This window comes from Panicum virgatum, chromosome 5K (assembly GCF_016808335.1).
Source record: "Panicum virgatum strain AP13 chromosome 5K, P.virgatum_v5, whole genome shotgun sequence".
Classification (NCBI taxonomy): Eukaryota; Viridiplantae; Streptophyta; class Magnoliopsida; order Poales; family Poaceae; genus Panicum; species Panicum virgatum.
The window spans coordinates 58,331,568-58,400,113 of NC_053140.1; the positions used below are offsets into that span (position 1 = coordinate 58,331,568).

General features: G+C 49.2%; 5 protein-coding genes and 4 long non-coding RNA genes across 21 annotated transcripts; 4 read left to right on the forward strand and 5 right to left on the reverse strand.

Moving 5' to 3' along the window:
* The first annotated feature begins 1,390 nt into the window (after positions 1–1,390).
* Positions 1,391–2,189, forward strand: LOC120710805. Its single transcript, XR_005690017.1, has 2 exons — positions 1,391–1,624; positions 1,741–2,189. It is a non-coding gene; the product is annotated as an uncharacterized LOC120710805 (long non-coding RNA).
* Positions 2,190–2,944: 755 nt separating this feature from the next.
* On the reverse strand, positions 2,945–12,100 carry LOC120708980 (vacuolar protein sorting-associated protein 53 A-like). The gene is made up of 24 exons (XM_039994454.1): positions 11,801–12,100; positions 11,553–11,647; positions 11,200–11,256; positions 10,907–11,057; positions 10,738–10,808; positions 10,451–10,575; positions 9,753–9,913; positions 9,513–9,654; positions 9,232–9,295; positions 8,619–8,807; positions 8,490–8,531; positions 8,275–8,379; positions 8,137–8,196; positions 7,744–7,821; positions 6,745–6,852; positions 6,584–6,649; positions 5,800–5,877; positions 5,566–5,699; positions 4,585–4,678; positions 4,391–4,468; positions 4,242–4,304; positions 3,868–3,936; positions 3,654–3,749; positions 2,945–3,548 (listed from the first exon to the last, which is right to left on the reverse strand). The coding sequence occupies exons 1-24, from the start codon at positions 11,847–11,849 to the stop codon at positions 3,207–3,209; spliced, it is 2,517 nt and encodes an 838-aa protein (XP_039850388.1). The 5' UTR covers positions 11,850–12,100; the 3' UTR covers positions 2,945–3,206.
* Positions 12,101–13,111: 1,011 nt separating this feature from the next.
* Positions 13,112–18,632, reverse strand: LOC120708981 (probable UDP-N-acetylglucosamine--peptide N-acetylglucosaminyltransferase SPINDLY). 3 transcript variants are annotated; one of them, XM_039994456.1, is made up of 12 exons: positions 18,383–18,632; positions 17,864–17,937; positions 17,718–17,782; positions 17,437–17,529; positions 17,263–17,364; positions 16,988–17,152; positions 16,789–16,877; positions 16,602–16,720; positions 16,132–16,313; positions 14,563–14,847; positions 14,306–14,453; positions 13,112–13,853 (listed from the first exon to the last, which is right to left on the reverse strand). In XM_039994456.1, the coding sequence occupies exons 1-12, from the start codon at positions 18,553–18,555 to the stop codon at positions 13,513–13,515; spliced, it is 1,836 nt and encodes a 611-aa protein (XP_039850390.1). In that variant the 5' UTR covers positions 18,556–18,632; the 3' UTR covers positions 13,112–13,512. The 3 variants fall into 3 exon arrangements, with proteins under 3 accessions (XP_039850390.1, XP_039850391.1, XP_039850389.1); XM_039994457.1 differs by having other exon boundaries at positions 16,602–16,723; positions 17,718–17,776; positions 18,383–18,631; XM_039994455.1 differs by having other exon boundaries at positions 16,602–16,723; positions 18,383–18,610.
* A 1,822-nt stretch (positions 18,633–20,454) lies between these two features.
* Positions 20,455–23,014, reverse strand: LOC120708982. The gene is made up of 3 exons (XM_039994458.1): positions 21,900–23,014; positions 21,610–21,786; positions 20,455–21,505 (listed from the first exon to the last, which is right to left on the reverse strand). The coding sequence occupies exons 1-3, from the start codon at positions 22,842–22,844 to the stop codon at positions 20,882–20,884; spliced, it is 1,746 nt and encodes a 581-aa protein (XP_039850392.1). The 5' UTR covers positions 22,845–23,014; the 3' UTR covers positions 20,455–20,881.
* A 4,772-nt stretch (positions 23,015–27,786) lies between these two features.
* Positions 27,787–29,660, reverse strand: LOC120710294 (putative FBD-associated F-box protein At5g53640). Its single transcript, XM_039995928.1, has 3 exons — positions 28,650–29,660; positions 28,362–28,541; positions 27,787–28,237 (listed from the first exon to the last, which is right to left on the reverse strand). The coding sequence occupies exons 1-3, from the start codon at positions 29,658–29,660 to the stop codon at positions 27,911–27,913; spliced, it is 1,518 nt and encodes a 505-aa protein (XP_039851862.1). The 3' UTR covers positions 27,787–27,910.
* A 1,636-nt stretch (positions 29,661–31,296) lies between these two features.
* LOC120708983 lies at positions 31,297–35,755 on the forward strand. Of its 11 annotated transcripts, none has more exons than XR_005689542.1 (7): positions 31,297–32,170; positions 32,301–33,462; positions 33,563–33,645; positions 33,929–34,218; positions 34,775–34,848; positions 34,926–35,009; positions 35,207–35,755. It is a non-coding gene; the product is annotated as an uncharacterized LOC120708983 (long non-coding RNA). The 11 variants fall into 11 exon arrangements; XR_005689538.1 differs by having other exon boundaries at positions 31,298–32,170; positions 33,563–34,021; positions 34,095–34,218; XR_005689541.1 differs by having other exon boundaries at positions 31,298–32,170; positions 33,563–34,021; positions 34,099–34,218.
* A 14,757-nt stretch (positions 35,756–50,512) lies between these two features.
* On the forward strand, positions 50,513–51,323 carry LOC120710806. The gene is made up of 2 exons (XR_005690018.1): positions 50,513–50,577; positions 50,775–51,323. It is a non-coding gene; the product is annotated as an uncharacterized LOC120710806 (long non-coding RNA).
* A 2,437-nt stretch (positions 51,324–53,760) lies between these two features.
* On the reverse strand, positions 53,761–55,326 carry LOC120710808. Its single transcript, XR_005690019.1, has 3 exons — positions 54,378–55,326; positions 54,231–54,274; positions 53,761–54,023 (listed from the first exon to the last, which is right to left on the reverse strand). It is a non-coding gene; the product is annotated as an uncharacterized LOC120710808 (long non-coding RNA).
* An 11,472-nt stretch (positions 55,327–66,798) lies between these two features.
* Positions 66,799–67,885, forward strand: LOC120708984 (BAG family molecular chaperone regulator 2-like). Its single transcript, XM_039994459.1, has 2 exons — positions 66,799–67,275; positions 67,365–67,885. The coding sequence occupies exons 1-2, from the start codon at positions 67,020–67,022 to the stop codon at positions 67,592–67,594; spliced, it is 486 nt and encodes a 161-aa protein (XP_039850393.1). The 5' UTR covers positions 66,799–67,019; the 3' UTR covers positions 67,595–67,885.
* The last annotated feature ends 661 nt before the right edge of the window (positions 67,886–68,546 follow it).

Sequence of the window (68,546 nt, forward strand, 5' to 3'; positions counted from 1 at the left end):
ATAGTCTATTGTACCCTTGTGAGTGGGGCCACATGTCAGTCTCTCATCTTCTCCCCTCGTCTTCCTTCTCTGTTTGTGAGCGCAAGAGCCGGCGTTCGATTCAGGGGCCGGCGGCGGGACCGGCATGCACGGAGGCCGGTGGCGGGAGGAGCGCGAAGGGTGGAGGGAGGCGGCGCTCGGCTCAGGTGTCGGCGGCGCGGGGGCCGGCGGTGGGACCGGCAAGCACGGGTACTGCCAGTGGCGGGAGGAGCGCGGAGGGCGGAGGGAGCCGACGCTCGGCTCAGGGGCCGGCGGCGCAGGGGCCGTCAGGCGCAGGGACCGACAAGCACGGGGTGCGGCGACGGGAGGAGCACGGAGGGTGCCGGCGCTCAGATCAGGGACCGGCGGCTAGACCGGCAAGCGCAGGGGGCCGGTGGCGGGAGGAGGGCGGAGAGCGTCAGTGCGGGGACCGGTGGCTGGAGGACGGCGGGAGGATGGCGGAGGGACGCGGCTCGAGCACGGCGGGCATTCGGCACCCGAGCCGGCGGCGGGGCCGGCGGCGCGTGGGCCGGCGGCGGGCCGGCGTGGAGAGCTGGGGAGAAGAGAACAGGAGGGAGAGGATGGGACGCAAGATTTTTTCTTTTCGGCTCACGAACCGGTATGGGGGACATATGTAACCAGTGGCATGAGAATGTTTATACCAGTTGTTTTTTGAGCACTGCGAGCTCCAAGAAAAACGTGGAGTTGGCCCTTAACTCCAGGTTTTATCGGGAGTTAGAGTTGCTGAAACTAGACATGTTTGGCATGACAAATTAGTGGAGTTGGTGGAGTTTTTGGAGTGGAGCTCTGCCAAACACATCTTTAGTCCTTGTTTAGATGCAACGTGTAAATTTTTTAAAAAAGAATCTTTACACATTTGAAGTATTAAATATATACTAATTATAAAACTAATTACAGAACTTGTCTGTAAACTATAAGATAAAATTATTAAGACTAATTAATTCATCATTAGCACATGCTTATTGTAGTTTTGCTGTAGCAATTTATTGTCTAATTATGATCTAATTAGACTCATTAGTTTCATCTCGTAATTTACAAGCAAATTATGCAATTAATTTTTTATTTTGTCTAGATTTAATACTCCATACATGTGCCGCAAGATAGTTTTGAAATTTTGAATTTTGCATCATATAATATGTAAATCCACACAAATTTGAAGGAAAAAAAAAGTTTGATGGTGAGTGGTCTTCATCGTGCGAGCTACTGTCCGGAGTCAGATCCGTATCGCTGTCACGTTCTGCATTTGGAGAGACCGCAAGGCCCCACCCCCACGCGCCGAGGAGCAGTACACCACCCTGTCCGCCCGCCCCGGTTCATGAACCCGAGGAGGGAGGAGCTCGGCCATTCGGCCATTCCTGCCTCCGCGCACACATGCGCATGTGAGGCCTGCGTTGGCACCGCGCAAGTGGCGGCAGCCTTGCCGAAAACGAACCACACAGCACTTCCCTCGTCGCCGGCACTCTCACCATTCGCCACGCCCACGGCGGCTTTGGTTTGCTGACAAAAGACGAAGCATTTCTATATTCGGCAGAACCAGGCTCAGCAGGAAAGATGTTTGGCAAGGCTGCATCTGCATCCATCCAAGGTCTGGAAGATCCTTTCCATTGATGAAGATGAGCTGAGCAGCATCCTGCAGGTGTTGCAGAAAGAACATCACCACTGGCACTGACAGGAGCAAGTGGTTTTGATTGTGCTTCGCAGGTAGCAGACGACCTTGATTGCTTGGCTTGGACTTGGACGCTTGGTCGGTAGAGATCCGGAGAAAGATAAGATCTGGACGCCACGCAGTTGTACAGGTCTGGGTGACACGTTACGCTCGGTGTATGGGCTGGGGAAATGGGATAAGGGGTGGATAAGTTGATCTGCAAATATGTGTGATGTCCGTTTGATGCCTACTTGCAAATAAATTGGTCTAGAAAGTGTCGTGTATTGTTTGAATCCATCTTGCAGGTTTCGTGCCAGATCGATGCTGATGATAAGCATGTGAAGCAGGAAAGTCTCCAATATGATTGATTGTGTAGGGAATATTCTTTTAGTCGGGTGCGTATGTTGTTCTTAGATGCCTGTCAGGTGTGGTACTGAATGGCCAATAAGGTTTAGGGTACGGGGTACCCCATACAGAAATTGGCTAGCACAAAAATTCGGGCTGGCATTTTTTCTTTTTCTTCCCAACATTTATCTAGATATTATTATTTGAAAAGGTTATCAAAATATCTTTTTTAGTGAATTGGAGAGGAGTTTCAAAATCTAAAGTTGTCAATATTATTCCTCTGAATGTTAGGAAGAAAATAAATCATATTGCACGTAGGGATGAGACGCAGCTAGGGAGGGGTGCGGGGAGGGGCTGAGACGCAGCTAGGGAGGGGTGCGGGGAGGGGCTGCAAGCGGAGGCAAGGAATCGCGTCGCCTCCTGATTCGCGAGCCACGAGCAGTTCTGCGAGAGGGAGAGGATAGGGTAGCAGGGATAAATTTGTCATTTCACGTTGCTCTTCAATTAAATTCGATAGTTTAATGGGTGTAGTGTCTCCCAGCAAACAGTCATAATTTTATAGTGTCCTTCGGCAAAGACAGATATTTTTAGTGGTCTATGGCAAAGTTTTAACTTTAACAATGTCATGTGACAATTTTTGCCTTATTGATAAACAACACGTCGACACATACTTCACCCTCGAAAAGAGGCGGGAGGGGGGCAGCTGTCGCCACCTCGCCGGGTCCTCTCTCCTCCTGCGATGCGAGCCGGCTTGTGAGAGAGACAGAGAGAGTCACCAGCTAGCAGCAGTACTTTTCTAGTTGCCAGCAGCAGTATTTTTTTCTCACACAAATCAGCATCAGACAGCCAACAGTACTTTTCTCTCATAGCAAATCAGCACCAGCCACCAGCCACAGCCAGTAGAACAGAGTAGAGTGAATAAGTTCTTGAGCTCTCATGCACAAAATAAGAAGAAAAAAAATCTTATCCCATGGCTTAAACTATCTCAGATCTCTTTGATACAACTGAGCTACCCGTTCTCGGTAGAATGGGATATGGGATACTTCTGTCAAAATGGTTGTTATACAGTATACACTGAAGGTTAACAGTAGAGGTGTACATAGTGTGCAAAGAATTTCCTATATCTATGTGCACTGCAAGAGGGTCGCAAACTATGAACACAACCACGAGCAAAATTTTACGCATTGAAGAGTTTCCGGAACGGCCCGTCCTTCCGATCTTTGGCCGCCTCCGTCAATGCAAGGAACCTCTTGAACCCCGTGGTCGCTGCTCCCCGCCCAAGCGCCGCGGCTCGGGCGAGCACGTCCTCTCTGTTCGCCAGAGCTCCTGTCAAGGCAGCCATGCTTGGTGTAATAGAAACGGCTGGACTTGCCACAGACGGTGCCATCTGGACGGATGCGGTGGCGACCGGTGGTGCGACAGTCGGTGCCACCGCTGGGTGTTTGATGGCGGGAGCAGGGGCAGGGGCGTGCTTGTTGAAGTCTTCCAGAATGGCTTGCTGATCTGCTTTCTTCAAGCCCTGTGACAGAACACGAACAACAGCCGAAACAATCAATTGTCAGATTGTCACGAGGGATGGAAGGTTGTTGGTATCCAAGATATGCCAGATTTTTAAGCATAAAACCTTGAGGTCAAGTATCCGCTGAAACTCAAGAGGCGTGCCCTCGGGAAGGAGGGCGCGGTATGTGTTTGCAACAGAATCAACCGGTGACAAAATAACCTGCATAAAGTTATGTCATCAGCTTGATATTACATGGTGCTAATCATTCAGCAAAGTGCCTCTTCAGCGATACTGATGTAAACAACCAACGCTCAAGACATCATTGTCTCCAATTTACCTTAAGTAGTGCTTCAGCTTTACTCATTTCTCGGCTTACAAACTTCGAGTAGCTAGCTGCACCTGAACTCTGGTACATACAATGCAACGAAGCCACATTTAAATTTGTAACATAACTAAGAAATCAATCTTCTCATAATTATGACTGTGATCCATTATAAACTATAAATCTGCCACATTTGCAGTTTATGTGCATAAGAAAGACCATTTTAGCCGAGCACTTGTACTTCCAGTGCCAGAATTCATCCCAAAGATTCATGTATACTTGAAACAGAAGAATTTACTCCTTTAGGCAGGTTCCTAAATCTGTCACTAGATAATATAAAGCATATACACCACGTATTATGTTGATGATTGTGCTGATTAGAAGGTTACCTGTTTTCCAAGAGCTGGGATATCTAGAAGAATAGTCTTAACTGCTTGAGTGTCCAAGAGCATCTTCGGAGAGAGAAAATGCAAAGCAATGAGAAACATCCTAAATGCTGAATAAAATCAAAATAGCTTCATATAGTGTTAATATGTACCTGCTGTGCACCAGTTTCTGATATATGCTTGCACTTGTATATGTTGAGATAAAACCGAGGACCCAGAGAGGCTGCAAGCTGCATCAGAACAAACAAGTATAACAGATCACGCGTAGAGCCAATGTGTAGTTTATGACAAAAAGATGAAAGACTTGAGAGGTTGTAGCTACTACGAAGATGAATACCAAACTTACTTTGTCCAGGAAATATTGGAAGTAGGTAGGTGAAAGCAAGCTACCAAGCATAGGAATACTACTGGACAGAATAGAGCTGATACCATTCACATATCTGTCATGGAAGAGTCAATCCTATCAGTAGATATTTAAATATGTTTAGCAGATCTGAAAATGTTGCAACGCAAAGAATGCTTATAAAGAAACCAGATATTACTTTTTTTCAAATTTAATAAAAGCATGATGACAGTAGCACAAAATCTCAAAGATCCCATAAAAGAAACTCAAACGCCTATTTAATTTGCAACACCATTTCTAGGGGCTCATATGCTATAACTGTAATTTTGATTTGGACTATAACCCCACAACTCCAACCTAAGCCCACCTAAAATTGTTCAGTCCAGCAATCTGCCATTGGCATAAGATAGTTCCCAGTTAGGAGCAGTTCCAAGTCAATTGAATCCTAACTTCTTTCCAGTTGAACAATATTGATGCCCTGTTTGGCGATTCTCGATTTTGCTTCTTGTAAGAAACTGAAGAAACCCTGCCACACTAATAATTTGGTTTCTCATTCTTGCAAGAAACAAGGATAAATATTTCAATTTTTTTTTGTAGCTATTCAAGAAGAATCACCCAAAATGATGGTTCTCATGAGAATCACCTCCTTTATCTTACGAACAATCTTTCAAGAACCTGAAAGCACTATACTAGCCAAACAATTGCACAAACTGATACTGGTTAATCAGATAAGCTTTTGCAGGGAGAAACAGAATTAAATATCCTACCAAACGGGGGCTAACTACACCTGCTGCAAAATAAGTGACATCATCGCATATTGCCACATTATGACCTATGACAGACTCCCATATTTCCAAATTTCTCATCAAGGATTTTCCAGCAAAGCTTACGGCCAGTACTCCTTTTGAGCTTTAAAGAACACATAATGAATATAAGGAAAGGATTTAACATAAAATAGCATATAAGGATCCAGCAAAATCCTACTCTGATTGATCACCAACGCTCTCAAGGGTAGCCCACGGAACACGAGTCATTGCAACCATTTCAGCATCAAATTTGGTTTCAAGCCCATGCACAAGAGTCATTAATGCTCTTGTGATCACAGCTGAGAACTCATCCTGCAGGTATCAAAGCATTGAGGCCTTCTCTCTAACAATAATATCAACAACATACTGACATAGGTAGGGATAAGAACAACAAAAGATAATGATCAGTCACCTGAACTTCAGACATGTCCACCTTGTCAGCAAAGTGAGGGTTAATCATCTTAGCAACATTCTCAGCTAGCTCACCAGACTGTAAAATTTATGGAGAAAGTTAATAGTTAGTTTGAGAGAAACTCTATCATGCACACATGCATGCCACACACAGGGAAAAATAGGCTAAATAGCTACATGCTGCAACAACGAACTTAAGCACTAGATGCCACGAACTATTGTGCTGCCCATCTCCAGTGCTACCCATTTCCAACCCCAGCTTCCGATGGAATGGCAATAATAAGATCTTACACTGACAAACTAGGTAGTGGTACCATGGAAAACTGTGGACTAGTAACACAAATCAGGGTACTTCATTATAGAGAAGGGAAGGCCAAGATGCAAGAGTTTTGAAAATATACAAGAACTGCTTTTATATTACTGAATTCCTATTTCTATTTTGAAGCCAAAATTGGGATTTTGTGATCAAATCAATGTTAGTGGCACTTTGCAAGTGGAGTATGGAGATAACAAAGAAGTTGTGGCACGCCTAACCTTAGGCGTGGCAACCTTAGGGTTTTTTTTTCCAACCTGGGCCTTGCCCGAATTTCATTACTCAAAGTAACGTGGCAGCCTTAGGTAGGGAATCAAACAGGTCCTAAGTCCGCAAGTATCCAGTGAAGACCAGGAATTTTTGGATACTTTATTTCTGTCTAGCATGGTGGAAGTTATTAACAATACCATAATTTCATCATGTTTATTTCTACACCAGGCTACCATAATATTTGAAGGAAAAACTGACTTACTGTCTGGTGACAATATTCTGCAGTGTTGACAATGTAGCAGATCATTCTCTCATCCCTGTCCGAGGTCTGCAGTGATGGCAACAGGACCATAAATTGCCGCTAACAGTATAACACGAGGAAAGCAAGGGGGAAGGGTAGCAATTCACTGGTGACAATCATACCCTTATCTGCCCATCGGTACCAGTGGCAGCTGCAACAATACCAGTTCCACCCTTTGGTAACCTGGCATATAACTTAGCCGCATAGGCCTTGAGTATTCTTTGAAATACCTAGCAACAATAGAGGGGGGAACAGTTATGAGCCCATTCAAACACGAAATTTTATTGGCTGATAAAAACAGTTAAGCGTAAAAAAATATTAGTGCTTAGCACATTGAAGGTCATACTTCATTGGCTTTGATATCCATATAAATCTAAACATCAACAAATAATAATCAATATGTGCTCAAACAGTTCATCTAGTATCAAATAGGCTAGTGTCCACACAGCATAGATCCAACACACTTCATATGGAGTATGGACAGCAAATTTCATTCATATGATAGTAGTCCAAGGCATGATCCTGTTGCATTTTTCCTTCTAGGTATAATTACTGCCCTGTAGCTGCTCAACAGTGCATGTCTAGGCAATAGAAAAGGTACTACAAAATAGTAAAACTAATAGCCCTTCATGCTAGTTTAGGCTATAGAATCACGATACCACTAACATCATGCCCAAAATAAATTATAGTCTCAGGAAAGTAAATTATTGGAGTTATCAGATTGGATCTGTTCAAAAGGATTTAATATCAGTGTCAGTCAGGCTCACTGATAGTAATACTCCACCATAGACAAACTGCTCAAGAAGCATATAAGCAGTAAGTGTATTAAAATAGAAAGCACTGACAGCTGCATAAACAGCAGGCACCAAGGAACCACTGATGCGTTTTTCTTGTTGTTATACAGTTTACATGCTTTTTAATGATCTGAGACATTTGTAGGCATATTCGCATTCGTTTCGTGTCCATTCCATATTGGTATTCGATGTAAGGTGTTCCTATATGTTTCCAATATCCGTGGGAAAAATCTGAAAGCAACCATTGTAGCACGAATGGAGCAAATAAAGTACTGTACATAAAAGAAAAAGGAAAATTGTCAACTGAAACTGAAAAGGACTGCCTACCTGAAATAAGTTGAATAGTGTTTGGTTCTTTGTTAATGCACTGCACCTCTTTAAGCTTTTTCTAATCACCAAGAAAACCTGCACAGGTGAAATTGTAAACCAGATTAAGATAGTATTTTAGTAAAAATTGCTGAGCAGAGGTGTATGATGCAAAATCTGCAAGAAGGCCAGCTTTGGAAGTCTAGACCTAACTTGAAATTTCTATCATTATACACAAAGTTGATACATTCTCCGGTACAAACCAGAGGGAGGGAGGGAACTAGCCACTTTTCTGACCAACCGCAGGACAAAAAATATGGAATTTTGGTGAAGTTTGACCGAGCATGGAAACTTCTATCAGCCAGCAGGGGCAAACCTTCTAGAAATAATTTTGTAAAGAATTGTATTATCTACCTGCATGCTGCTAGAGAGAATGTTTGTCTGACTTCCTTCCTCTGTTTCCCATCTTTCTTCCTGCCAGAATAGAAGAGTGAGCTAATGGCACACAAACCTCAAATACCATAGTTCGAATTATATTCATGTTGTGTATACCTGGACAAGTTTTTCTAACTGATCCACTAAAGATTTCTCCTCAAGTTCTATGTACACAGTCATATATGGTTCAAAACAAGAAGATATGATCCCATGGAAGTTAAACTGCAAGAAAAATTGGCCAAAGTATGAGATATCAATATACAAAATGAATCATCATATAGAACTTGTAGAAACAGTACTATGCATCGCATAATAGCTGATAGAATACTAACCCCAGCACCAGGAACTGACAAATCCTTCTGCTTGTCTTTATCCTGTCAGTAAACATATGCTAGAAGAGTTGGAAAAAATATATAATACAAGGGGGGCAAAAGAACAGGTTGAGATTAAACAACAGATACTTGTTCAGCTTCATGATTAGGTGCTGCCAGTTTTTTCTCGTATTTCCTTCGTATGTCTGAAACAATTTTATTGTGTTCCCCACCCTCCTCTTCATCGTCACTTGCTGACTCTTTATTTCTAGCAGTTCCAGTTCCACCACTGAATTTCTCTGCCAATTCTTCTTCAAATTCAATGGTTCTCTGGAACGCCTGCATAGCGAGCGAGAATCTCAAAAAGTTCACTACGTATGTTCCATATGGCAAAAAATGGATCAGTTATCATGTTCAATCCGCACAACCAAACATTACACAAATATCTCTACCACTTCATGTCTTGTAATGCAACAACATTTTGAAGCACATAAATTCTGTATGTTTTATTGGTCATTTTTTTAGGAAACAGTAGATCTGATAATAAAAGGCCTTGAACCAAGAATATTATAAATCACCTAAAGACCTATAACACAAAATAGAAAGAAGGGTATCTATCATTGGCACAGCATTGTAAGGTAAATGGTACATAGACATATCCATTTGTTATCCATGATTCCAAGATCTTTAAGGAAATGATACACAGCTCTCCTGCGTGTTTGAAAAAAAAAACATGATTCCAAAAAATCACGAGGGGAATTACCAATAACAAAGTTGCAACATCTGGCTTTTCTTTCAGATTATTAAGGATATCAACAAGCTGGGCCCTGAAAAGAAGAATTTTCATCAATAAATTTATTTGTAAGATGGAAGATAAGGATTGATCATAATGTTAAAGCAGAAACTTGGCTGAGGAGACAGAACAGATATAATATAGTGCAGCAAACAAGAAGTAAAATCAAGTGAAATTGCTGTTTCAGTACTATGTAATCTTAATTTGAGGGTAAGATCATTAACTGCAAAACTAGATGAGTGAAATCAGACCTTGTAATCTTACAGAACTGGATACACAGCAGATAGTCAACATGCCAGGAAGGTGGAAATATTTTCCAGGTATCTTCATTTGACCGCAGTCGGCGTTTAATCCATGCATATCTCCTTTCAGTCTTGTCTAACTTGGCAAGTTCTGATTTTTGCAAGAGGAATCAAAATACCAATGAATTAAAGGAGTAAATTTATAGCAAAATTATAGACTGATAAATGAAGCATATGCAAGGTTTTGACCTGCTCCTTCAAAGATCTGCCTATATGAGGTGAGTTCCTTGCTACAAAAATTCTTCACTAGTTCTTCCCTTACAGATGGTTCCAATGCATCAACCACCAAGCAAGCATCAGACAGCTGCTGCAACAGCATGGGATCTTCTGTTTCCTTCCCAGTTCCTAAGCTGAAAAGGTACCGATTAGTGGATCTATTTCACTGTAGGAAATAATAGACATAAAGAAAGCAGAAAAGCTGCCAACTGAATGAAACTGAATTCCTTCATTGCCTTACAATACCAAGCACAAAACATGCTAAAAACAGGCCTGCCAGCCCGTCTACAAGGTCCATATAGAAGGAACTGGTGCCCCTGCCTGTTAACTGTTACCATATGATCGCCGGTTATGCCCTGAAATCAGGCTGGCATGGTTGTACAATCATTCCTACATGTGTGACCATACAGATTGATGCCATCGATTTTGGAATATCAACTACTTCCTTGCAGGTTAATTCCAGAGTATTGAATGATATTGCTTGAAAAATGTAAAACATACGCAAAGGTTGCCATTTCGCAAGTTAGGTCAACTATTCGAGCTGACACGTGGACTTACATCATCCTTTTCCTGTTTACTGCTTTGGAATTAGCCAGAAACTGGATTTGCCACTAACTGATACTAGCCTCGCACCTTTTTCACAACAACAAAAAAGTTCAATTGCCATGTACCTTGAGAAATCTGAAAATACATGAGATTTGAGGATTTTCTTAATGTTCTTGAATTTCTCTCTCAGCTCTGTTATCTTGGGCACATCTCTATAGGCTTCAAAATGACTGCATAACTGGTTTACTGCCTGAAAATAGAATTAGAAACCTTGTTGGAAATCCCATGCACATAATCATAAGCATAAGTATGCCCATCATGCGAAATGATCAGTGGTAGTGTCAAATATTTCAGCCATTGAGATCAATTCGTGCTTGTTTACAGGTGTAACAGCTAACTAAATCATTCTTACCTCCAGCTGGGCAGCTGCTTCTTTATACTGTCGTTTTGATGCCATAACCTGAAGTTGCTCAACAGCGGAAACTGCACATAAGCACAGAGCAACATGATTTAGCTGAGGTTGATGTCCTTTGCTAGAGGGAGGGAAGGAGCGAGGGAGAGAGGGAGGAAGAGAAACTGACCAAGCATAGTAAGACGGTGAAGAGCGGTTATTGTAGTTGTTATATGCCTCTTGGCACAATCCAACTTTTTGATGTCGCGGCATATTTCTTGAACCATTGATTCACTTTGTTCAGCCTTTGTTTTTATCTCATGTATCTTGTGCACTAATTCCTGTTAGTGGGAACAGAGTTAAAATCCAAGAAAGCCATTAAGTGTTCACTCCAGTTATCTGACAAGCCACGCTGCATCATGAATTGATCCAGCAGCTTCATAGAGGGAGAATTTAATAGAGCATACAACGTGAAAATTTGACCTGAACAGCATTTGTTGCTGCCGCAAGTTCTTCCTTGGCCTTGGTTCCTGAGTTGCTCTGTGGAGTAAACCAGTTTTCCATTATCCAATACAGTATAATATAACTAAGAGCAAAAGCGGGTAGAAACACCTAGTCCTATGATTCTAGCAGCACGATTTCATTAATAGCAAATCTTAAGCAAGTTGATTAGAACTGCATCATACGAACTTGATTACAATACCATCGGCATTGCACTGATCAAATTATGAGACACGTAAGTTTGGTCAGCTCAGTTTAACCAATCCAGAACAAAGAGTGTCAGCATTACAAACAGCAGCACTGCATGACCAGGATGTGAGACCACAAGACCGAACCTGCTGTCGTACGGCGGCGAGGATGCTGGCGTCCACTCGGCGAATCTCACTCTGTATCTTCTGCATCAGCGGCTCGACGCCCGACAATGACGCCTCTGAAGGTCACAGCAAAATAAAACCAAATTGTTAGCGCAGGAGTTCCGGCCAACAGCACAGCTTAAACCAGCGCATTGCCGCCGCCGCAACAGCAGCTTCACGAGCGTTAGAGCGAGGAATCATCGATTCGATCCGAGCGGAGGAGAGCGTACCCGTGGGGAACATCTGGTTGATGTACTCGAGAGCGCTGGACTTATCCATTTCTCCGGCGAGATCTCTGCCCCACGCGCCCGCGCTCTGAGGATCTGGACAGGCCTAGAAGGATCTGGAAGGGGAGGGCGGTGAGGAGGACCCGATCTGGCAGGGCACGGGCAGCAGCCTGCCCCTCGCGCGCGCGAGGGGATGAGGTGGCGGGAGAGGTGGAATCGCCGGCGGGTACTCGCCGTCGGCGGCAGCTCGGCCGTTCAACGGGTGGCGCCCAGACCAGTTGATGTTTTATGAGTTGCCCGCAAGAGTCCGCTTCCGAGATGTAAAGTTCAAGTATTCACTGGTTAACCATTAGTACTAACACTGTTTAATTTTTTTTCATACAAAACTTCTGAGTTGTGAAAGGTAAAATTTCTAAGTCGAGCACTCAAATTTCTATTTTGATGCTAGTTTAGATTTTCACATGTCTTCGACCTAGATGTATAAGAACAACCCGTGAACAACTCTTGCCTAAGCTTATTATATATAAAAAAAAACTCTTGTCTAAACTTTCAATTATAAATTCCCACCAGATATTGTACAAAATTAATTAATTTGACAGGATTGAACGACTGTTCGGAATTTATTTTGAATGTGAAACTCATCAAAAAAATTGAAGAAGGCATATGGAAGTCATCATAAAATTGAAAATGCTTAGGGCATGTACAATACAATGTGTTTATATTTGTCTGCTTAAAGACGAGGAATACTGCTACATCGTTAAGGGCTAGAAGTTAATCTCTCCCACGCAAATACGTTTTTAGATGAACTTAACTACCTTTCTAACACACTTAAGCACCAAGAGCGAACTTAAACATTTTGTTTCATGGACAAGCATCTGGTGCAAAATGACACAATGGCACAGTTCAAAAACGGTATTTTCACTAAGCACCTATTGGAAGACTTGTCCTACGGAACCTTTTTTTTTTTTGAGATTATGTCCTACGGAACCTTGGTGGTTAAGGATTTGACTTTTCAATATGTGCAGCGCGAGCATGGTTTTTTGTCTAGGGTTTAGGTTTCCATTGTCACCAAATTAATTTCATAAAAATGCAACTATTTTCACCAAACTATTTATGTTGCCATGTATGAACTACAATGACTTTTACAAATGTAACAACATTCTGATGAGACCCACCCGACAACATGACATCCAGTTTCACAAACCTACAAAAACCTTTTTTGAAAGAAACCTACAAAAACCTGACATTCGCGAATTAAGACGCCCATTCAATCCCAAAATTGCACCCAGCGAGTTTCACGCGCGGAATCAGAAGTTGCTACTGAAACAATGGATCTTACTTCTTTACCATGCATGCTCAACTTATTCGGAGTTATATACAGCGGCAGTGGGAATTCACATACACGAAACTTTACTACACACAAACTTCAAAATCTGGGGTTTCCTGGACTGATGATATTCTAATACATCCAGCAACTTTGAGCCAGTGGCCCTATGCACCTCTTGATTGGCACAGTAAGGGCAGCACCTCGGTCAAATGAACGGCAGTCTTGGAAGGTACATTTCTGAAATTTCCCTGGACTTGTGAGCAATCCAAAGCCACCAAGTACCATATCCGAGTTGGCCCTTGCGACACTTCAGATTTGATGACTGTATTTCCTTGTTTCTGAACTCTGAAGCTCCAGTGGAAGATCATTTTTTTTGTCTTCTCTTGTTCTACTGTTTCTTCGACATAGCAAGGACTTTCAACAGGTTTGATTTGGCTGCATCAAGCAGGGGATCAGATTGCAGAGCTTTCTCAAAACAGCTTCTAGCATCCTCCCAACGGCCCTCCGCGACAAATACAAGCCCCAGGTTGTTGTTGGCTGGTGCATATCCAGGACACAGTTCCAATGACCTTAATAACATCTTTCTTGCAAATTCATAGTTCCTATGCTGCCGATAAAGAATTCCAAGATTAGAGAAGATTGCATGCAGCTGCTGAGTTGATGATAGCACCATTGCGCGCTTATATACAGTTTCAGAAGATGGATCATCTGAGAGCTGCAATGCAATACCTGTGAAAACAGGAAGTTATTCTCGGATTCTGATCGTACAGTACACAAGAGTCAAGAACACAAAACTAAACAGGCACCAAACTAATTGTATGGTTATGACGTTATGTACTAGTTTCTTCATTCAGATGAAAGGTTTAGGTAATTCCTGTAACGAATTAGATGAATGCTAATTAGAAGGTACTGGGACTGAACAAGACTAACATATTAAAAAGTCACTTTTAGACATTCCAAGTTGGCAAAACAAAACATATAACAACTCTCCTAGCAAACAAAAGGAACCATATTTACAGAAATAGTTGACATATCGATATTTTAATAATAATCAAACCCTAGTGCAAGAAAAAAAAAAGGTAAATTAGTTTTGTGTGCGCTCAAGGGCCTTAGCATCACATTTTTTACTTTTACTAATTATTGAATCTAGGAAAAAGAACTAAACAGAGCCCATAACTTACCAAGATTGGACCAAGCATAGCTGCAATCTGGGGAACGAGCTAAGGCAGCTTTAAGAAAATTTACAGATCTGCTAAACCGGGTCATGCAAATATTGTACAAGCCAAGTTGATGCCATTGAACAGCATCATCTGGGTCCTCTTGGATTGCCTGTAATAGGATTTCAAAATAATTATTTTTATTTCATTACTTCCCAATTTTGCCAATTCTGATTGAAGTAAAGACTTCAGTTCTGACAAAAAGTTCGCAAATACATCACCTGTTTAAGCGTATAGAGAGCTCGCTCTTCTGCATCGTTAAGATTGATGTGCTCCGTATCATAGGCAGCTGCAATTTCATGTTGTGCCCTGTGGGCCATTGCCAACCCAGCCCATGCAATTGGGGCATCAACTGCTGAAGGGTCACCTTCTTTTAGAACTGTTGCCATTTCAGTTGCAGCCCAGAGAAGTTGATCATCAGAACACTGTGACCTTACAGCATCTCTGATCCGGTGAACTGCAATAGCATACCGAGCAGGCATATGATTGGGTTCCAATTTTGCTGCCTGCCAAGCATAAGCGAATACAAAAAGAAATAAGAAAGTTTCACAGATTTATTTTTCCCTCTATGGTAGGGCCTTCATCACCTGCCTTACAGTGAATGCAAAATTGTTGGGCAGATTTATCAGTAAAGAGGAAAGTAATGAGCAGTACTATATATAGTCAGTTATGGCCAGTGGCGAGGCTGAAACAAAAACAAAAATTTATAGTGTTATACAAGCAGTTTTCAAGCTAATTGGCCATAATGTTCACTTTTAGTTATAAGCATATAGTTGTGTTGCTACAAAGACACCTAAGACTGGTTTAACCTGGATTAACCAGTTGTGTGGGTCAAGTACCAAATATAGCAAATAATCTTACTACAACAAGTCTAGACCATCAAGGCTTCCTGTGTTAGCATGCAGACCAGCTCCCTCAATAGGCCACAGTTCCTATGGCCACATTGGCTACAGATTCTGACTGAATTACATCACTGTACTGAGAGTAGCTTTTGCTGTGCAGAGTTTATTAAATGGCACAGTACAATATGGATAGTGGGCCGACATAAATACAGAACCTTATAACATGATATTAACTATTGTCAAATATATACAGTTTATGTAGTTCTAAAAATAAATGAAAATCCATTTCCTAAAGATCCAATTTGTGAACTAGCAAAAGAGATGTCTGCCAGGTTAAGTACCAATATCTGGTGACCGTGCCATTGGAATAATTGTTTTAAATCATACAAACCATCATGGAAAATAAGTGTCTCGTGCCGAAAAAGTTTTGAACTAAATACCAATCACCAGCGAAGTAGTGGGCTGACCACAAGTGTCATTCGGTCACTGATCAGCTTTTGAAAAATATGCATACACTTTCTGTTAATACTTAATAGCACTAGGGGTGCCAATGGGTGACCCTTAGGGGCACCTCCAACCCTCTTTAGTTCAAAATTTTGCACTAATCCCCAAAATGATATTCCATTTTGAAAAACTAGTACAATATTTTGAACTAAAGAGGGTTGGAGGTGCCCCTAAGGGTCACCCATTGGCACCCCTAAATAGCACAATCTTCAAAATGCCAGCCTTTGGGAAGAACCAAAGGTCTAAAACTATGAATTAGAGGGTGTTTCTCCAAGTGAATTAAAAGTGGGACACAGCAATGAATCCTCATTAATCAGTTACAGGTCAGAAAGTTAGATAACTTATTGTGTTAATAAATTAATATTATCATTTTTTTGTGACAGCTAGCAATACATGTCTGGATAACAACGCCAATAAAAGGAGAACTGAAATAACAGTTCTTACCTGCTCCAAGCACCTCTTTGAATTCCTATGCTCACCAGCCATATAATATGCATTTGCAAGATTAACCCAAACTGATGCAGCTTTAGGATCAGCCTTCACTGCTGCAAGTAAGCACTCTTTTGCAACAGCTAAGGCTTCTTTCTGATGCAGGTAAGGACCTACACTGACATTACCCCCAGCCCCTGAATTGTAACAGTGAATGAGACAGAAGCCAAAAGCAACTACCACTCATGAAATATCTGTGGTTTTTAAACTTTATTTTTGGAGGACAAAACAACTTTCTGGACTTATTTTTAATATAAATAAAAAAGAAAATTGATTGATATAATGCCTCCAACCATAAGGTACGTGTGCTTAATTATTTGGTGCCACCATTTTGAATAGAGCAACACAACATAGGGATAATCATGCATTTATGATATGGTAGGAAACAATAGGTATAGAATAGTATGGCAAACAAGTGTATGTACCTGCAGACAAAGATCCATATTTACAGAGAAGAAGAGCTGCATAGTTCACCAGAGCAGCTGGGTGGTTTTGATCTTTTAGAAGAAGCTCTTGAAAGCACTTTGCAGATAGCTCTAGATCCCCACTGGAAGTTGATAAAGATATTACAGTCTGAAGTAAGGAAATGACAACTGAAATGGTAGTTCAAACCTTTGAATGTACGCAACACCAAGATTCGCAAGGGAGTCCAAGTAGTCTGGAGCGACGGCCGTGAGAGAAGATAGAACTGAGATAGCACTCTGGACACGCACAAAACATCAGCAACTAGTTCTTCAATGACATCTCATTTTAGCCACAGACACTTCTGCATGATCAATGGAAAGAAATATAATAAGTTCAGTGCTCATACCTGTATTTGACCACCTCGAAGAAGAACTAAACCTAGGATATTCCAAACAGCTGCTTGCCTGTGATCTGACTCAACTGAACTCTTCAACTTAACAAGGATCTCATCTACCTCACTAGTTTCAAGCTCTTCATCAAAACTATCGCCCATGCTTGCTTGCAGAATGCACTGCATGAGGTATACAGTCAAGAGGGAGTAGAACAATTTTATTAGATAGGCACACAAAACGAAAGTAAAAACTAGAGACAATGCGGATTTTGTTTATTAAGCTAATGAACCTGTGCATGGTGTATCCTCACTGATGAGAGTAAATCAGGCCTCCGCACTTCTTCTTCATCTTGTAACAATATTTCAGTCGACTTTTCATATGATGCTATTGCCTGAAAGGTTTCTGCAGCTGCTTGAGCTTTATGCAAATCCTAAACAACTTCAATCTTTGAAGAGAAATTTACCTTCTGTGCCTGACCAAGCCTTTGATACATCAACCCCAACATAAAATGGGCATGAGCATTCTTAGGCATTTTCCGGGCCACATGAACCAAAGCCTGAACAAAGGAACGTTAGGCTCTCAACCACATTTCCATTGAATGTACCAGTACCACAAATCAAGATAAGGTGACACGACATCACAGTTCATACAGCATGAAATGGTATTCGCTATTCGATTACAATGCCATTTAGCTATAGCATGTAAGACTCATTATCCGGAACAGCATCAAAACCACGAACTCACAGCTTTCAGGTTGCTAACTTTCTCCTCACGTGGAGCAGAAACCCCTTGGCAGTGTTGATCTGCATCTGTTCATGAAGAGCTGTAAGTAATCAATTCACAGCAGGAAATCATCCTTCCACTTCATTGAATGTTGACTATCATGTCACCTTCACATTCAACAGTATCAGAATCCTTCGTTGCAGTCACATTTTTTGCCAAACCACCCTCTTCATTGCCACTCCTGAAAGTATGATCACCAGCTGTCATTGTCTAAGAACTCAACAGAGAACTGCTGGCTTGTAAATTCGTAAAAATTTAAAACGATTTGGATACTAAGCCCCCTTATCCAAACAGAACCTTTACATGTTACTCCCATTCAAATAAGTGCCGACTATAAGGCTACTAAGCAAAGTTTAAAAAAATCATTAGTTGAACATATGCACGAAATTCCAGAACCATGGGGATAGCATATTGTTGAATTCATAACTATTGATCCCGAAAGTTTTTAGTTGCTGCATGAATTTTCCTGGCACTTCCATCAAGTTAGGGTTACGGCTCCTCCACGAGCATGATCCCGCGAGGACTAACGCCCAATTCCAAGTCATCGCGGTGCTTGCAGCTGGTCAACTGCACAGGTAGCAGGAAGCCCCGCACGTTTAGATCGAAGAGCGTCTTGGTAACCTTACCTCGTGGAGGAGTCGGCGGCGACCGCCGGAGCAGGGGCAACGGGCACGGCTATGGCGGCGGCGGGGTTGGTTCTGGGGGTCGGCGGGCGGTCCTCGCCGTCGCTCTCCGCCGGCTCGAAGTTGAGGTCGGCGAGCATCACCGGCCTCGGCGGCGGCGGGTGGGTCTCCGGCATCGTCTCCGTCCGGTCTCCGGTGGCTGGGTGTTCTCTGTGACTGAGCTCCGGATGCGGGTTCAGGCCTTCAGGGCACTGGCTGGTCCTTGACTACCTGCCGAAACGCAGACCAAGGAGCACGAGAGCTCTGCTGCGAGTTGGGCCGGATCACACCAGCAGCGCACCCGTTTCAATCGGGCCATGTTGGATTAGGCCCAGGCACTCGCACCTGGCTGCTTGTAAGGCTTCCTCCAACGGCGCCCTGGACAGCGCCCCCCACCCTACTTAGGGGGCTTTAGGGAGGGAGCGCTCCAACGGTTCCCCCATAGCTCCCCCTATATACGGGGGAGTTGAAACTCTCCCTATGTATGGGGTGAGTTCCAACTCTCCTTATATCTCTAATCACATCGTTTCTTCGCGATATTAATCTCGTTTGAGCCCCGTAACATGATGATAATGCGTATTATGACAGTACAAATACTGTATGATTTTTTTAAAATTCAAAAATGTTAAATAAATAGTTAGTTAATGAGTGATAGTATATAGGGGGAATAGATATGGGGGGAATGGTTGGAGAGAAGGAGTTATAGGGGGATGAATCTTTTGGAGGAAGGTAGTAAAATATAGTAAATAGTACGTTTGGGAGAGTTGGATGGGGGGAATGGTTGGAGAAAGCCTAAAGAGCAGCGGCTCGAGATGGGAAGAAGAACCCCATCATTGCTCGCCTCACTCAGTCCTCACCCGCGCGTTCTGATGTCTGAACCCCAATCCAAGGTGATCAGCTGAGAGCCTGAGACAGGAAAAAGCGAGGAGAGCGATGGCTCGGTACCTGCTTCTCAGTCCTCCTCCTTGCTTCCTCAGTCGCTGCTCATTGGTTCGATTGGCTTCTGTTCTAGATGTGTGCTGCAGCCTGCTCTGACTTGACCCAAGAAAATAGTAGAAAATGTCCCAACCTTTCTTGGTAAAATGGTAGATAAATCATGGCACTGACACGTCACATGCCATCGCTGATAGTATAATGAGGCCCTGTTTAGTTATCTTCAAAATTCCAAAATTTTACAAGATTCTCCATCACATCAAATCTTTCAACGCATGCATGAAGTATTAAATGTAGCTAAACAAAATAATCAATTATACAATTTGTCTATAATTTGCGAGATGAATCTTTTGAGCCTAATTAACTCATGACGGAATAATAATTACTAAATACAAATAAAAGTGATATAGTACTTTACACCCAAAAGTTTACCTATTTAAACAAGCCCTGAGAATCATAGCTGATCCAAATCAAACCCTCGCTCTGATGAATCATGGCCACTTGTGCAATTTTCTTTACATGACGTGATGACCAGAGTGTGTTTTTCAAAAAAAAAAAGACGTGATGACCAGAGCACCAAGTCGTTAATAGAATCACTTCACAAGACACGTCACCGCATGCTCAATGCTTCCGTGTGGCCCATCCCCCACACTGTTGGTGTGAATTAAGTTCAGTAGCCAACTGCTGCTTCGAGCTAAGAATTGCTTAAAGTCTTAAGCCACGAATTAAACTATCAACAGTCTTGTCATTCAGGAATGACCAGAGCTAAGCTGAAACCACATTGGAACATGAAGCATATATACAGATGACCAGCATAGTCAACTGCAGAGCACAATGCCATACAAGCAGGTAGAAGAGAAGAAACAAAACTACACAAAATACCATCAGGGCACATATTCCAGGCTTGATGCTGGTTAAAACTGCATGATACACGATATGCAAATAAATTTTGAGTTTCTTTCTTTTAGGTTAGGCGCAAGTCATATAACGCTCAGAGCCAAAAAGAATGAGCTCAAAAATCAGCAAGAAGGATAGCAGATATTGACAAGGCTTAGAACTGTTGCTGTTAACATGGTACAAACAATTGCTGCAGAAAGGGTGGCTTCAGTTAACTTTTATATTTCCTGCAGACCGAGATGAGTGATCCAAGTGAGAACTGCCAGAAATTGTTTTACAAGATTTCTTGTCCAGCTGTTGCACTGAATTCTGATCAACAAAGATAATAAAAACATACACTTTTCTTCTAGTCTAGAACCAAATGCCTAGGGGATACAGCTCCCTGGTCCTTCATGGTCTATGGACAGTATGCCAAACAAACAAGCATTTGACTTTCCTGTTCCACCATTCATAAATGGCCAAAATCATCATCTTAAATTGACAATGTCAATCATACTTTCACTCTTTCAATACTCTATTCAAGGGGTGCAAAAAATGTAGCTAGCATCTCCATACATGCACATATAGGATTCATATACCACTAGACAAGTTCTTACTTGCAATCTCATCTGGTACACTTCAACTGATGGCAAACTAAAGCACATCAGAATGCACTGGCTGAATTGCAGCAGGATCAGAGTCACCTAGAACTATCTGAGCATCTGGTGACGCTTTTTCAAAGTTCAATATTGTCTCTAGAAAATGGGATGTGTCCAATGGTTCTTCTCCAAATGCTTCCATGTAATTCCCCATACCCACAGGAGGAGGTACCAATAGCAGTTTCTGGAGAACAGTGGCCCTCCTCAACAGAAAGCTTACTAGTCGCATCTCAAAGTAATGGCCTTTGAACTTCATCAACTTTACAAATATAAGGTTATTTAAGCCATACAATGGCACATCTTCCTCAGATTGCTCATCTTCTGAAACATCTTCCTCAGATTGCTCATTCTCTGGCACATCTTCCTCAAATTGCTCATCCTTTGCCACATTTTCTTTAGGACGATCTTCCTCATAGACATTTGTATAGTATAGCATGTCCTTAAGAATATATTCTTCTGGAGGTTCTTCTAATAATATCTTTTCCTCAGCCTCGTATCCATCAGATAGCTCTTCATCCGGCACATCTTCCTCTTCATTTGAAGCATCATCCTCATATAGCTCTTCGTCTGGCTTATCTTCCTCTGCCACCTCCAAGATATCATGGCTGTTTGATGGGAGCTGCAGGTAGAAGTAGTTTGCAACTTTTCATTTAGAAGCAGTAGAAAGAGAATAACGAACAACAATGTAATAGTATTAATTGAATGCAATAATTTCAAATTGACCTGCACAAAGAGCCTCTCCAGCTGGGGACACCGGCAGCACCGGAGGAAAACATACATATATGCTAAATTGGTGTGGTCCATTTCTAGCATTATGAGCTGCAACTCTCTTAAGCTTGGAAGATAACTCAACTTGGTCAAACAAGTAGCTGATCCAAAACATTCCAACGCATAAACTCTCTACAAAACACAGTATGCAATATTAAAATAGAAACAGAATAAACAAAAAAAATGAAACACGTGTACACGACAATCCATATGAAATGAAGCAAGGAACATCATAGTGCACAGACCCGGAGTGCAATGCTGCAGATGGTGAGCACCGTGAGGCTAGCGAGGTCGGGAAGCGCCTGAATCCAGTGTCCGAGAGGATTGCAGTTTTGGCCCCTTAGACTGATGCAAAGATCGTCAAGCGAGGCTGTGGCTGCAATGTCGTAGGTGGGGAACCGGGCACTGCTGAAGCGGAAGGAGCGGAGGCCATGGGCCCTCCTGGCGTCAATGTGGGTGATTCCATTGCACTCCACGACGGTGACGCTCCTCAGGTGCGCCCCGGCGGGCATGAGGTTGATTGCCCCGACCCCCTTGCAGTTGCAGTGGCGGAGGTAAAGGGTCTTAAGACGAGAGCACGCCCAGAGAAGCATGTTAATGTCAACCCTGACGAGGTGGAGGTGGACGACCTCGAGGGCGGGGAAGGCGTCCAAGCAGAGGGGGAAGCCGAAGGAAACCCCGGCCAAGTGGCGGACGAAGAGACGCGCGAGGTGCGAACAACCCCGCGGGAAGTTGAGCGTTGAGATCAAGCTCATGAAGTGATTGGCGACATCGACGTGGAGGTCCTCGACGCCGCAGGCGGCGGCGTAGTCGATGAAGCACTGGGGAGCCCTGACGCGGGGTTCTGCGGGGCTCCTGCTCCGCTCTATGGTGAGGGAGAAGCGGTCGAGGCGCCGGAGGCCGCGGCGCCCGAGCGATAGGAGTGGCTCCTCCGTGTCGTCGCCGGGGCGGAGGAGGAGATCGAGGGAGGAGGGCGCGGGCCAGCGGCGCTCCCAGAGCGCGCGCCACCGCGTGGAGAGCGCCCCCGTGCGGATGGCCGACTTGAGCGGGAGCAGGGCCAGGATGCGCAGCCGCAGATCCTCCGGCAGCGCCGAGATGCGGTCCTCAGCCGTCGCCGCCGCATCGATTTCCTCCCCTTCCTCACCCGCCCGCCGCTTCTTCGAGCTGGACGCGCCGAGAAACTGCGCCATCGTAGAGCTACTCGCCGCCCCAACTCCTCGTTTCCTTCTCGGCTCTCCTCCACTCGAGATCAGCACATCCGCGGCCACCGGACGGTGCTCGTCTCGCGCGCCGGCTTGGCGGCTTCTACCGCGCCGCCGCTCACTCCACGCTCGCTTGCTGCCGCTTACGGGTTGGATCCGTGAGAGAGAGACCTTGAGGCCCACCTGGCCCATCAAACTGCCGTGCGCGTGTTATTCTTGGCCTGGCCCAACACTGAGATTATGGCGTGTTTTCTCTAGGCCCTTTTTCCATTTGCATTCTTTTTTTGTATTATATGCTCGTTTACAACAGAAACATGGTCTGTCCAACCTCTCTCATCGTTTAAAAAAAAAATGTTGCAGCACTCCATTGGTTATATATGGTGGCAATTAAAAGTGAGGATTGCATTTTTTTCTCTTAACCTGAAAACGAGTGTACGAGCTGCTTTGGATTGCAGAAATATAAAAACTGTTTGAAATAGGCAGCTTGTGACACTTACGAAATGTGACAAGCTGTAAGCATACGTCTACAAAGCAAAATTACTATAACCTTGGAGTGTTTGTTGGAGAAACCATAAACCAGAAAACAATTGCCAGATGCCAGATAAATTGCCGGGCTTCAAGGTGTTTAAGTCTTCTTACCTGCTTTGTACTTTTAGTAATGGAATGAACTGAAATGTGGTTCAGCATTTTTTTTTCTTCTACTTCTTATGTGGATCGGTTACCTAATATGTGGACATCCAGACACTGTAGTAAAGAATCCATATTGACCCATTTATCTGCTCTCATGTTGCTGCCGAGAGTGGAGATTGAGTTAACATACCAAAATTTTCCTTCATCCAAAAGCATGAAGTTTAGAGTAGAAATCAATTCGTGTGGGAGTCGGTGAAAATTCATGCATTCCGAACTAGGCGAAGGTGAGAGGGAGCAGGGCCAGAAGATCCTCGGGCAGCGTTGAGATGCGGTCCTCCTCCTCAGCCGCCGCCTTGGCTTGGCCTCTCCGCCACCACGCCGGCCCGCCGCTTCTTCTTCAAGCTCGAAGCGCCGGGCAGCAGCGGCGCCATTGCAGGACCCTACACTACACCTCGTCTCCGCCTCGGCACCCAGCAAGCCTGCATCCGGTTGTTCCGCACCCTCATCCGGCCGCTGCCGCCGCTTCGGTCAGCCTCCGCCATGGGGATGCATCGCCGCTGCAGGCCGCGCCGCGTCGCCGCCGGCCCCACACCTCGCTGTTCTGCTTCCTGGGGGGGCGGCCCGCATGCGCTATGCAGCAGGATGGGGAGCTGGCCCAGGCCCATATGAAGTCCCAATCCGGGAACTTTTTCATTTCTATATTTAAAAATATAAAAAATTTCAAAAATATATGGCTGTTTCGAAAAATTTCAAAAATGGGTGCCTGTCGCCCTGTGGGGAGGCGACAGGGGGTCTTGTCGCCCACTGGCCGGGCGACAGGACCTTTTTGTAAATTTTTTATTTACAAATAAGTCTTTGGAGGAGAACAGTCGCAGCGGGGGGCCTGTCGCCCAACCCACGGGCGACTGGGGGCCTGTCGCCCATCCCACGGGCGACAGGGGGCTACTGAATGGTAAACATCGCTACTGAATGGGTGGGCCATGATTGTTGCTCAAGGCTCTGCTCTTGGACTAGACACCGTCGCAAGACTGACCTTCAAGTCTTCCCTAGCAGGGCCCAGGCATCGGTACATGGGCAGCTTGAAGGACGCTGCATCGGTGTGGAATGAAAAGCAAAATGGGGGGGCACATGTTGTAGCTTTCTTGTGCTACAACATTTCTAGAAACTATGGACATAAAGATACTAGTGACACCGTTGCATTATACTTCTAGAAAAAAAATGTTCATCCATAGAACAGAGGGAAAATATACTTCTATGAACTACATTTCTAGAAAAAAAATGTTCATACATTTCTTATCACGTGCCGAAAATATATTCGCCGTGTTTGGCTACGGGTCAAATCAAGATTTCACAAAAAGACGAACTTCCGCATGGAGTACTAAATGTAGTCTATTTGCAAAATCTTTTCAGAGACGGATGTAACTTTTTGAGATGAATCTAATGACGGTAATTAATTGATGATTTGCTACAGTGATTCATCTTGCGATTACGGGGGGTTGTGGAGGTGGTTTTGTAATTAGACTTCATTTAATACTCTAAATTAGTGGTCAAAGGGCCAAAAAGTTTTCGTGAATTTTTTTCAGCCTTAACCAAACACGGCATAAATTTTCATATCTTTATTTTATTTATTTTTCTAGACATAACAAAAATTTATAAACTATGGACATAAAGATACTAGTGACACCTAAATCCGCAACAACTACATTTCGTATTACCCAACATGGGCGCAAAGACATCAACGGCCCCCTAGATCCTCGGTGCACGGAGGTACACTACACTATTCTAGGAAAGTTGTAGCACAAGAAAGCTACAGCATGTGCCCCCCTGCCCATGTACCGATGCGTGGGCCCTGCCAGGGAAGACTTGAAGGACGAGTCGATCTTGCGACGGTGCCCAGTCCAAGAGCAGAGCCCTGAGCACCAATCATGGCCCACCCATTCAGTAGCACATTCAGTAGCCCCTCCTGTCGCCCATGGGCTGGGCGATAGCCCCTGTCGCCCATTGGCCGGGCGACAGGCCTCCCTGCTGCTTCTGTTCTCCTCCCAGGGACCTATCTGTAAATAAAAAATTTACAGATAGGTCCTGTCGCCCGGCCATCGGGCGACAGGCCTCTGTCGCCCCCCACCGGGCGACAGGCACCCATTTTTGAAATTTTTCGAACCAGGCATATATTTTTGAAATTTTTTATATTTTTAAATATAGAAATGAAAAAGTTCCCCCAATCCGTAAGGTTCATTTGGGTGTTCGATAGGCCCGTCCGCATCTACTCACTCCACTCACCTTGATTGGGTATCCGGGCCCATTTCCCTCTCCTCAACTGAAGAAGGCCCAACTTCTGTTGCTTCTTTTCTTTCCCTATTATAAAAAGAGAAACTTCTACTGCTTCTAAGCATTGGAGTATTCATCGATCATAATCTAAGTATTGTAATGTAAATATGTAATCGAGCCTGGATGCTTTATAATCTGTTTAAAACTATATAAGTCCATTTTTCATAATAGTTATATATGTGCATCGTTCATGAGTCATTGAATCTTTCATAACACCAGTTCCTAAGTCCTAACAGTAGAGTCGATACATGGTCCAAAACAGGTAAAGTAACACTCCAAAAGAATATTGAGAAACTGCACGTGACAATATTCTGGGATTTAGCGGCGTTGTGCATTCAGTGGTAGGCGACGTTCCCGTCGACAGCGAGGCGCCTGTGGTGATTTCGTCAATCTTGGGGATTTGTCGGCTCAGTCTTCGAAGATGCTTATAAGGTTAGGGTTTGCGTACGTGTATTCATAGGGTGTAAGTGTGCGTACGTTATGAGTGTCGGAGTTGTACTGTGTGATCTCAAAAAAAAACACATAGCAGCAGCGAAGCATTCCTCAATCAACATGCTTCTGCATTAATTTTGCATTTCACATCTTTTGCTAAAAGGAACATGGCGGATAGAAAACAGATGCTCAACCAAAGCACCACGCGGCTCAGGATTACACATTGACGCCTAAAAGAATACTCTCTCCGTTCCAAAATGTAGGTCGTTTTGGCTTTTTTAGATTCATAGTGTTTGCTATGCATCTAAATATATTATATGTCTAGATACATAGCAAAATATATTAATTTAGAAAAGTCAAAACGATCTATATTTTTGAACGGAGGGAGTAGATTACATGGCTGATACCCATGATAGAATTGTGAATCCAGCATTCACTAGAAACATCAGGACATGAAAAGCAGAAATGCACCCAAACCCATGAACCATCTACAGTAACAGCTTATGTTCCCTGGTTCATATGAACCATGCACTATGCCGAAGAATCTGGTACCATGATACACAAGATAACTCTGTGATACCAATGCAATCGCAACGGATGAACAAATGCAGCACTAAACAAAGGCACCAGTGGTGACAATTATGATGTGCCCTAATAGGAAAAAAAACATTATTGAACAAAGATGAGCTTGACAAATAACAAGAAAACAGATAGGTATACAATGCAAAAAGGACATAAGAAGTATGGCTAAGATCCCCATCCCCACACAAACAACAAAAGCTCCAAGGGGTGGTTTTAGCATCACAATTCATCTATTTAGTGGCGGAAATTTAATATAATATCCCATCCAGTAAACCTTATTTCAAGTAGAAGTCACATTTTTCACTTCCGCCTATAGCAGGGAGATACAGAGCCATTACTCGATTGCATCCATAACCCCCAAAAAATTGTTACTAAGTTGCTTCTCTAGTTTGCAATCAAGGGATATCATGACAGTCACAACAGATAATTAAATTCATCAGCAGCAGCATCACACTTCATATATTAATCGGCTACTTTCGGAAACTAGTCACATATAAAAAAAATATGATGTGATCTGAACAAACCTACAAATCATACTCAAATAAGGGCAGAACTCCCTCAAAGGTAACAAACCAACAAGGAAAATAACCGACATCACACAACATCATCACTATTTCAGATACAGAGCGTAGTTCATCTCTATATTGAATTTTCAAAGATCATATGAAGCTGCTTCATAGGGATAACATTTCAAATACATGATGCAAGTGGTGTCAGCAAGGGTGCTGGGGTGCTGCAGGCCTGCAGCACTCCTTCAGCTCATGTGGGCTGAAACTAAATCTTTTAGTTCTCAAGTTCCCTATAAAACATGAAGTTAGCTTAACTACAAGAGGCACAGCACCCTTTTAGTCTGATTCTGGCTCCGCCCCTCGGTATCAGGACAGAAAAGTAAGCACATATTAAAATACCATGCATTTTAAATACTTAGTAGTAATAAATTCAAGAAAATAACGAGGAGACAATATTGGTTCTCATATATTATCAATAAGAGTTACATCCACAAGGATAATGCCCTGTTGGGCTGAAATAGCTACCCATAGCTCATAGAGCTCTGACTTGACTAGCCTCACATGATAAAGACCTCAGAAGGCAGAATGATATGGTTGAGTTGTAATGTCGTCAGACTCACTCAGGATTATCTTGCCATTGGCCAAAGCTGCTTTGAGAAGCAAAAGGTCTGCTTCTACACAGGGTAAATCTGGTGGAGTGACATTGGGAGAAACTATTAACAGTTTACGCAAGGAGCTAGCTTTCCTCAACAAAAAACTCACGAGCTGCACCTCACTGCGGCGCCAGTTGAAGTTCATGACCTTTACCATCAAAAGGTTATCTAAGTCATCCTCCGGTGGCTCTTCCCTCACCTCATCAATAGAACCTCCTTCCATGGGCTTATAACTAGATGCTGGGAGCTACAACGATGAAACATAATTGTTCAGAAGCATCATGGTTTGATAAGAACTCAGATGTAGATGAAATCAAAAGAGAGGATGATTATGAGGCAAACACATCTAGGAAGGCATTGAAGGTGTTAACCTGCACAAAGAGCCTCTCCAAATTAGGACATTGGAAGGTCTTGAAGAACACATAAAGGTCAGCTAGGTTGGAAGCTTCCATTCGTAACATGATTAGTTGTAGTTCTCTCAAATTGTGTAAGTTGATATTGGGCAGCAGGCCATTTGCTCCATCATCCGTCGATAGTAAGCGAGACGCCACCTAAAAAATAACAGGCGTGGTTAGGCAAAAAAAAAACTGTGATTTCGTTTCTTTTCGAAATCAAGCAACTTATAAGTTAGGTGATAGATTCAATAGGGAGAAAAATACCTCGAGGGCATTGCAACAGATGGTGAGAACATTGAGACCAGATAAATCCTTTGGGAGAGAATTACTCAACTTTTTGGTGTTGTGCAATTCTGCTACCGAGTCAGCAAACTGAATGTAAAGATCACCTAGAGCGGCGTCGCTAGGAAGGAAGAAGGGTGCGACGACGAAGTTGACACTGTAGCAGAAGGAGCGCAGGCTAGGCACAGGCACCAAGTTCAAACTGGCGCACCCCCGACAGTACGCGACGGTGACGGTCCTCAGGTTAGGCGGCATGACCAAGCTGCGTCTCTTCCTCGGCCGGTAGAAAAAACAGTCACAGTCGCAGGCACGCAGGTTGAGAGTGAGGAGGCTGGGGCACAGCGCCATCATGTTCTTGAAACCAACCTCGGTAATGGAGACCGAGTGGAGACGGATGACCTCGAGAGCGTGAAACGGCTGTGCGCCCTTGTAGTACAAGCTGGAGATGACGCCGATACGGCGGAGCGAGAGGCGCGCGAGGAGCGGGCTGGACAGCGGGAAGTTGAGCTTGCCCTCGACGCGCGTGCCATTCCGCACCTCGACGTGGAGGTCCTCGACGCGGCACTCGGCGGCGTAATCGGTGAAGCCCCGGAGCTCCGAGGTCTTGAGCTTGCAGTTGCTGACGACGAGGGAGAAGCGGTCGAGGCGGCGGCGCGGGCGCGGCTTGCGCGCCAGCGCGTCGAGCTCCCTCCGCGGGGCGTCGCGAGAGCTGAGGCGGACCTTGACGGAGGCGCGGTGCGGCCACCGGCTCTTCCAGAGGTCGCGCCACCCGCGGGCTAGCACCCCCGTTCGGATGGCGTCCTTGAAGGCGAGCCGCGTCAGGATGCGCTGCCGCAGCTCGTCCGGCAGCGCCGAGATGCGGTCCGTCGAACCGCATCCGCAATCCGCACCCACCGCTTCACGTCGGACCCCACGCTCATCCACCCTCTGCATCTTTGCTCCTCCTCCTCCTCCTCCGCCGCCGCCGCCGCCGCCGTCGTAGTCGATCGCCATTTCCCTCCCGTTTCCCAATCTCACCGCATCCTTCCTAAATTTCTAGAGATGACAGTTCGTTCCCACGGCGCACAGGAAGCTGTCCACGTCGGCCCGAAATCAAGTGCCCGTTCCATCATCATCTGAGGGTTGTGATTCTACCTCAGTTATCCTCTCCCGGGCGCTGGTTTTTCAACACGGAGTGTCCTGTGTTCATATTGCTCACGCACGACGCGCCCGCTCATGACCGGCAACTCACTCTAGAGGTTTCCATCCATCCAGAAACTTGCCTGCTTTTTCATCGGCTTGCTTCCCTTATCTTCCCTCTCGTCTCCGGGTTTTTTACATATTTACCATTGTTACAAGAGGCACTCGCTCGTTTAGCACTCTTATAATGGCTCTTACATGTTTAGCACTACTGTAGCTGTAACTCCTACATTTTTACCACTTTTGCCTACGTGGCAGGACACGGCGGCAGAACACGCTGGCACGCAGTCAGTAGGAGCACGCGAAATGTCCTTCCTACCCCTGACCAATTTCTCTCTTCTTCCTCTCCGACAGCTGGGTCTCGCGGCACCTCTCACTGCCATGTAGGTCCCAGTCGTCAGCTTCGTCTTCCACCCCGTACCTATCCGTCCACTTCCCTCCGCGGCTCCTATCTCTGGTTCCTAGCGCCACCGCCCCACCCCGCGTTGCAGGCTAACCCGCGCCGCCACCCCGCGTTGCAGACCGAAGCTCCTGGCGTCGCCGCCCCATGCTGCAGGCTGCTGCTCCTCGCGCCGCCGCTCTGGGTTGCGGGCGCTCCAGTCCCTGCTCCTCTTCCACATCCTCCCCGCCCGCGTCCACCTCGCCCCCTCCTCCCTCCTCTCCCACTAGACGCTCGCCAGCGAGCCGCTCGAGCTTACCGTTGCGGGGTCCCGTCGCATGGCCATGGCAGCTGGGCCGGACGCGCGAATCTTGTGGGTGTTCTTGGTGGTGGTGGGAAGCAATTGCTCCCTGCTCCTCTCTTCGATTTGCTACATGCCGCACAAAATCCACCGGAGCCACCACGGTGCTGCTTGATTCAATCTCTTTCGAGTACGCACAGAAAAGCAGCAATAGCACATCAACTTCATTCACGAATTCGTTGCCACATTATCCAATTGGAAATCCCACCCCTCCCCGCCGCGCCTCTCCAGCACGGTTCTACTCGAGGACGGCGGCGTGGGGGACGTGGTGGCTGCGGCCGTTGCCGAGGCCGAGCGGCTCGCGGCGAGGGGCTGGGACGGCGAGGGGCTCGTAGTCTGGGCTGAGCGCGTCAAAGGCGAGCCGTACCGCTCGAGGAAGAACGGCGCGTCGCGGGCCAGCAGGAGGAAGACGAAGCTGACGACTGGGACCTACATGGCAGTGAGAGGTGCCGTGAGACCCAGCTGTCGGAGAGGAAGAAGAGAGAAATTGGTCAGGGGTAGGAAGGACATTTCGCGTGCTCCTACTGACTGCGTGCCAGCGTGTTCTGCCGCCGCCACGTAGGCAAAAGTGGTAAAAATGTAGGAGTTACAGCTGTAGTAGTGTTAAATATGTAGGAGGCATTATAATAGTGGTAAACGAGCGAGCGTAACAATGGTAAATATGTAAAAAACCCTTCGTCTCCTTGCCGCCGGCCATACGTGCGCCAACTTGCTCCAGGAGCCTCCCCATCTCGTCCCACACCTCGAGCTGCCATTTCCCGGGCCGGCCGAGCCATTCCCCGCCGTAATCAGCGATTCCGGCCGGGCGGAGCAGCTTCCCCCGCGGAAGCCCAGCCGCCGTCGACCCTCTCCCTCAAGTCCTCCGCCCGAATTGAGCTCCTGGTCGCGCGCTGTGCCGCCGTGTCTCCGCGCATCGGCCGTTCCGCCTGTCGCGCCCCCCGGTGCGCCGCACCTTGGGGAGCCTCGCCCAGCCGCTTTCGCTACCGAGCGCTCGTCGTCGATGAGCGTCTGAACGGCCGGCGCACGAGGTCAGCCTGCCTCGGGGCACACCTGGCTGCCCTGCGGGACTCTACAAGTGCGGCTCGATCCCAGGAGGCCGCGTCGCTTCTCCATGGCCACCATTGTCGCCGGAATCGCCCTTTCCCCCGTGCTCCTCTGCTTCAAATCGCAACCAAGGACCTCGGACTCCCTCGCTCAAAGGATCTGCATCTCTCCCTCAAGTCTGGATCTCTGGTTCCTTCTCTCCCCCGTTACTCCTGTTTCCTACATCTCTGCAGACGACGCCCCGCGGCTGACCCCAGACCCGCTGCCCCGAGGCCGACGACGCCAGCCAGCGCCGACCCCAGGAGCCACCGTTCCGCGGCCGGCCACCAGCAGCGCGTGTCCAATAGGGGCAGGGTAGGGACAGGCGAGCGATGGCCCACAGGGGCGTGCGGCATGGGCTCCTGCGGCTGGCCAGCGGAGGCCGGAGGCTTGTGCGGCCCCCCACGGGGCTCATCAAGGTGGACCGGGTCCTCTACTCCTCCGTCGTGTACCCGCACAACTATGGCTTCATCCCCCATCGACGTCCTCGTCCTCACGCAGGTGAGGCCGGTCGATATCAGGATTAATTTCAGAAGGCTTAGCATAGCCATGCCCAAACCTCCATCGTGCTCTGCGTTGTTCGTTTTTTTTAAAAAAAAAAATCTAACAACTGCATGCCATTGGCAACCAGGAACCAGTTCGGCCACCTCCCGTCCACGGTCACCTTCAGTTTCGGCCTGTTGCCAAATCATATTAATATATGATCATTTAGATAATTGTTTATACATTTCTATTCAGCTATATTAATTGTAGACCTCACCAGTGATTGCAACGGTACCTAAAAGCAAATAGAATCACATAAGAGTATATTATAGATCTTCTTTGATTTTTTTGATTTTGGCCTAGAATATCTTTCTTTATACTTAGTCAAGTTATCTTAAAATACCATTTCATATTAGCAGTTGTACGTTGCATATTTATTTTCAGGTTTATTGAAATGCCTGCAAAGTTGAAGAGATTCCAGAAATTGTAAGATTTTCGATATGTTTGACCTTCAGTCTTGATGCTTCATTATTTTAGTTGGGACTGAAAGTTAATACATCTTTGAGAGGCTACCGATCAGGATAGGCATCCTAACTGAAGCAATTCTTGGAAGAGATAGTTTCAAAGTATTGTAAATTCATGTCATTCAGTATGCTAATGATTCACTTAAAATGTGATATGAACTTGTATCACGCTAGCTATTGTACTTATCTAAAAATAGATTTCATTTCTGGGACATATTTATTTTCCCAGAAAGTTAACAAGGAACGACGGTGCAAAAGAATTATAAATTAGTTCAAAGGAAAAGTTGTTTTCCAACCATATTATCATAGTTAATTGTGTTTACATATTGCTGGGTATGCTACAAACAGCTCTTTACACAGGGACCAAATAAAATTAATCTTATCCATGCAAATGTACTAGGTTTTCGTTTCGTATCACAAATAGATCTTGCAATACAATGAGGTCTGTCCAGTAAAACTATCTAAATCACACCTGCTTACATTCAGTTACATTTTCCATGTTTCCTTTTATTTTATTTTTTCTAGAACTACCTTTTGTTTTTTGCTCATACCAGTCAATTAAGAAGCTTAGCATAGCATCTTTTTTTTGAGCTAATTGTTTACAAATGTGCTCTTATAAACAGTTGCAGGCTGTGGCCGTTTAAAGCAGATTAGTTTGCATTGAAATGGCTGCATGGTTCAAATTTGAACCTTAACTAATATTATCATGGCAGCATCTTGTGAACTGCTTCAACGTCCATCGACTCATGAACTGGCGCAAAAGCAGTCAGCTGTTTTATTTTGCTGGTACGTAATACAAAGCTAATTAACTTTCACATCTTCCTATGCTTCCATGTGCATTTTTTACTATACTAACAAATTTCTTGCACATACTGATTATCTGCAGAAATGTCATGTTATCCCGGTGAGCAAATTTGAAACTTATTACCATGTAGTTCTTGAGATGTATCAAATCTTTGACATTGGCAGGTACTATGAGCTACTTTTCTTCAAACTTATTAATTGTTTGAGTTCTATGGCCAGATTTGGTTGATGTCGGTATTTTGTACTTGAAGAATAAAATGAAGTACCATATATTATAAGACACATCTATTCTTTTTCATATATATGCATGGTTATTATTTAGTTTTGAAAATGCCATGTAGTCTTGTCTGACCTCAATATGTTCCTGAACTAAACTAAGCAGTCCGTACATACTTGGAGTAGTGTATGGAACATCAACTTAAAGTTTGTGTTTGAATTAAAAATGCAGAGTATACTTGGAGGCCTAATGCAATGTTCTTAACACATCTCGGAATTCCTGAATTAGTGTATTGAAAAGTTTGACCTCAAACAAAGATTGTAGGTCTGATATTCAATATTGTAGCAGTGCTTTGCCTTATATGACTATTGCATAATGTAATATTAAACATGGCCAGCCAGCTTGATCAATCAGAGCTCAAACTGGTGGGCTATTATTTCGTTGAAGGTCCTTGATTTTGCTTCTGCATTTGCTGTTGTACCCTTGCTTACCACAGCTTCAGGCCAGCTTTCACAGCCCTGGTATGCCCCTTTTCTTTCCAATTTTCGGCATGCATCTTCTAATTAACACATGAACATCTAAATTGTGTCCTATTACTAAATTTACTTCAGCACTGTGGACTGTCACTATTTTCTTATTCTTAGAAAATTTTTTATGTTCTTTTTTTTTGAAGGATCTCGATTGAAGCATCTCGCGCCATTTTTAAGCATGAAAGATTCGTAGGTTTTTTTCTTTTTCTTTTTTTCTTTTACTATATTCTATTCGCGTATTATTTTTCTCCCCCTCCGTGGATGCGGTGAAAAAAGCAGTTGAATTAGACTACTATTTCAATCTACTAATCGATTCTATGTAGATTCATGATAATATAATAGAAAGAATCTAAAGTGTGGTAGAAAGAACTATGTTCATCACCATGGTATCTTAACTCGCTTCGCGGAGTTTGTGTATGGAACCTTACATAGTGTCACTGGCACACTCATTCCACTGAACATTACAGAGTTTATGACGATGAAATCATATATCATGGCCACCCTTTCCGGATACTATATGGATTACAACTATTATGTGCTTGGGCAGGTCTTAAAACTGGTTGCACGCACCGAGGTCATCAGGCTTTGTATTTTCAAATTTCGGCCGGCTCACGAGTCCTGGTATGCTTGGTTCCTAAGCTGATCTCTACTTTTATTAGCTGATACATTTCTGTACTGCTGTCAGTCCCTCTTTGTAGTTCAAAGTTTATTTGGAACAATGTTAAATGTCATTCTGTGAAGGATATGCTCTTACGTCTGTATAGCCTGGAAGCATAATACAGGTTAGTGATCCTCAGGTCAAACCCAGTATAAGTGAGAATGAAATCACCTCAATGACCTGTTGCACGTGCGCCTTTTCCCACCTCTCCCTCATGCTGCCTCACTTTTTCACCTTCTAATTTGGTAGTTTATTGTTTTCATACACCACTTTCCCTTTACAAGACATTTAAGCCATTCCTGATCTGACATGTGCAAATAGAAATACTACCAGAAGGACAACTCACACCAGCTTCAATTCTTCAGCGCAGAGAAATGACTACATTGGTGGTCAATCCTACAAGGTGATTAATCAATATTTAGATTTCCTTTTCCCCAACTTTGCTCTACGATTGCATTTTCAGAATTATTTCAGCTGCAGACCCTCCTACATGATAGAATGTGGATGTGACCATCATTTTGTCAAGCATCTACCGCTACTACCAGCCATACTCTAAAGTAGCTGAACAACCTACCAATATGAAGCATCCACCTACTTAGTATTCAGTTATTCAAAACTTATCTATGGACAACTAATGTGTAATATTGAGTATTGTAATTTGCTATCTACTCCCTCTGTTCCAAAATGTAGGTCGTTTTTGGCTTTTTTAGTTTCATAGTATTTGCTATGCACCTAGATATAACATATGTCTATGTACATAGCAAAATATATGAATCTAGAAAAGTCAAAACGACCTACATTTTGGAACAGAGGGAGTAGAACTTATGTCTTTGTATGCTGGTCTAAAAAATGAAAAAACTATGCTATCTAGGGTTGAAAAGGAAACGAAAATTTTCGATTACCGGGAACCGTTTTCGAGATTTTACCGAGATTCTGGTGTAAACGAAAATGAAAACGGCTACCGAAAATACGGAAACAAAAATGGTAATTTTATCTGATTTCAGCTTCTACCGACCGTTTTCGAAAATTACCGTATTTATCTGGTAATTTACCGCCGGTATTACCGTATTTGAAGCCCAGTTCAACACATGCTTTCCTGCCCCAATAGCTCGCGGAGGTTCAGCTGTAGGCATAGACAGCCTACAGCCCTGCACTAGCACTATTTTTAATGGCATGCTAGTCTTAGTCTCTATTTGAATTTGGTTAATTATCATATATGACTATGTCATTTATGTTGTGTGCAACTTTGTGTCATACTATCGTGCATGCTACTATGTATCAGTTATCACGGATTGGTTCGATATTTGGATTAATATCTTAATCGAATCTTCACTACTTGCATATGAGATTGTCAAGTCATATAGTTAATGTTATGCTCTATTGTTTGATATGTTTATCGTTTTTTAAATATCGTTTTGATGGGTTTCGACCGTTATCGATGTGTTCTCGACCGTATATTTTCGTTTTCGAAATTACCGGAATACCGACGTCATTTTCGTTTTCAAAAATACCGTACCGCTTTCGTTTTCGATGAAAAAAATATGAAAGTGAAAATGGTGGAGTCTTTCGCCGATCGTTTCCGACCGTTTTCATCCCTAATGCTATCAGCTACTTATCATAATGATGTTAGGTCCGTTCAGAAAGTATGGCAATCGAGAAAACACTGCCTATCAGCTCCTGCTTCACATTGACATTTCCTTTTCACCCTCCGTCCTTATTACGACACAGGTTTTTTTAGCATCTATTACCACACAGTTAATATTACTAAGTAACATTTAAGCGCTAGCCTTGGCCTCGTTGACTCCATTTCTGCCAAGTCTGTTGATGGGGTCCTTATAGGACAGGCCCAATAAACCAGCCCACCCTAAGAGACCGAATTCATGCTTTTGCACATGGGTTATAGCTCAGGTTGCAAGTGGGTTGGCTTTGGTTGACCCAAACACTAACCCATACTACCCATTTATCTGTTAATTGGTTCTGGGTTGGCCCGATAAAATCTCAATCCTAAAACCAGTGGAACCAGTTGACCCAATAGGTCAGCACCTACACGTCTCCTGTGTACATGCGCTGCTTGCTTTTAGCTCTTGTGTGCATGCGTTGTCTGCTGCGTTCATACTACACAAGACCATATATTTATCACAGGCTCATGGACCATACATCACGATACATAGAGCATTAAAAATTTTAAACTGAGATAACTAAGAGACACCATTGCGTTCCACAAAATCTAAATTCCAAGACGTAATAAGTACAGACAATGAATGTCGTGGGGATTCTAGTGGTACCCACAGCCGGGTGGCGGAACGCACCCGCCTATTCCCTGTGAGGGAGTACTCGGGGAAGTACTAGGCGATGGGCTGGATCTACGCTGAGAAAGGGGACTCAAGAACACACGATTTAGAGTGGTTCGGGCCGCCGGAGCGTAATACCCTACGTCCACTGGGAGATGTATTGTTCTTGGTAGTGTGTATGAACCTATCCTCTGCTGGCCTTGGCTCTTGCTCAGCCTGAGGTTTTCTAGCGGCGTCCCCCCCCCCTTTTATAGATCAAGGGGGAGCGGATACATAGGGCGTTGGTGCCCCGACAGGTGGGCCCAACGTGACTGTGGCTACAGTAGTAGCGAATCTTTACTGCTGCTCTCCTGACTCAGGGGGGGTCTTTTCTTGTCCCGTCAACTAGGCGCCCGTTGGAGTAGCGTAGCTTGCGGCGTGGCCTGCTGAGGCTATTATGTAGCGTCATAATGGGCGAAGCTGAGCCGTCGTATCCATCTGGCAGACGCAGTATGGGCGGCGCCAGCGGCTCCACTGCCTTGGTAATACGCGATCAATAATATCCCCTGGGTCAATGAAACGCCTCAGCTTCTGTCATATCAATGCAGACGTTCACCTACCGCAATAAATGCAATGGTGGGTGAACGTTGGTATGGAAACCCGAACGGCCATGTCTTGCAGACACGTGGCGGCCCCGGACCACCCTGACGCGGGGGGTCGATCTCTTCCCTTAGTGAGGGGTCCGGTTACTATACAGGGGGTCCGGGACTCCATGAGGGGTCCGGGACCCTGCGGGGGTCCGGTCTCCTTGGGAGGTCCGGAGCCCCGGCTGCTTGGGCACGAGTTCCTGCCTCTTCCGAGACACGTGGTGTCTCCGGACCTCTCCCAACTGTGGAACGGTCTGGGCCGCTGCTGGGAGAACAGGACTCTGGACCGCAGGGGTCCGGCTGTTCGGATGTAGTTAAGTATAACTACAAGATCCTTGCCTGACACAGCTAGAGGGGGTACCCCAGTCCTGGGGTACCGACAGTGGCCCCCGGGCCCACCTCGGGTGAGGTACGAACCCGCAGGTGGGGCCACCATCGTGATGAGTTCCTACGCAAGTTGATTGCGTTGGTGTGCTCACGGAGAGAGCGGGCATCCCGGACCCCTGAGGCCGGTATGCCTGTTTCCAGGTTCAGGTACTAGAATGCTCTCCATTGGGCGACGAAGGTGTAGGCTTAGGGTACGGAACCAAGCTAAGCGGCTACACAAACTTCGGATCGCTCAGGGAGTAAGCACCACTTCCCGGACCCGGCTCTTGTCGACCGTGGCGAGCGGTCTCCGCCGGAGCGGGCCACCGGAGTGGACTTGGAGCGACCGTGGCGAGCGGTCTCCGCCGGAGCGGGCCACCGGAGTGGACTTGGAGCGACCGTGGCGAGCGGTCTCCGCCGGAGCGGGCCACCGGAGTGGACTTGGAGCGACCGTGGCGAGCGGTCTCCGCCGGAGCGGGCCACCGGAGTGGACTTGGAGCGACCGTGGCGAGCGGTCTCCGCCGGAGCGGGCCACCGGAGTGGACTTGGAGCGACCGTTGCTGACAATCCGATGAAGCATGTTACCGGACCTCATAGTAAGGTGCAAAGAAACCAAGCCTTATACTAGAAGAGAGCCCGGGACCTCTAAAGACAGCAGTCTTGGATACTAGAGTACTTGTAACAGGGTAGTGAAGTACGTAAACTTAGGGTACATTACCAGGCTAAGCCACGCGGAGCTTCTCTACCCCAGGATACAAATACCACTTCCCCAGAGCAGGTCCCTAGGGGTCCGGACCGCCTTCCAGCTAGAAGGGGTGTCTTCTCCTGACCACAAGCCAGCAACTTAGCTTGGATTGTTAGCAACAAAGGTAAGCTCCGTTTAAGAGGAAAGAATAGTTAAACCAAGGCGAATAAATGTAATCAGGGTGGAGCCTAGGTAAAACCGAGAAAGTAAATCTCCTTTATTATTGTGGTTGTCACGGTATACATCAGAGGTCGGGATTACGAGGTCGGACCTCCACCGCTCCGGACCGTTTTTTGCCTGTTTGTGTGATAGGGCCAGAGGTCGGGTTTACAAGGTCGGACCTCGACCGCTCTGGACACACACGTAGGCGCCACGTTATTAAAGGAGGAATTCTCTTAGTCTTTTCTTAGGAGTAACCTACGGCTGCATGCTATACAGCGTGTTCTTCGGAGGTGAAGGCGCCCTGGACGTGCCTGAACCGCATCATCCAGCATCACCTCGGGAGCTCGGGGGACCCCTTCTTGCCTAAGAGCTGTCACATGCTTACATGGCATGGGATAAATTCTTTGGCTTTGAATGGAAGAGGCCCCCTCCCCCTGCCGTCGCCGTTGCCGATGGAAACCAGAGCGCTTGCGCAGCAGATGGACCGGTGCGACGCGTGGAGAAGTGCGGTCGTTCGCCGGCTTGTCCTTGGTGCTAGCGCCAGGGGCCCCCGCGTGAGGAGGCGGGGTCCTGTCTGCAGCAGCGCCGAGCAACGCTGAGGTGGATCTCCGGCGCTGGAGACGGCAGGACGACACGGTCCACTTCCTCCGGGATGGCCGTCGGCTCCAGGCTCCATGTTGAGAGGAAGCCTTGAGCCGACACCATGCCACCGCAGAGGAGATGTGGCCGTTGCTTGAGAGAAAACCTTGAGTCGACGTAGGGGCAGCAGCGCCCAGCGGCGCCTCCGCTGTGCGTTGCTACGCCGGCTCCGAGGTGTCGCAGTGGTGACGCACAGCAGGCGTCGCTGTCGTGCGCCGCCGCACCGAGGGCGTTGCCGCGCCGGTGCCAAGACAGGTGGAGTGAGTGTGGCCCCGCTGCGTGCCGCGTATTACCAAGGAGCACAGTGCAGCCGCCTGGGCCGCGCCCGCGCAGAGCCCGACTGCAGCATTAAATGGATACGACAGCACGGCACTTTTCCATCATGCCGCCTACGCCGCAAGCTACACCACCCGCTTAAGCAACGTGACGGGCGGTGCCACTAGCTACGACGAGCCCGACCTGACAAGACGACGCTAGGACATGATGGACAAAGGGCTCCGGGAGCAGGCGAGGGAATCCAAGAGAGAGATCTCCTTTGCCTGCGACATCATAATGTATGAGCAGTACGTTAGGTTATACTGCATCGTTGGACCCACCTGTCGGGGATCCAACGGCTGTGTACGCGCCCCCTTGAGATATAAAAGGGAGGCGCTCGCTGTGCACAGGACCATCTCCACAAGACAGACTCAAGCTCTCGCACCTTCTCACTCTCGTGGAAAGGCAATACAACACACAGTGGACGTAGGGTATTACGCTCCGGCGGCCCGAACCACTCTAAATCTTGCTGTGTTCATCGTGTTCTTGAGAGAGATCGATCTAAGACTAGCTAACCCCCGAGTACACACCCTCTGGGCTAGGGCGGGTGCCTTCCGCCACCCGGCTGTGGTTTGCAGCACCACGACATTTGGCGCGCCAGGTAGGGGGGTCAGCTGGTCGCTTTTCATCATCTTCTTCGTCCCCATGGTTCGCGTGGACGACGTGGAGATGACGGAGGGGGTGGCGTCCTCCACGCCACATGCCTCTCGCATTCCTGCTCCAGGGGCAACTGTGCCTGTGGAGCAGGCACCGTTGGCGGTGGCGCGCGCCGCCCGCCGGCAAGAGTCAGGGCGCCCGTCAAGGGCCCCCTCACAGGCTGCGAGCGGCGGAGCGCTGGCAGCGGCTAGGGAGTTGCTTCGCAACCCCCCGGCTGAGGCAGGCTCGCCAGACGCCCTGAGGCAGTGGCGGGACGACGTCGATCGTCTCCTCCATCTGGCTCAGGCCTCCCCCAGTTCTGCAAAGACTGGGCAACGACCTCCGCCTGGCAACGCGGTGGTACCTTACCACCAGCGTCAGGGCGGTGCGTCGGCATCTGTTATGCAGCATTTAAGCAGCTGTAGATCCCAGAGTCCAAGCTGACTCCCTGGAGTGGGCCCACACCCGGTGTTCCCCCTGGGGAGCATCACATTGCCGGTCATGTTCGGGACCGAGGAGAACTTCCGCACAGAGAGCGTCATGTTCGATGTTGCGGAGGTGAACCTCCCGTTCAACGCCATCATTGGCCGACCGGCACTCTACCGCTTCATGGCCATTGCCCACTATGGGTATTTGGTCCTGAAGATGCCTTCCCCTGCCGGAGTCCTCACCGTGCAGGGTGACCGCACCGCTGCCGTCGCTGCAGTTGAGAGACTGCATACTCTGGCGGCAGAGGCTGCACGCTCCGAGGAGGATCCGTCCACCTCGCAACCCAGGGCGCCTGCAAAGGCTCCCAAGGTCCAACCATCTGATCCGGGCCACGTTCCCGTGAAGTCGGTACAGATTGGAGCAGACTCCACCAGGACCACCCGCGTTGCGGGGAACCTGGAGGAGAAATAGGAAGACGCGCTCATCGCTTTCCTCCGGGCAAATGTCGACGTGTTCGCCTGGGAACCGTCACAGATGCCCGGGATCCCCAGGGAAGTGATCGAGCACAATCTGAGGATCTACCCCGACGCCACGCCGGTGCGCCAGAAGCCTCGGAAGCAGTCCGTGGAGCGGCAGAACTTCATACGCGAGGAAGTCCACAAGCTCCTACATGCCGGCTTCATCGAGGAGGTCCACCATCCCGAGTGGTTGGCCAATCCGGTCGTCGTCCCAAAGGCCAACGGGAAGCTCCGGATGTGCATCGACTACACCAGCCTCAACAAGGCATGTCCAAGAGACCCCTATCCTCTTCCGCGTATCGATCAGATCGTGGACTCCACCTCCGGGTGTGATCTTTTGTCTTTCCTAGATGCATACTCTGGTTTCCACCAGATTCAGATGTCTAGAGAGGATAGGAAGCATACTGCCTTTGTAACAGTAGATGGGCTTTATTGCTACATTGTCATGCCGTATGGTCTAAGGAATGCCTTACCCACGTTTGTACGAGCTATGAACAAAACCTTCGGTAATCTAACAAGAGACATTGTTGAGGTTTATGTCGATGACATTGTGGTCAAGACTAAGGTAGGGTCAACACTAGTGGAGGACCTGTCCCTCGTCTTCGACCGTCTTCGCGCCACGCGCACGAAGCTGAACCCAGAGAAGTGCATCTTCGGCGTCTCAGCAGGGAAGCTGCTGGGTTTCCTGGTCTCACATCGAGGCATCGAGGCAAACCCAGCCAAAATCAAGGCGATCGAAGCAATGAGGCCTCCTGGCCGCATCAAGGACGTCCAGAAGCTTACTGGATCTCTCGCTGCTCTTAGCCGCTTCATATCGAGGCTGGCTGAGAGGGCCCTTCCCTTCTTCAAGCTGTTGAGGAGGTCCGGTCCATTTTCATGGACCGAAGAGGCTGAACAGGCCTTCCAGGAGCTGAAGCAGCACCTCACCTCGCTGCCAGTATTGGTGGCTCCAGAACCCGGTGAGCCGTTGTTTCTGTATCTTGCTGCATCTGCGGAGGCGGTCAGCATGGTGCTGGTCGCCGAAAGGATGGAGCAAACTTCCCAGGGGAGCACCAAGGTCCCCTTGGCCAAGGATGGTGAGCCGGACCCCGGACACGGGGGGCCGTCAGCCTCACCCCAGCTTGAAGGTCCGGATCCTGCACAGGCAGGTCCGGAGGAGCCTCATCCCAGTGGGAACCCAGAACCACTGGGGGCCCCAGGGACAGATGTAGTGGACAAGGGCGAGCCGGACCCAGGAACTAGGGTCCGGACCGTCCAAAAGCCAGTCTACTACGTCAGTGAAGTCCTCCACGAGGCAAAGGCCAGGTATCTTGAGACGCATAAGCTTATCTATGCAATACTTATTGCGTCCAGGAAACTGCGCCACTACTTTCAAGCACACCGAGTTGTTGTAGTGACCTCTTACCCATTAAGAGCGATCCTGCACAACTCCAACGCCACAAGCAATATCGCCAAGTGGGCAGCAGAGCTGGCAGAGTTCCAACTGGATTTCCAGCCACGCCATGCGGTCAAGAGCCAGATCCTGGCTGATTTCATAGCGGAGTGGACTCCTTCCCCAAGCAACCCTGGGGGTCCGGTCATAAATGCTGGACCCCGGAGCCGGAAATCAGGACACCAGTCTTCACCGAGCCTCACTGGACACTCTTCTTTGATGGGTCCGCCCGCGAGAAGTGGGCCGGGGCTGGTGTGGTCCTCATCGACCCAAACGGAGATCAGCTGAAGTACATGGTGCACCTTGAGTTCAAGGCCACCAACAACATGGCGGAATACGAGGCTTTGATCTTCGGCCTGACGCAAGCCCTCTCATTGGGGGTCCGGCAGCTTCTGGTGAAGGGGGACTCCCAGCTAATCATCAAGCAGGTCCGAGGGGATTGCAGCTGCAACAATCCCCAGCTCGCGGCATACCTCATACACGTGAGGAAGCTCGAGAAGGACTTCGACGCCTTGGAACTGCAACACGTTCCCCGCGAGCACAACTCAGCAGCAGATGATCTCTCTGCGAGAGCATCTACCTGGGCATCTGTGCCTGAGGGTGTCTTTGAAAGACGGCTGCTAAAACCTACCGCCCAGCCTCCCAAGCCGGGTGAGGGGGATCAAGCTGGCACCTCGAAGCTAGCGGTCCCGGCAGCATTCCACCTATGGTGCCCAGCCGGGGCTGTGTGTTCTGTTGAGGAACCTGGTGTTCTCACAGAGCCACCCCCACCTGCTTTGGGAGCTCCCGATGCATGGATCTCCGAGATCCGGGACTACCTGAAGGATAACATCCTCCCTGATGACGATGTGTCCGCTGAGCGCATAGTCCGATTGGCTAAATGCTACGCGGTGGTAGAAGGGGATCTCTACCGCCGTGGCGCCAACGGAATCCTCATGTGATGCATTTCCCAGGGAGAGGGCCGCGAACTGCTCGCGGAGATCCATGGAGGCGAGTGCGGAAGTCATTCCTCCTCTCGCACGCTTGTTGGCAAGGCCTTTCGGCATGGCTTCTACTGGCCAACAGCACTCCAGGATGCGGCTGAGCTGGTAAGGTCCTGCAAAGCATGCCAGTTCCATGCAAAGCAAATACACACCCCAGCTCAAGCTCTGCAGATGATTCCACCCTCATGGCCATTCGCTGTGTGGGGTGTGGATATCCTGGGGCCTTTCCCCCGGGCTGTCGGCGGATACCGGTTCCTCTATGTCGCCATCGACAAGTTCACCAAGTGGCCGGAAGTTACTCCTGCGGTGAATATTACTAAGAAATCAGCAGTCGCATTCCTCAGGTCCATTGTGTGCAGATTTGGCGTCCCAAACCGCATCATCGCGGACAACGGGACCCAATTCAAAAGCAGACTCTTCCAAGAGTACTGTGAGGACATCGGCATCCAGCTATGCTTTGCGTCCGTGGCACATCCCCGCAGCAATGGACAGGTTGAGAGAGCGAATGCAGAGATTCTCAGGGGACTCAAGACCCGCACCTACAACTGCTTGAAAAAGCATGGTGCCAAATGGGTTGACGAGCTTCCGGGTGTACTATGGGGCAACCGGACCACACCCAGCCGAGCTACCGGGGAGACTCTGTTCTTCCTGGTCTATGGGGCTGAAGCATGCCTTCCCCCAGAAATTCACCTGGGCTCACCACGGGTCCAGGCCTTTGACGAATCCATGCAAGAGCAGATGCGGTGCGACGACGTGGACTTCGTTGATGAGCGAAGGTGGCGAGCAGCAATCCGAAATGCACGCTACAACCAGGCGCTCCGGCGCTATCATCAACGGTTCGTGCACAGTAGGGAGCTCCGGGCTGGCGACCTCGTCCTCAGACGGATCCTGAACCGAGCGGGGCTCCACAAACTCTCCCCCAGCTGGGAGGGGCCTTTCAAGGTTACAGATGTATGCCGGCCCGGATGCGTTCGCCTCGCCACAGAAGACGGAGTGCCGCTGCCCAACCCGTGGAACATAGAGCATCTGCGTAAGTTTTACACCTAGGCAGAGCAGGGAAATAACTTTTCCTTTGTAATAAGATAGAGTTAGCGTGCGGCCAGAGTGGTTGAGGGCCACCCTCGTAAACCCGACCTCTGGCATCCATCGCACTAGCGGCTAACGTGCGGCTCAGAGCGGTAGAGGTCCGACCTCATAAACCCGGCCTCTGGCATCCATCGCGCAAGCCATGTACATCGAGATTGCAAAGGAAAGATTTTTGCCTAGTTCTATCTTTGTGTCAAAGTTAAATTACGCATTTCGATTCTCAGAATTTTCGCTTTTTTCTAACCCCCGCGGGACCTCTACTCTTGTTGCTGTAGCTAAGATCTGCATTGAGCTGCTGGACTACCGTACAGGTCCGGACCCTCTTGCTGCTGGAGAGGGGTCCGGACCCCTAGAGACCTACTCTGGGGAGCGGGTACTTGTTTCCTGGGGTGGTTCGGAGCCCAGTGTAGCCGCTTAGCTGGTTCCGTACCCAAAAGCCTGCACTCTCCACCACCCTGTAACGAGTGCTCTAGTACCTGGAGCCGGGTAATTGGGGGCCCGGACCTCGTCTCAGCTCAAGAGCTGGCTTCCTAAGCCTAACACGGCGTGTCCAGCACTATATCTCAAAGGATCGAGCACAGCAAAGTGACCTCACCCACTGCTGCGAAGGGTCTGGGACAGTGAAGCCAGGTCTGGAAGGATCGTGCTGTTTCCTGGAATGGTCCGGAGCCCTGCATAGCGCCTTAGCCTGGTTCCGACCCTAAGCCTACGCACTCCACCACTCTGTAACAAGCACTGACCAACCTGGACCTGCACATCTTGAGCCCCGGACCCTGTACCAGCCTGGCACTGGTCAGGGATGAGTCTCGCGGGCCTGCTACTAAGCTGTGAATTTGAAGTGGTATACAGGATAAGCCTCCTCTAGGGTGGTAGCCAGCCTCAAACCATTGAGCCTACCTACCAGGGGGTCCTAGCATCCGCTTCAAAGCCTTCATGCAGACCAAGGTCCAGTTTCAATGGTAGACAGACTCAAAACAACTGAGTCTATCTCCCAGGGGGCCCGAGCATCCACTTTGTCCCAGACACCATGAATGGATTCTGCATGCGCCAAACAGCTAAGTTGCAGTATCATTGCTACCATATAAGCGAATTTGATTCTTCTCTCTGTAGTTCTGTATGCTACGCAGGGAACAAGACGCTTGCTCGTCTTACAAACTATGTGACACCTATGCCCAAGGAGGTCCAGAGTATCTTCTACGGCTCACGTGGCAAACAGGTCCAAACAACTGAACCTATCCGCCAGGGGGCCAGGGCGCCGGGGTGCCGCATACCGCAAATCAACAACCGACAAACAGCTAAGTTGAAGTTTCTTCTATTTCAAAAACTTTCAACTAATATAATGTTTGTTACATAATGCAAAAGGAAAAAAAGATTCAATTCCCAGCCTAAGGGTCCGCAGGCTCTCGCTTGAAGTAGGCGGCGACGAAGTCAACGACCTCCCGCACGCTGTCCCGAGCGGCGGCCTCCGTCTCCGCTACAGGGCCATCGATCACGGGCGCCAGCGAGATGGTCGGGTCGTAGCTCCGGAGGCAGGTCAGGATGTGCTCCGCCACCAGCCGGATCAGCTCGCGGCCCTCGGACTCAAGCTGTCCAGCAAGGACTGGCCCCAGGCGCTGGAGCCTATCCGAAGCAGAACTCAGCACCGGGAGGGCGTCAGCTACCGAAGCTGGCGGCACCGCCACCTGGATCGGGCTCAGACCAAGTGGCACCAGCGCCAGGCTTGCTTCGCTTGCCCAGTCAGCAATCCGCTGGGCCTCGACGCACTGGTCTTCCTGATGCTTCCGGACCGCTTCCCGGACAGCCTCCTGCACCTGGGTGTCCAAGGCCGCCTTGGCCACCTCCACCTCGCGGGACCTCTCCTCGAGTTCGCGGGACTGCTCCTCCAGCTTGACCTTCTTCTGCTCTGCATATGCCTTCAGCTTCTTGAGCGACTCTCGCTGGCGCCCGAGCTCCTTCTCTATGCCGGTGGCGTGGGCCTCCCGCTTGGCGAGGGACTTCCGGCCCTCCTCCAGATCCGCCTCGTCGGCAGCCAGCTGGCTGGCTCTCTCCTGCAGTTGCTCGCGCCATCCCTGCAGAGTCGCAGAGAAGACGTCGAGCTCCTGCCTCCGGAGCTCGAGGTCCTCGCTGCGAGTCTCCAGCTCTGACTGCTGGGCTGCGAGGTGGGCCTCGAGGTCGGATCGCTGAGCAGCGAAGCCAACAACCTCCAGGGTGAAGTATTGCTCCCGCTGCGCCAAGGATTTCTCTCGGTTTGACACCGCGAGCTCTCGGTCAAACACCTTCTTAAGGTTGACTCGGTAGGCCTCTTGGTCCGCCTTGAGCTTTGACCGAGTTTCCGCGGCGTGGGAGGCTTCAGCCTTCGTGAGCGCCTCCAGGCGGGTGTGCCAGTCGGAGAGGCGCTGACGCTCGCTCTCCAGCGCAGACCACTCCCGCTGGAAGGCCACTTCGGCGGAGGAGGTTGCCTCCTCGATCGAACGCCGAACTCGCAACAGCACCTGAGGAAGCGGAGTCGCATCCTCCTCCGGGGATTGGAGCTGCAGGAGCCGCCTGCCAAACACCACCTCCAACTCTTCCTCCGCAACAGGACCGGAGCTGGAGGTAGGGGCTTCCGCTGCGGCACTTGTCTCCGGCGCCTCCGCCGCCGCCGAGTCGGGAGCGGCCGAGCCCAGCTCCGGCGCCCCCGCTGCTGCCGAGTCGGGAGCGGCCGAGCCCAGCTCCGGCGCCCCCTGCTGCCCCGAGTCGGGACGCCCGAGCCCACTCCCGGCGGCCCCCGCTGCTGCAGTCGGCGCGGCAGGGCATCGCTCCTCGCCCCCGCTGCCTCCGAGTCGGGTGCGGCCGAGCCCAAGCTCCCGGCGCCCCCGCTGCTGCCGAGTCGGGAGCGGCCGGCCCAGCCCGGCGCCCCCTCTGCCGCGAGTCGGGCGCAGCCCGGACCCCTTCCGGCGGCCCCCCTGCGGCGAGTCGGGCGCGGCGGCCTCAGCTCGGGCGACCCCCGCTGCCGGCCGCCGAGTTGGGGCGCGGCTGGGCCCAGCTCCGGCACCACTCCCGCTGCCGCCGAAGTCGTGGCGCGGCCGAGCCTGCTACTGGCACCTCCACCACCGTGTCGGGTGCGGCTGCACCCAGCACCGGCGCCACCGCCGCCGCCGCTGCTGCACTGAGCACTGCAGAGTCTGGAAATGGTATGACAGTCAGCATCGCATCATGTGCCACGGAGTAAGCAGCAGGACGCCGTACCTGAGGGTCCCGCACCTGCTGCCACCGTCGCTGACGATGCCGAGGTCGCCGCCGCCCGGGCACCTGCTGATGTGCCAACGGTGGTAGAAGAACCGCTGGGGCGGGAAGCCCTGGTAGCAAAGCAGAAAAGCCATCAACAAAAAAAGCGAACAAACAGAACACCAGCGCAAGGCAGGAGAGCAGGATGACACTAACCCAGCAGTACCGGGTACCCAGCGTCCCCGGAGCCCGGGCCTCTTCTCTTGCGGCTGCTGCTGTTGCTGTTGCTGTTGTTGCCCCTGCAGCTGCGATGCGGGCGCAACCCGGGCCTGCACCCGTTGTTGCTGTTCTTGCGGCTGCGGCATGGGCGCAACCCGGGGACGCACCTGTTGCTGCTGCTGCCGTCCGCGTGCCTCCTGCCGCTGCTCTTGCGGCTGCTCCTGCTGCTGCTGCTGTTGCTGCCGGCGGGAGGAATTCCGCGGCGGCGATGGTGGTGGTGCAGTCGCCCCAGAGGATGCGTGGGGGCCGGCAGCCCGGGAGCTACCCTGGCCCGCGCCCTCAGAAGACCTCTGGCGCTTCGCGGCGGGCTCCGAGACCAGGGTCCCGTCGCCCCGGAGTAGCCTGCGCCGGCCTCCGTCGCCCGACGATGCACCGGAGCTGTCTTGTGCCCGGCTGGAGTCGGCTGTGGCCGCGCTGCTAGCCGCGGCCTGCTTCCCCTTCGTGGTGGCGCCGGATCCCGCAGCGCTCAGTATGGCCTGATCCCCGGATGCACCTGGGATCCGGAGCCCGCGGTTCGCATCGCCTCCGGTCTGGCGTGGGGCCAGTCCCCCGTCGTCCAGAGTCGGCAGGGTTGCCAGCACCGCCACCCTCGCCGGGTCCTCGCAGAGGGGGACTATGCTCTGCGGGAGGATCAGGTTCTCTGGGATGAAGGCGTCTCCCGTCACGTTCCGCACCAGGACCTCCAAGGCCTCCTGGGTCAGATCGCTTCCCTCCCCGCGGTGGGTCCTGCTGCAATCGTTGAGGCCGGTGAAGCTCCACGCCGGTCGCGGCCGCTGCTTTAGGGGGGCGATCCGGCGCTTCACGAAGTCGCCGAGCACGTGCCATGAGGTGAGGCCGCTCCCTGCCAGCGACCTGATCTTATCCAGCACGGAGTCGAACTCCGGCTGCAGCGATGGCTTGGCCCTCCAGGATGCTTTATCGGAGGCGGGCCCCGCGGTCGGCAGGACAAGGCGCTCGTTGGCTTCGGTGGTGGCGATCACCCAATCCCTGCGCCACTCCTCCCACTTCCCGCCAGCCAGGCCGGGAATGTAAGGAGTCGCCAGGTCACTCCTCACCTGGAAGTAGTACCCTCCCACCTCGTCCTTGCTCCTTCCGGATCTCACCAGAATGAAGAAGTAGCGGAAGAGGATGACGCAGGGCTAAACTCCCACGAACATCTCGCATAGGTGCACGAAGATGGACGTCAGGAGGAGGGAGTGCGGCGTCAGATGCTGAAGTTGGAGGCCGAAGTCTTCCAGCAGCAGCAGGAACGAAGAAATCGGCAGTCCCACGCCAGTGGAGATGTGCGAGATGAATAGCACAAACTCCCCGGCGCGGAGGTTGCCAAGGGGAACCGAGCCTGCTCGCACCCCCCAGCCGGTCTCCTGAGCGTTCCATCCCAGCAGACGGCGCACTGTGTTCAACTCTCCCTCGGTCTGGTATCGGCGGGGGTGAACAAGAGATGCCATTGCTCAGAGGAGATGAGAGGCAGCCGGCGCGAGGGAACAAAGGGCAAAGGAGGCTCGAAGGCAAAGGGGCGCAAAGGTTGGGAGGGAGAAGACGAATGCGGGAAAGTAACCGCGGAATGCGGTACACCCCATTATAAAGCCTGACTCAACCGGCGCGCCCCGGAACCGTCGCTGGAACCCAAGCGACGTCCGCACCTAGTGTTAACCGCCCATTCCATGGCAAGGGGGCCCAGGCCCACCTGTCAGGGAGGGCGGATAACCAACAGAAGTGAGAAAAGGCGGGATCCGAACCGCCGCCCGCGCGCGTGAAGCGAGGCGGAAGCTGAGCTGACGTGCGCGCATTAATCGCAGGCGTGGCCGAGCTTTTCGGGAACTGCGCCGGTGGTAAATATTTCGTTTACTCCGGCCGCAACAATGCCGAGCGTCGCGCGCATGACTAGGTAAACCACTGTATAGCCTGTATAGCCTGTTAAATGTCATTCTGTGAAGGATATGCTCTTACGTCTGTATAGCCTGGAAGCATAATACAGGTTAGTGATCCTCAGGTCAAACCCAGTATAAGTGAGAATGAAATCACCTCAATGACCTGTTGCACGTGCGCCTTTTCCCACCTCTCCCTCATGCTGCCTCACTTTTTCACCTTCTAATTTGGTAGTTTATTGTTTTCATACACCACTTTCCCTTTACAAGACATTTAAGCCATTCCTGATCTGACATGTGCAAATAGAAATACTACCAGAAGGACAACTCACACCAGCTTCAATTCTTCAGCGCAGAGAAATGACTACATTGGTGGTCAATCCTACAAGGTGATTAATCAATATTTAGATTTCCTTTTCCCCAACTTTGCTCTACGATTGCATTTTCAGAATTATTTCAGCTGCAGACCCTCCTACATGATAGAATGTGGATGTGACCATCATTTTGTCAAGCATCTACCGCTACTACCAGCCATACTCTAAAGTAGCTGAACAACCTACCAATATGAAGCATCCACCTACTTAGTATTCAGTTATTCAAAACTTATCTATGGACAACTAATGTGTAATATTGAGTATTGTAATTTGCTATCTACTCCCTCTGTTCCAAAATGTAGGTCGTTTTTGGCTTTTTTAGTTTCATAGTATTTGCTATGCACCTAGATATAACATATGTCTATGTACATAGCAAAATATATGAATCTAGAAAAGTCAAAACGACCTACATTTTGGAACAGAGGGAGTAGAACTTATGTCTTTGTATGCTGGTCTAAAAAATGAAAAAACTATGCTATCTAGGGTTGAAAAGGAAACGAAAATTTTCGATTACCGGGAACCGTTTTCGAGATTTTACCGAGATTCTGGTGTAAACGAAAATGAAAACGGCTACCGAAAATACGGAAACAAAAATGGTAATTTTATCCGATTTCAGCTTCTACCGACCGTTTTCGAAAATTACCGTATTTATCTGGTAATTTACCGCCGGTATTACCGTATTTGAAGCCCAGTTCAACACATGCTTTCCTGCCCCAATAGCTCGCGGAGGTTCAGCTGTAGGCATAGACAGCCTACAGCCCTGCACTAGCACTATTTTTAATGGCATGCTAGTCTTAGTCTCTATTTGAATTTGGTTAATTATCATATATGACTATGTCATTTATGTTGTGTGCAACTTTGTGTCATACTATCGTGCATGCTACTATGTATCAGTTATCACGGATTGGTTCGATATTTGGATTAATATCTTAATCGAATCTTCACTACTTGCATATGAGATTGTCAAGTCATATAGTTAATGTTATGCTCTATTGTTTGATATGTTTATCGTTTTTTAAATATCGTTTTGATGGGTTTCGACCGTTATCGATGTGTTCTCGACCGTATATTTTCGTTTTCGAAATTACCGGAATACCGACGTCATTTTCGTTTTCAAAAATACCGTACCGCTTTCGTTTTCGATGAAAAAAATATGAAAGTGAAAATGGTGGAGTCTTTCGCCGATCGTTTCCGACCGTTTTCATCCCTAATGCTATCAGCTACTTATCATAATGATGTTAGGTCCGTTCAGAAAGTATGGCAATCGAGAAAACACTGCCTATCAGCTCCTGCTTCACATTGACATTTCCTTTTCACCCTCCGTCCTTATTACGACACAGGTTTTTTTAGCATCTATTACCACACAGTTAATATTACTAAGTAACATTTAAGCGCTAGCCTTGGCCTCGTTGACTCCATTTCTGCCAAGTCTGTTGATGGGGTCCTTATAGGACAGGCCCAATAAACCAGCCCACCCTAAGAGACCGAATTCATGCTTTTGCACATGGGTTATAGCTCAGGTTGCAAGTGGGTTGGCTTTGGTTGACCCAAACACTAACCCATACTACCCATTTATCTGTTAATTGGTTCTGGGTTGGCCCGATAAAATCTCAATCCTAAAACCAGTGGAACCAGTTGACCCAATAGGTCAGCACCTACACGTCTCCTGTGTACATGCGCTGCTTGCTTTTAGCTCTTGTGTGCATGCGTTGTCTGCTGCGTTCATACTACACAAGACCATATATTTATCACAGGCTCATGGACCATACATCACGATACATAGAGCATTAAAAATTTTAAACTGAGATAACTAAGAGACACCATTGCGTTCCACAAAATCTAAATTCCAAGACGTAATAAGTACAGACAATGAATGTCGTGGGGATTCTAGTGGTACCCACAGCCGGGTGGCGGAACGCACCCGCCTATTCCCTGTGAGGGAGTACTCGGGGAAGTACTAGGCGATGGGCTGGATCTACGCTGAGAAAGGGGACTCAAGAACACACGATTTAGAGTGGTTCGGGCCGCCGGAGCGTAATACCCTACGTCCACTGGGAGATGTATTGTTCTTGGTAGTGTGTATGAACCTATCCTCTGCTGGCCTTGGCTCTTGCTCAGCCTGAGGTTTTCTAGCGGCGTCCCCCCCCCCTTTTATAGATCAAGGGGGAGCGGATACATAGGGCGTTGGTGCCCCGACAGGTGGGCCCAACGTGACTGTGGCTACAGTAGTAGCGAATCTTTACTGCTGCTCTCCTGACTCAGGGGGGGTCTTTTCTTGTCCCGTCAACTAGGCGCCCGTTGGAGTAGCGTAGCTTGCGGCGTGGCCTGCTGAGGCTATTATGTAGCGTCATAATGGGCGAAGCTGAGCCGTCGTATCCATCTGGCAGACGCAGTATGGGCGGCGCCAGCGGCTCCACTGCCTTGGTAATACGCGATCAATAATATCCCCTGGGTCAATGAAACGCCTCAGCTTCTGTCATATCAATGCAGACGTTCACCTACCGCAATAAATGCAATGGTGGGTGAACGTTGGTATGGAAACCCGAACGGCCATGTCTTGCAGACACGTGGCGGCCCCGGACCACCCTGACGCGGGGGGTCGATCTCTTCCCTTAGTGAGGGGTCCGGTTACTATACAGGGGGTCCGGGACTCCATGAGGGGTCCGGGACCCTGCGGGGGTCCGGTCTCCTTGGGAGGTCCGGAGCCCCGGCTGCTTGGGCACGAGTTCCTGCCTCTTCCGAGACACGTGGTGTCTCCGGACCTCTCCCAACTGTGGAACAGTCTGGGCCGCTGCTGGGAGAACAGGACTCTGGACTGCAGGGGTCCGGCTGTTCGGATGTAGTTAAGTATAACTACAAGATCCTTGCCTGACACAGCTAGAGGGGGTACCCCAGTCCTGGGGTACCGACAATGAAAAATACATTAATACCAAGAACTAGAGAATCTTTCATCTACACAGGTAGCTGCAACCAATATGCTCTGACGACATGTTCCCTTGTGATGCTAATGGCAACCAATGCTCCATTGCTAGCTTTTGACGCTCGTATCATATATACATGAATAGTGTGAATTTCAAACAAATGCCAACTTAAACAAAGTAAGCATCCTCTTCAAAATCATCTTCTATGAGATCTGTTGTAACATCACTCACAGGATTGGCAATGGTTGAAGATTTGTAAACCTGTAACAGCAACGCCAACCATAAGCAAACAAGCACCATATAAGTAAACAATCTCTCTGAAACTCCTCAATCACTCTACTTTAGTCAATTAAAATTCAGCAAGAAAAAATAGGGTAAACAAGCACCAAACCAAACTTTATAAAAAGATGCCTCCAGGCATCCAGTATACAAACATTCTGAGGTGGTTAACTGGTAATTGTTACTCACCGGTGGTGCCACAACTTGAACCAGAATCGTCTCAGAAGAAGGAGCTGCAACATTAACAAATAGAGTTTGTTATATTATTTGGATACAAACATAAAACAGTAAATTTGTATACAAGCACCATATATACTAATTATACATATTTCCTACTTGCTGCTCGCAGCCAGTCTTGGAGGCAAATAAGTGCCTCAATTGTGTCCGTGGTTAGCCTGCTCCGAAAGTCACTAATTGAGTCCTTGCTGATGGAGAACCACTAGAGAGCGCTTCCTCAGTTTCTAGAGGGGTAGCCACAGGAGATATCTCCATGATGTGCTCAGCCTACAAGTTAGATGAACAATGGACTTAGAAAATTGCATATTTCGGGAGTGAAAGAGAGTTGGATTATGCATTATTTTCTAACAGGCAATAGACCTCAACATTCTCAATATCACACTAACATGTTCCAGGCTCATTCCTCTAATTGATTCAATTTCGGCACTTTACCTCCTCATCGCAATATCAAACTAGCAAGTTGGACTCTGGAATTTCTTTGAAACTGATAGTAGTAAGAATATGTATGCTCATGGTTTATTTATGATTCTAAAACTTAAAATGTGTGTGTGCATGTGCACCATGTGTGCACCAAACCCACACTAACTTATACTCCACCCCTATTCCAAGCTTTAATTCTACCGTATAGTTCACTCACTACATTAATCCAGGTAGTTTGTCTTTTGTATTCCACTCTATATGATCTTGTCTTTTAGTCCACGGCATAATAATGCAGAATAGGAACAGGGTGTAGCTTGCTAGTTTGTAGAAGTTGCGGCGTGGGTCACTCATTTGATTGTTTTCCATGAAAACAGGCATCATTGGATTAGTAAAAGAAAGGTTGCTAGCTTGTCTTTTTTCTAAAAGAAATAAAAAATAAAGGTTGCATAATTGGTTAGAGAATTATTAACATTGGAATTAGAATAAAGAAGTATGAACATATCATGAGCAATCGGCCAGAAAAGTCATACACCGGTCTTGCTGCTGCTTCGACGGCGGCAAGCAGCGCCACGGCCTGCTCGGCTTGCGCGGGAAGCACAGCAGCAAGAAGGACAAGCTCGGCAAGAGTGGGTAGTAACACCATGTTTTAAGTTTTGGGTATCGGGTAGTTGGACCGACCCACTGAAACCTGCATGGCGAGTTATAGCCAATGGATTGAATCACTGACCAACGGCACTAATGTTCATTCACAGTTTATTACATTAATAAACTTCATTCTGTTACAGTTATTACCTTACATCCCTGTATACAATCAGATACCAATAAACGCTGAAGGAAAAAATTAAAAAAAATTGATACAATACCCCCATGATCGCGCGCGATAGCGCGTGTCATGCACTAGTAAAAGGAAGAAGAAAAGCCGGTACGCTACCGAGGCGCCTACGCCACGGCCGATGAGCCCAGCCCAAATTATTCTAGTCATCGCACAGCCCAAAAGCCCATAAAAACCGGCCCAGCGAGCGCATAACACATGCACGGTATGACGGTAACACGTTCGCTGGCGGCAACGGGAAGAGAACAGCTAAGACGTGTATGATGCACAATCCATTAATTTAATTTATTCTATACTGATTCCGAAGCACTAATTTCGCCGGAATCTTGTGGGAGTTGAAGAAGAAAGAGAGGAGGAGATTCAAATCATCTAGGTAAGCCTTAGCTTTTTCGGATTACTGATGGATTGCAAGATTTCAATCACCCGAGGAGAAGTAAATATGTAATTAAAAAGGTTACTAGCGAATGGTCCTTGTTACCGCATCCACTTGCCACGTCGGCCAGAACATTCAAATAGGACGACATCACAACGTGCCGTACGCCAGCGACTTGCGGCCTCCTTCGGATGAATCGAAGAAGCTCTAGCGACGGACTCGCCGCTGGCCACCGTTCCGGGCCCGGCGCGCATGTGCCTGTAGGCTGCAGCCATGCTCCTAGTCCTCGCCTCCCCTCCGCAACGGGAACGAGATCCTCTTCAGTTATGCTCTTCGACAGCACTATGTAGTCATCGCATCCGCGCCGTCCGCATCAATCCAACGGTGACAAGCTCCCCAAGAGCTCCACCCTTCACGCGCCGGACATCGGCCCAACAACAGCCTAGCCTGTTCAAGGGCGGAGCTAGGTGTAATTGTTGATGTCAACTGACATCGACGAATTGTGGCAAAATTAGTAACAAATCACTGTTCACACTGTTCACCTAAGGAGCTGACACCAGTACGTAGTAGAGCTGGCACCGATGGCTGTGACGTCTGGCTCTGCCCCTGGGCCTGTTCCGCAACCACGGCGGCGCAGCCCCGGCGCTCCCTGTGCTCCTCCGTGAGCTGAGCTCCACCGGGGAGCCGCACGTGGGGCTCCGCTGCAGGCCGGAGCACGTGAAGGAAGGCACGGCCCCCGCCTGCCGGAGCACGCAGAGGAAGGAGCGGCCCCGCCCACAGCGCGCATCCTGCTGTGCGTCGCCATGGCTGTCGCGTTTTCCTGTTCTTGTGAGAGGTGGCAGCAGCGATGCCGGTGCCAGCCAGCCACGCGCGAACTTTGCAGCTAAAGTTCATGGCGGCGACCAATGCCAGCACCCAGTACACACTGTCCAGCCTCGACCGGTTTAGGTTGTCGGGCAGCCACCCCGTGCGCTGACGAACAGCGACGACGGACGCCGTGCTCAAGTACGAGTGTACGACCCCGCGGCGATGAACAGCAGCGACATCACGGTGGCCGTGCTCCACAGCGCCATGTTCTCCGGCAGGTGCAGGCGTGCAGCGCCTCCTCCGCGCTGGTCAGCGCCAGATGCGCCACCAGCCACATCCTGCCTTGGAGCGGTGGCCGGCGGGAGCCCCTGAGGAGCACGGGCGGCGTCCGAGGCACGCGCCGCGGTGGCGTTGAACGCGGAAGATGATGACGGAGCAGAGATGGCCTGGGCTCAGATGGGCCGCTTCATGGGCCATTTTTGTGAGACTGGGAGGCTTAGGATGCACGATCATTGTTGGTTCGCACTCGACGGTGCAGATTGTGATGACTGCAGAGTGCTGTCGGAAAGCACGACTGCAGAGGATCTTGTTCGCCTCGCGACGTGCTCACTAGATGTGGCGGTGGCCGTCGCGAACGTAAGGGGCCCACCCTGTGGCATGGCAATAACCGACTCAACTTGTTCGATGGCATGGCAATAACGACTCTGCCCATCGCTATACTCTGCTATAACTTTTGATAAAAGAGAAAGCTGGAATATCTCTCTTAGCTCTAAAAGACTAAGTCCACTAATATCTGATTATATCGCGCTATAGCCGCAAAATTAACTAAACTATATAATTAGTCTTTATTTATTATTAGTTTAATATTGAACTTTGTCATTTACATAATTCAGTATTTCGTCAATAATGCAAAGAGGGACCTGTCGGTACCCCAGGACTGGGGTACCCCCTCTTGCTGTGTCTAGGCAAGGGCCTTTGTAGTTATCCTTGACTACATCCAAACAGCTGGACCCCTGCGGTCCGAAGTCCTGTTCCCCACGGACGGCGCCAAAATGTCGTGGGGTTTCTAGGGGTACCCACAGCCGGGTGGCGGAGCGCACCCGCCTATTCCCCTGTGAGGGAGTACTCGGGGAAGTACTAGGCGATGGGGCTGAATCTATGCTGAGACAAGGACTCAAGAACACACGATTTAGAGTGGTTCGGGCCGCCGGAGCGTAATACCCTACGTCCACTGGGAGATGTTTTGTTCTTGGTGGTGTGTATGAACCTATCCTCTGCTGGCCTTGGCACTCACCCAGCCTGAGGTCTTCTAGCGGCGCCCCCTCCTTTTATAGATCAAGGGGGAGCGGATACATTGGACGTTGGGCCCCGACAAGTGGGCCCAACGTGCTGTGCAGCATACTGCGCAGAGTACTTAAAAGACAACAGTGGTTACGAATCTTTTCCTCCGATATGCGTACTGCTGCTCTTCTGACCCAGGGGGGTCTTCCCTTGTCCCGTCAGCTAGGTGCCCGTTGGAGTAGCGTAGCTTGCGGCGTGGCCTACTGAGGCTATTATGTAGGCGTCATAATGGGCGAAACCGAGCCGTCGTATCCATCTGCTATGGCAGACTGGCAGGCGTGGCGTGGGCGGCGCCAGCGGCTCCACTACCTTGGTAATACGCGATCAATAGTGTCCCCTGGTCAATGAAACGCCTCGCCTTCTGCTACAACAATGCGGACGTCCATCTACCACAATGAATGCAGCGGTGGGTGAGGCTTAGTAAGCGGCATTGTGCCTGTAGACACGTGTCGGCTCCGGACCGCCCCGAGGCAGGGCGTCGACTTCTTCCCTCAGAGAGGGGTCCGGTCACTATACAGGTGGTTCAGGACCCCATGAGGGGTCCGGGACTCCGCGGGGGTCCGGACTCCTCAGGAGGTCCGGAGCCCCAGCTACTTGCGTTTGAGTGCCTGCCTCTCCCGGGACACGTGGCGTCTCCGGACCTTCCCCAGTCGTGGAACAGTTCCGGATTGTTGTCGGGGGAACAGGACTTCGGACCGCAGGGGTCCAGCTATTTGGATGTAGTCAAGGATAACTACAAAGGCCCTTGCCTAGACACAGCAAGAGGGGGTACCCCAGTCCTGGGGTACCGACAGGACCGAAGCCCAATACGTACTTCGATACATGAAATTTTCTAGATTTCATGTTTATAATAATAATAATAATAATAATTAGATTTCAAGACGTATTTCAAGAATTATGTATGGTGTCGAAGTAGAAATGCATAATTGTGAAAAGCTTCTAGAAGACTAGAGAATATGCATGAACTATGGTTATCATGCTTTATGTTGAAATATGAAACACTCTAGAAATTAGATATTTATATGGTTAGATAAGTACGAGGTAAGTTGTAGAGTTACATATTTTATAAAGAAATGTGTAGAAAATGGACACATGGTAAAATCATATGAGCCATGGAATCCTATAAATAGGAGTGTTCCCCTTCCTTCTTGTCATAACATGGCATAAGAGCTCTCAAGTAGAAGATGACAAGGTTGAGTAGTAGTGTCATGGTAGGATAGCCACATAAAAAGTGTAAGAGTCTTGTGTTGTTCTAAAGTTCCGGTGAATAAAAAGTTAAGTTCTTATACAAAGTTGGTCTCTCGTATTAGTATCTTGGAGAAGATCTTTTTGGTGCAGTGTGGGTATAGGGTCTACAGAAGAAGTGGTATCACACTACTTTGGTACCAATTCTCAGAAGTCGGTGTAAAGGTTATAGGCACTGATTTCTTAACACATGGTATTTATAAAACAACTAATGTGTTTGACTATAAAGGTTTAGGAACTGTGGCATAATACTTCAAAATCATATTCTTACCTCAACCCTGTCAAATGTGTTTCCATATTCCTCCAAGATTTTGTCAAATACTAGATGAGATAATAGATGAGTTGTAGTAACAGACACGCGGAGTCAGGGTTTAGGGTTACAAAGGTATCATCTGTATGATCCAATTTTACATTGTTCAAGAAAAATAACTGTAGGCATAAGTTTACTGTTAGATAATTTTACTATTCATGAAAAATAATGGTTTTAAAAATACTTACAAGCAGCATAGTCATGACAGTGCGGTCCTGCTTGCGTTACTTGAGTTGCACGAGGTTGTTGGGCTGGAGGAGCTGGAGCCCAGAGGAGGAAGAGGTTGAGGTTGTGGCAGCCGCAGATGTTAGCCATTGCATGGTTTTCAGCCAGGGGAAGCTATGCGTGCTGAAGGTTGTATCACCATGTGATTGTTGAAGGACGAGGAGGAGGACTAATGGGTGAAGGTTCAAAGTGACCCGCGACGAGATTTACTACTGCGACACTTCTATTGCCGATCACTAGAGTTTTGTGGAGCTTGGAGTAGTTGATCCCACCGAACGTTGCAGGCTCGTTTTCTTTATTCCAAAAGCAAAGATGACATTTATGGTGGTGGTGAATCTGCTTTTGAGCTTCTGGCGCAGTGTAGGCTTCGTCCAGCAGGTTGTCAATGCCGACCGCAACTCTTGGTTGGATGTTGTGATCTTGAAGTTTGATCCAGCTGCAGTTGTTGCACAAGACGGCGCAGGAAGCACCACAGGTGGTAACAAAGGGTGCACACTTAGCCGCAAGGGCCTAGGCGGGATGGCACGCAGCGCTCTCAGGATTGCCCGCAAACATATATATCCACCGGATGCAACCTTTGGGAGAGGTAGCAGGGACAGCGGCCATAGCTATTGCCGTCCCATTCGCATCTAAGGTGGCATCAACAGTGGCTTGGCTCGTCAAGGCCAACCAAGCCACATGCGTTGGAGAAGAGGTCATGAAGTAGTGGAACAAGCCAAGCCCGCGGAACAACAAGGTTGTCAGAACCGATCAGGAGGCGGAAGATGTGATTGAAGACTGAGTCGCGAGGGAGAAGCCAAAGGACATGGTTGTGACCCCTGCATCAGAGCTGAGCCATAAGGAACTATACTCCACCTTTGTGAGTTGTTCCGTCGCAAAGGTGCAGAGAAACTCTTGTTGTCCCCCTCGCCCCCAGATGCCGACAAATACTACTTGGTGAGCACTGCAGCTCGTTACTTTCCATGTTGTCAGCTACAGAGAAATTTCATGATACAGGAGCAACAAACTAGTAATGTTCAGAGTAGGAGACAATTTCATGATACAGGAGCAACAAACTAGCATTGTGCAGAGGAATCCCATGTCCAGGCGCAGTGAACTTAGTGTGCAGAGCCTTCAGAACTCTCAGCCCAATCTCAATATTGCTTGAAAATTCTGTTGTGATATATGCATGTTGTTACTGTATATCATTAGCAGTTTAAAAATATTCCAAATCAGCATCACCAAGTTAATAAAATGCATATATTTCTGCTAACAAGAATACGCTCTAGATGGTACACCAACAACAATACTATATGCCAACAAAAAAATAACAAAACCAGCGACACAGGTAATACTACGTTTGTCTACCCCCATATAAACACAGAAGCATATGTGATTTCACCTACAGTCATTGTATGAATCATCTTCGCTTCTGCAAAACATTTCGTGTAGTTGGACAGACAACACGAGACCCAGCTCCTACTGAGTCTGCCTCCGATCCAATGCTCCCCGTCCGAGCAAACATCAGCCAGCCGCTAGCTCCTCCTGAAACTCACATTTTCTTTGGTAACTCTATCTGTCCGAGCCACAGTCATACATGCAAAATCACTCGTCTTGGATTACATTAGTAAACATATTGCATGCTTATGTATCAAAATGCTACTCTACCACCATCTGAGATGCTGATAGCATATTAGTAATGCCACTCACTTAAGTAATGTGCAGTGGCATTGTTTAGATCGAAAACAGGCATGCACTTTTGTTAATTCACAGGAAGTAACAATCTGTCTCCCTTGCATTGCATAGATCAGAGATGCGCCTTAGAACATAAGGTTTTATTTCAGGTTTCAAACACTAATTTACGAAACAAAATGCTCCCTAGTAACTTAAGGTCAAACTTTTTTTAGGGGGAAACATCATGAATCATTAGAGCCAATATCAGACAGCGCCTTGGCTTTCTGTGTTAGCTAGGTTGATCTGTCATGCTAAAACAAGTAGTTGGCAGGAAAGAAGTGAAAGGCTGTGCTGCTGCTGCCTATGCAGCGACAGTTGAAGCTCTAAGCTGAGCGCTAGCTGAACCCAAACTTAGCACTGACACACACGGGATGGGCTCTCTCCTTCTCTTCCACAGGAGTGACTTACAGCACCAACTGCCAGTCCACCAGCAGTGCCGAGAGGAGCTGGGCAGTGCGCACAAGCACCTACGTCAACTGCACATGTAGCAGGATGTCCCGCACATTTAGATCAAAGATTAGCTCGGTAACCTTACCTCGTGGAGGAGTCGGCGGCGACCACCGGAGCAGGGGCAACGGGCACGGCTATGGCGGCGGGGGGTTGGGTCTGGGGGTCGGCAGGCGCCGGGAGGTCCTCGCCGTCGCTCTCCGCCGGCTCGAAGTTGAGGTCGGCAAGCATCACCGGCCTCGGCAGCGGCGCGTGGGTCTCCGGCATCGTTTCCGTCCGGTCTCCGGTGGCCGGGTGTTCTGTGTGAGCTCCGGATGCAGCGGGTTCAGGCCTTCAGGGCACTTGACTGCCTGCCGAAATGCGGAGCAAGGAGCACGAGAGCTCTGCTGCGAGTTAGGCCGCGGACCGCCGGATCATCACACCAGCAGCACACAGTATACCCGTTTTAATTGGGCCATAATGGATTAGGCCCACGGTAGTATGCAGGATGGAGCCCAACTGCTTCGTGAGATTTAGCCCACTAGGCAGCTATAGGAAGTGTGGCCGAGTGGGCTGCGGCCTGCGGGGCCGGTGGCTACTCAGCAGAGATTGGGCCCACACGACAGATAAGAAATTCATGAGGGAGATGGAAAAAGGGCAGATGACCCGTGCAGGAGCAGTACTTTTTTTTAAAATAAAAGCAAGAGCACTGCTATGTCATTTAAGAAGAAGAAGCATTCGTACATAACGCGCCGAAGCGTACACCACACAAATAAACACACACACACAACGCTACACCACCACCACCACTTGGGAGAGAAGCTGAAAGCAAGCCGTCAAAGCTGCGCCGTCGTCACCAACGCTGGGCCACACCATAAGCCGCAGCCCGCTGCAAGCCCAAACAGCCACCTGGACTCCTCCACCACGGGACAATCACCCACAAGCCTCACATCCACGATCGTCGATCCCCCTGCTCCAGCGTTGCGATAGCAGAAAACTCCCACCACGGCACCAAAGAAAAACACTGATCACGGCCACTCTGTGTGGGGGACTCGCCTCTCCCACCGCCTCACTCCTCTGCCAAGGACTCAGATATCTGAAACCGCTTTGAGAGCACCACTTCCGCCCAACCATCACCGAGGTCACCACTGCCATGCGTGCCGATTCAAGACCTCCACCACCCATGGGCCCTCTGCACCTTACCGCCAACACAAAGACCTTGCGCACCTTCTCTGCCGCTGCACACGGGCCATCCAGACCACCTCCACACTGCCACAAAGCCAATATGAGCCTCCATAAACTGTGCCTCCAAGGAGGGTGCGACGCCGATGGCGCCGCCGTAGCTCGTCTAGTAGACTGGACCGGGTTTTCACCACAAGCCCCCATGTTTCAGGACACGGCTCCTCATAGTGATGTCCCCAACGGGGAGAACGACGCCCCAAGGCCACCGTCACCACTACCACCCGCAAGAGTGCCGGTGAAGGCTTTCGCCCGGATCAACACCGCGCCTTACGCACGTTTACAGACAAAGCAGCAGCAAACAAGTTCCCCGCCGCCTCCGCAACTCCTCTGCTAGGAAGATGGCCCGGAACATCCCAACAATGCCGCCACGGCACCGCGAGAACAAACCAGTGCTGGGAGCACCTAGGGCAAGCCACCCGACCCTGCCACCGAGGCGACGCCGAAACCGCACAGCTGTCGAGGAGAGGAGAAGGGGAGCACCACCATCACCCCTCCGCCCCCACTGCCCGCATGCAGATGTCCGCCGACACCACCTCCAGGCCACCATGGCCCAGAACGGCCAGCCACACTGGTGCCCCCCACGCAGGGCCTCCCACGGCAACAAGCCGCCGCGCCCTGCACCACGCAGGCCGCTACCGCCGTCGCCGTCGCCGCCGCCATCCCTGCACAGGGCCGCGCCTGTGCGCCTCCGGTCCCTGTGCCGATTGCCGTCTTCGTCCCACGCCGGCCACAGGCACCGCCGAAGCCGCGGCGACGGCCGCCGCCACCGCCAGCGCCCGCCGCTGCCGCCGCCGCGGACCCCCGCACCACGCCCCCACACCGATGTGCGCCCTCGCCGCGCGGCCACCGGATCCGGCCGGGGCAACACCGGATCCGTGGCCGGACGGCCGCGCCCGCCCCGACGCCCCCGAGCCAGGGGAAGATGGCCACACCGACGCCGTCCTCAACACCTCACGGGCTTCCGGAGGCTCCTCGGGCAGCAGCGCGACAGAGGGAGCGGAGGGGAAGGGGGCGGCGGCTATGGTTAGGGTTCGCCCCCCCCCCCCCCCCCCCCGGACGCGGAGGCGAAAAGGGGAGCTCCCTTCGTGCTGGAGCAGTACTAGTGTACAACTGGACCGACGAGCATTCCTGCTGCTCAGTTTCTCAGCGGCATGCAACTGGTGACTTGTGACTGGGCAGTACGCCCAATTGTGCTCCGATTCTCTCTAATCGCCTTGTATTGTACGGAGTATTAGGTAACGTATGTGCGTTCCCAGCTGGTGCGTGCGTGTGCATAGTCCTTTTTCTCTGTTGTCAAGACAAGCTGGTAGCTTGCCACCAACGGACGTTGCAATGATGCCCGAGGGCATCGAATATGCAAAGGCACTGTTAATGACGAAGTACACCCCGGGCCACCCGTGCCATGGCCCGGGGTTCGGCCCAAAAAATTGCTGAAGAAGCCCAAAAAATTACTGAAGAAGAATAAATATACTACTTCGCGATAACACTTGTTGTATGTTTTCTATCTTTCCATTATGTTCTCGTGTATCTTTTGAACTTCCATTATGTTCTCGTGTATCTTTTGAACTTCCATTATGTTCTCGTGTATCTTTTGAACTATGAGTTTGTCGACGTCTGGTTTTTATCACAACTATATTTAAAACTCGGCCCGGGGTTCAACTCAATCCTGGTTCCGCCACTGCCTTAATCTATTCGTTCATCAACGCGGGGAGAAGGAGAACATCTCGCCGTTCCTATTATTCCAGGAGACTGTTCTCTTGTGTGTTCTGTCTTCTAGCTTCTGGCCTGAAGTTGAGGTCCCTTCACGGTTTAGGCGCAGTACAGCTTAGGCCAGCCCCAGCGTCTGTAATTGGAAGCCAAGCCAGGAAACGAACAGCGAGTCGAGCGGAACAAGCACCTTTTCAGGATGTCCTTAGCGTCAGCGTGAACCCTTTCTTGGACAGCGCTGCATTGCGCGTCGTGCACGAGCCAGGTCGACGCAGAGGCGCTGCAAAGTACAAACCCCAACCAACCAGACTCCGGCCGGGAAATTAAAGGCTTGGTCGCCAACTGTGGAGAGGCCTCCGAACTACCCCCAACCGACTCGCCAGTGTCCAAAGCATGCGCCGCTTCCGTGAAGCCGCCGACGCCGGCACCGCACCATGCATGATCCGCTTGCACGCGCGGCGGGCAGATCAGAGCTCCGGCTCCGAGCTGCATCACCAGCTGCTCGCTTCCGCTCTTGTCCGCACTCCGCACCCGACACAACCGTGAGAATCTGATCGGTTGCAGGGGGGAGGGAAGGCACTGCTGCTGCCTGCCGGCCAGGCTTAAAAAAAATCCCGCACCGAATCGGCGCCGTCGCTCGACGTGGCGGCTCCTCGGCGGCCGGAATCTGCGTACCCGTCGTGCGCGCGGAGATCACTCGCATGTGCTGTCCGGCGCGGCAATCATCGCCGCCGGCGGTGGAGGTGGCGTCGCGCCCCGCCGATTGTTATCTCGATTTTTCCATCTGATGACTCGACGCCGGAATCCGGATTGTATCTGGTCGTCGTCGTATTATTCTAGCCAGGTGCGTTTCATTTCGGCAAGAAGCCTGCTAGAGCACAAGGCTATTTGAGGGGCAGCTGACAAGCTGACGTGGCCGGTCTCCCCCTGTGCGCGACACGCTCACATGCCGGTGTTCTACGCACGGGCGCATGGTCCTAGACGTATTTAGGCCGTCCATGATGTTCAGTAGCTCGCTCTATGTTTCTCCGCAATCCTATTTATAGCTCCTTTCCAAGTCCCGGACACCTCCCCAAACATAAGAACGTGAATTTCCACGGCACAGTGGCAGCTGGAAGCCTCAACCTCAACCGTTGTCTGAAATCCACGAGTCTAACAACTAGCAACCGTGTTTTCAATTTTAAACTAAAAACAGATGAATGTACCATTTCATTCCAGGCCTATCAATCAGTAGGCTGGCAATACAATTCGGAATGAACAGTACTCTAAAGTCAGTTTCAGTGGTAGTTTCATGGACACAGGTACTAGATTGAAAACTAGATAACTGCGCCAGATGAGTTTCATGGTGATGAAACTCTCCTCACGTTCCATAAAATTTCATTCTTCTCTCTCCTTACTACGTCAGCAAAATTGATAACATTTAATGCCATGAAACTCTTCATGGAACTCCCACTAAGACTGGCCTAACAGCCGCCAAGAAAACAATGCTACTACAGCTACAGCTAGAACGCTAGACGGACGCGGCCGCAGTGTCCCACAGAACAGTGTTAGCCGTGAGGAGCAGCCCAACTGCCGGTGAGCGATTGATTCCGCCGGCCCCGCCATGCATGCAGGTAAGGCGTCGAAACCGCCTCCCTTCCCCCATGTGCTGCCGCCTCCAACCGCCCTCCTCTCCGGCTCTCCCTCCCCAACGGCCCAACCCGGAAAAAAAAGTCTCAGAAAATCCACCAGCTTCCGAGCCCTTTTCAGCGCTCTCGCCGCCTGCCCGCCTCGGCAACAGGTGTCGTCCCCATCGCGGCCACCTCGCCTAGCTAACCCGTTTTCAATTAGCGGGGAGGTCTCGGGGGAGTTAAACAAACTCCCGTTAATTAAGCGCCAATCATTTCCGCCCGCCCGCACGGTGGTCGTCCAGCCCCTGTCGCCACTTAACCTCCTCCCGGTTTGTCCTCATCGCCCCCGCTCCACCCCTTTAAAATCCCAGGCCCTGCTGCCAGTCCCGGCACCCGGCACCCGGCACCGGCAGCAACCAGCCAGCGAGCGATCGACCGAGACAGAGACGGAGCAGGGAGCGGCTAGCTCGAGAGCAGCAGCAGCAGAGAGATGGTGAAGATTCCGAGCCCCAGGAGGCTGTTCAGGAGCCGGTCCAGGAGCACGGCCGGCAGCAGCGCCGGCGCGGACACCTGCGCCATGGTCGCCGAGCACGAGAAGATCGAGTGGGAGGTGCGGCCCGGCGGGATGCTGGTGCAGAAGCGCCGGACGCCCGAGGAGGACGCGGCGGCCGTCGAGTACATCCTGGTCAGGGTCGCCACTGGCTGGCAGTGGCACGACGTCTCCATCGACGCCACCGCGACCTTCGGTACATCTCCTCGCCCTGCATTGCCGTTTTTCTTCAATGGAAACTGTGGCGCTGGTTGCTAAGCTCCGGTTGCTCCTCATCCAATGCAGGCGACCTGAAGGTGATGCTGTCGCTGGTGACCGGCCTCTGGCCCAGGGAGCAGAGGCTGCTGTACAGGGGCAAGGAGAGGGACGACTGCGACCACCTGCACATGGTGGGCGTCCAGGACAAGGACAAGGTGCTGCTCCTGGAAGACCCGGCCGTGAAGGAGAGGAAGCTCAGGTCAACCACCCTGGCGCAGCTCATGGGGGTGCCATGCCACTCCTTCGTCCAAGTGTAGAGACGATCCCCTGAATTTCTTGCAGAGCTTCCATTTTGTTTCTTCTTCCTTTCTTCAGTTTGTTTGCGTGAGCGATTGAGCAAAGATTTCAGCTCAGTCTAACTGCAGTGTTCAGAGCCTGCTGAATTTGAGGTTTTGAATTCGGCCAATCGAATCAGGACGCTCTCGAAATAGGATATACTGTAAGACGATAAACACATTATGTAAATTAATTCCCACTGCCAATGTGTATGTGCTTACCTGCTTTATTAACAGAAATAAGCAGTCTGTGCTTGTTCGTTCAAAAAAAAATGTGTATGTGCTAATTCTGTGTTTCTTACTCTGTACATACAGTATACATTTCATTGTTGAGGACAGCAATACTGTCACGGCCCACGGGCCGACTGTGGCGCGCGGGGGTACTGTAGCGTAAGCTACTGTAGCACCGTGGGGCTCAGCTACCCCGAACTAAAAACATAAAGGTAGCCGAACCAGGTTAAATAGTCGGTTCCTGGGAAGCTAGTAATTCCGGTTCGAACCTTTTGCACGAAGCGAGGACGAAAACGCAAAAGAGTTATTTAGCAGGTGTGGTTTACTCAAAGTCTAGAGTAGATCTTAGCCGTTATCCCGGGCCGGGTCGTTACAGGGGTATCAGAGTCATACTCTCGCGGTTTCACGCCACGTACGGGCAGAAGTGCGCGTATATGCGCACGTTGTGCGCTGGGAACACAGATGTCACCAAGACGTGACCAAGAAAGGAGATCCTGCTACTTTGTCCTGTATGGGTAAGCTGGTTCGACGAGGACGTCGAATCCTAACGGGGGAGATTGTCACGGCCACGGGCTGACTGGCCGCGCGGGGGTTACTGTAGCGCAAGCTACTGTAGCACCGCGGGGCTCATTTCCTTAGTCCCGAACTGAAAACAGAGAGGAAGCCGAACCAGCTTAAATAGCAAATAGCCGGTCCCAGGGAA

Bases quoted from the DNA above. Each gene is read 5' to 3' on its own strand.
- LOC120708982 (XM_039994458.1), bottom strand. From the start codon at position 22,844: ATGGCGCAGTTTCTCGGCGCGTCCAGCTCGAAGAAGCGGCGGGCGGGT. The intron at 21,787-21,899 runs GTCTGTGCACTA...TGTGTTTTGTAG, and splicing joins TCTGCAGCATTGCACTCCGG to AGAGTTTATGCGTTGGAATG. The intron at 21,506-21,609 runs GTCAATTTGAAA...TTCTACCTGCAG, and splicing joins TGGAGAGGCTCTTTGTGCAG to CTCCCATCAAACAGCCATGA.
- LOC120708981 (XM_039994455.1), bottom strand. From the start codon at position 18,555: ATGCCGGAGACCCACCCGCCGCCGCCGAGGCCGGTGATGCTCGCCGAC. The intron at 17,783-17,863 runs GTGACATGATAG...CTTCATGAACAG, and splicing joins TGATACTGTTGAATGTGAAG to ATGCAGATCAACACTGCCAA. The intron at 17,365-17,436 runs GTAAATTTCTCT...GAAACCTTTCAG, and splicing joins GGCTTGGTCAGGCACAGAAG to GCAATAGCATCATATGAAAA.
- LOC120710294 (XM_039995928.1), bottom strand. From the start codon at position 29,660: ATGGCGATCGACTACGACGGCGGCGGCGGCGGCGGCGGAGGAGGAGGA. The intron at 28,542-28,649 runs GTATTTTTCTCC...GTTATTTTTTAG, and splicing joins TCTGTTGCAATGCCCTCGAG to GTGGCGTCTCGCTTACTATC. The intron at 28,238-28,361 runs GTTAACACCTTC...TCATCGTTGTAG, and splicing joins TGGAGAGGCTCTTTGTGCAG to CTCCCAGCATCTAGTTATAA.
- LOC120708980 (XM_039994454.1), bottom strand. From the start codon at position 11,849: ATGGATAAGTCCAGCGCTCTCGAGTACATCAACCAGATGTTCCCCACG. The intron at 10,809-10,906 runs GTCAGTTTCTCT...GCTTATGTGCAG, and splicing joins TCACCGTCTTACTATGCTTG to TTTCCGCTGTTGAGCAACTT. The intron at 3,937-4,241 runs GTAACCTTCTAA...TGTATGTACCAG, and splicing joins TCCCAGCTCTTGGAAAACAG to AGTTCAGGTGCAGCTAGCTA.
- LOC120708984 (XM_039994459.1), top strand. From the start codon at position 67,020: ATGGTGAAGATTCCGAGCCCCAGGAGGCTGTTCAGGAGCCGGTCCAGG. The intron at 67,276-67,364 runs GTACATCTCCTC...CATCCAATGCAG, and splicing joins CGACGCCACCGCGACCTTCG to GCGACCTGAAGGTGATGCTG.